Below are 72089 nucleotides of genomic sequence, written 5' to 3'. Positions count from 1 at the left end.
ACTGCACCAGCAGAATAGTGAGCGCAGCTCTGGAGTATAATACAGGATAAGTAATGTAATGTATATACACAGTGACTGCACCAGCAGAATAGTGAGCGCAGCTCTGGAGTATAATACAGGATAAGTAATGTAATGTATGTACACAATGACTGTACCAGCAGAATAGTGAGCGCAGCTCTGGAGTATAATACAGGATAAGTAATGTAATGTATGTACACAGTGACTGTACCAGCAGAATAGTGAGCGCAGTTCTGGAGTATAATACAGGATAAGTAATGTAATGTATGTACACAGTGACTGTACCAGCAGAATAGTGAGCGCAGCTCTGGAGTATAATACAGGATAAGTAATGTAATGTATGTACACAGTGACTGTACCAGCGGAATAGTGAGCGCAGCTCTGGAGTGTAATACAGGATAAGTAATGTAATGTATGTACACAGTGACTGTACCAGCGGAATAGTGAGCGCAGCTCTGGAGTATAATACAGGATAAGTAATGTAATGTATGTACACAGTGACTGTACCAGCAGAATAGTGAGCGCAGCTCTGGAGTATAATACAGGATAAGTAATGTAATGTATGTACACAGTGACTGTACCAGCAGAATAGTGAGCGCAGCTCTGGAGTATAATACAGGATAAGTAATGTAATGTATGTGCACAGTGGCTGTACCAGCAGAATAGTGAGCGCAGCTCTGGAGTATAATACAGGATAAGTAATGTAATGTATGTGCACAGTGACTGTACCAGCAGAATAAGGAGCGCAGCTCTGGAGTATAATACAGGATAAGTAATGTAACGTATGTACACAGTGACTGTACCAGCAGAATAGTGAGCGCAGCTCTGGAGTATAATACAGGATAAGTAATGTAACGTATGTACACAGTGACTGCACCAGCAGAATAGTGAGCGCAGCTCTGGAGTATAATACAGGATAAGTAATGTAATGTATGTACACAGTGACTGCACCAGCAGAATAGTGAGCGCAGCTCTGGAGTATAATACAGGATAAGTAATGTAATGTATGTACACAGTGACTGCACCAGCAGAATAGTGAGCGCAGCTCTGGAGTATAATACAGGATAAGTAATGTAATGTATATACACAGTGACTGTACCAGCAGAATAGTGAGCGCAGCTCTGGAGTATAATACAGGATAAGTAATGTAATGTATGTACACAATGACTGTACCAGCAGAATAGTGAGCGCAGCTCTGGAGTATAATACAGGATAAGTAATGTAATGTATGTACACAGTGACTGTACCAGCAGAATAGTGAGCGCAGCTCTGGAGTATAATACAGGATAAGTAATGTAATGTATGTACACAGTGACTGTACCAGCAGAATAGTGAGCGCAGTTCTGGAGTATAATACAGGATAAGTAATGTAATGTATGTACACAGTGACTGTACCAGCAGAATAGTGAGCGCAGCTCTGGAGTATAATACAGGATAAGTAATGTAATGTATGTACACAGTGACTGTACCAGCAGAATAGTGAGCGCAGCTCTGGAGTATAATACAGGATAAGTAATGTAATGTATGTACACAGTGACTGTACCAGCAGAATAGTGAGCGCAGCTCTGGAGTATAATACAGGATAAGTAATGTAATGTATGTACACAGTGACTGTACCAGCAGAATAGTGAGCGCAGCTCTGGAGTATAATACAGGATAAGTAATGTAATGTATGTACACAGTGACTGTACCAGCAGAATAGTGAGCGCAGCTCTGGGGTATACTACAGGATAAGTAATGTAATGTATGTACACAGTGACTGTACCAGCAGAATAGTGAGCGCAGCTCTGGAGTATAATACAGGATAAGTAATGTAACGTATGTACACAGTGACTGTACCAGCAGAATAGTGAGCGCAGCTCTGGAGTATAATACAGGATAAGTAATGTAACGTATGTACACAGTGACTGTACCAGCAGAATAGTGAGCGCAGCTCTGGAGTATAATACAGGATAAGTAATGTAACGTATGTACACAGTGACTGTACCAGCAGAATAGTGAGCGCAGCTCTGGAGTATAATACAGGATAAGTAATGTAATGTATGTACACAGTGACTGTACCAGCAGAATAGTGAGCGCAGCTCTGGAGTATAATACAGGATAAGTAATGTAATGTATGTACACAGTGACTGCACCAGCAGAATAGTGAGCGCAGCTCTGGAGTATAATACAGGATAAGTAATGTAATGTATGTACACAGTGACTGCACCAGCAGAATAGTGAGCGCAGCTCTGGAGTATAATACAGGATAAGTAATGTAATGTATATACACAGTGACTGCACCAGCAGAATAGTGAGCGCAGCTCTGGAGTATAATACAGGATAAGTAATGTAATGTATGTACACAATGACTGTACCAGCAGAATAGTGAGCGCAGCTCTGGAGTATAATACAGGATAAGTAATGTAATGTATGTACACAGTGACTGTACCAGCAGAATAGTGAGCGCAGCTCTGGAGTATAATACAGGATAAGTAATGTAATGTATGTACACAGTGACTGCATCAGCAGAATAGTGAGCGCAGCTCTGGAGTATAATACAGGATAAGTAATGTAATGTATGTACACAGTGACTGCACCAGCAGAATAGTTTGTCCCTTTGTTGTCTTGAGAGTTATGATGACCGGACCCCAAATAATCAAAATTTAGTGTCATAATTAAAAAGTAACCCCTTTATTTGCTAAAAGTTTAAATAATAGTTCCATACTGTTCCTCAGCTCCATATAATTCTTCCATTTTTATCTCTATTTGGTATGATATAACATAGTGGGGGACAGAACACCCCCCATCAGTCCAATAATGCTCCTATATCCGTGTTCCTACATGTGTGTGGAGTTGGTCTAGTTTCCATTTGCCACAGACCATTATAAGGACTAAATATAACTGGATTTTCATGAATAAATAATATTAATTGAAAGGGAAAAATAATTCTTGGAAAAATTAAAATGTGAATTTTTTATGAAAATACTTTAACTTTTTTAGTTTGTGCTGAGTTGTGATTTTAATATCGGGATAAATTAAATATTTCTATTTTACAACCATTATTTTAATAATAAGGGAAGCAAAAAAAAAAACAAACTCCTGGCATAAATGTCCCAGAATAAATGTAACGCTTAACCGATGTTTGGAGAGGAGATATTCTCGTTGGCTCTCCTGGAACATGACCTGATTTATTTCTTCTTATTGTGAGGTATGAATTATTAGGGATTATTTCACCCACCTGTTTTAGGCTAAAATAAGGTTAAGTCATTGGAATCACTTATCCGACATTCACACGAGCGTTGGTGAAAACGGACGAGAAAAACATAAATTTTTCTTGGACATTTCACATCCCAGCGGCACCCATTATCACGGATCATTTGCAGATAGTATCAATATTCATTCCAATCCAAATAAATTGGTTCCAAGTCTAGAGTATCGTGCCCCAATGTTTGTTAGTGCTGCTATACAGATAGTAATGATTGACAGGTGTCGTGATTTAGTGTCGCCGCTAAATAGTTAAACCCCCACCATTATTTCATCAGTGTCCATCATTACCAGAGATACCAAAGAAAGCCAAGACATGACCCATTATTATCATTACTAAGATGTGTTTTTTTGTTAACCACTAAATAACATTATCATCACTGCCACCAGGGGCACCGGGAAGAGCTATGTACAGTCCGGTATATCACCATGACGTGATGATTGGGGGCTGGGGTGGCTGAAAGCTTGGTAGTCTCATCTGGTGGTTGTCACTCAGAGTCCTTAGTCACTGCATGTGATAACTGGTTAAGCAATACCGTTATTACAGGGCACATGGGTGAGTATGACTGTAATTATGGGATTGACCCAAGGGTCCTTCTCATTACTGCGATTCACTGATGGATTCTTATTACTGATTTGGTGAAATCTATCTCCTACCTATCTATCTATCTATCTATCTATCTATCTCCTATCTATCTATCTATCTATCTATCTATCTATCTCCTATCTATCTATCTATCTATCTAACTTTCTCCTATGTATCTATCTATCTCCTATCTATCTATCTCTTATCTATCTATCTATCTATCTCCTATCTATCTATCTATCTATCTATCTATCTATCTATCTATCTATCTATCCATACTACTTGTGTTGTGTCTGTGTCCTGTACAACTTCAGGATCTGACTGCACAGAGGAGTATACAGATCTCACTGCGGCTCGGTATAATGTGACTGATCGCCCTCCATCACTGCGGTTCTTCCCCTCTTTCTCTTCTGTCACTTGTAATTTCCTCTCACATTATTTTCGGCTGTTACTCATCTTTTCCTTTAGTGTAAATGCAAAAAAGTCTCTGAAATCTGGAGAATAAAACGGATGATGACTTATCAGTACAGCCAGTGACGCTGTGTAAAGTTTCATGATGTGTGTCTGTCCATAGAGCAGAGTTTACTGTCAAGTGACAAGTTTCTACAGTAGGAATAATATCCAGGGACAGCGAGCACGCACGTGGTGTATCTGAGTCAAGCGGGTGTGAAACAGCGCGCTGAGCCCTTCAAAGTCAATCTTTACCGTTTAAGATGAACATTCTGTGTAGATTCACTTAAAGGGATCACTATTTATTTATAAAGCTTCCTTATTAGAAGGGTTCACCGAAGAACAAGCCAATGACCGCCCAAGAAGACTTCCCAAGCTGTAACCTGAGAAGGAACCTGGCAGCATGGCGTTAAGTTTCGTTATCCTGAATCCAATAGATACATAGTAGCAATGTGCAAACCTCCAGAGATTCCATTTGCAAATATTTGTGAGGTTCGCCAGGAAAATATATTTCAGTGCAATCCTGATTGTTCCGAATTTCTTTGAGCCCCAACCTCTACAGTTATAGTCTTCTTTCTTCAGGTCATCTATCATGTCTTCCATCCCAAAGGTCATGAGTACAGTCACAAGCCTCTGTGGCCACAAAGGGGTCATGCTTTGATGATATGGCATATGCGATTGGGTTTCAGTGATGACCTGGGAGTTGGAAGACATAACAGGCCACCGAGAAGAAGACCAGAATGATGGAGGTTAGAAAAGTTTAGAGTTGTATTTGGTTTTCTTGACTCCAATTTTTGTACTGAAGAAACCTCAATTTTGGAGAATTCTTCCCCAAAAGTTTCAGGTTCTTTTTGAGGAAACAGAAGCAAAAGTCCTGATGGTATAAAGTAACCTGAAGACCCCAGGAGATGTTGGAACATCATCACATGACCACTACCTGTTAGAGACCAGCGTCATAGCTCTCATCCGATCCGAGGAAGAACTTGGTGAGCGCCATCGCTTATGTAAACATCAATACAACAAATGTAATCACCCATAACTGCGCCAACAGGGAAAAAAACGAGAAGATAATGACAAGCTGATATTTATGAAGGTCGCAATAATTGGATTTTCATTTCAGGCTTTTGATTAGCAAATCAGATCCCATCGCGTTCCGCATCTGACTCATTTACATGGTGGAGAGATGGAACATAATACAGATAAGTGACAATATGTCGGACAAGTGGAGATCCATCTGGGAAATGTATTCAAGCACTGGATTCGGATGCTTCATCTAACGCATCGGATATTGTGTTAAATGAAAAAACATTATGACATTTTCCCCAAGATGCGTCCTGGGGATTAGGCGAGGGATCGTTCTTTCTAATTGGTCTTTATTAAAAGAACTTGGAAGCCTTTCAGCTCGAAATTCCATCTATGTTAATAGAACCAATTGCTGTAACACTTTTACCAGGTCTCCGGTGGGGGAATGGTTCCCTTTATTAGATTAGATGTGGATGGAAGGTATTCCCTTACTGAAATGTCCTATAGTTTGCCCTCATTCATTGCTTATTCTTAAATATGACACCCGTGGGTAGCGTTATCTGCCGAGTCTTGAAGTCATCATTGCCCGTAGATAATGAGTGTCAATGAGGAACAATAGTCATGGCATGAAATGGTCCAAAGACTCAGCTGATGTGCTTTTACGAGCTGTCACTCCATTCACTGGTGATTTGGGGGGCTGACACCCCATATAAAAATTAGAACATGTTTTAGATAAAGGGGTCCTCCAGTCACTATCCTCAGGCGCGCTGGACTTGGATCCGACTGTTCCTATTGAAATGAATGGAGTTGTGTCAAACATTTCCATTGGGGGTCTGACAGTGGGGCCCCCACCATTCAGCAGGTTACCTTGTTGTGACACAAGTGTCCTCTTGATAAATCCATCAATTTAGACCCCAGGACTGATAGCGCTAATGTATTTTGCACAAGGACGGATTTTATTGTGTTCCGGCACTTGTAAGTAAAGTAGAAATACGCAATATGGAGTGAGGCGAGGAGTCGCTCAGATACAAGAGCCTCAAGAGCGCAGAATATTCGATAACAAGGCGGACAAAGAGCAGCGGCCACTTATAGTCTTGTATCGATTGTGAATTGAGTTGGACTTATTGAACTTAAATGAGACCATAAAAAAATTCCATCTCAAAAAGCGTCTAATGCAAAGTGAATGAATCCAGAATAAGAAATCCCCATCCCCCGGTGAGGAGACCACAAAAAAGGGTTCTTTAGAAAAATCACAACTGGAGGATATTTTAATGGCTTCAGATCAGATCTGAACAATGTCATCGATTTCTCACATCTCTTCACCTGGATGTGTCTTCCAACCCTCGCAGATTTCCTACCAATTTCTATCTGTAGTGATAAATGTCGGAGACAACCAGAGATTAGCAGATTTCTCATCTAATACAACAACACGGACACGGCTATACAATTTGTTTGGTAACAGTTGTGCCACAATTAGCTCAGAATCTATGCAAACGAAGGCTTTTTCTCAAAATCTTGGTAAAACCTCGGCATTTACCATAATGTCATAAAATGCACAAAAATTGCATCGTGGAGACCAAGATTAAATGATCTTCATGTAGATTATTAACCAACAGAATGAACTCTACAGAGTGGCGCCCAGATCAGTTGTATCTTTTTGGTTTTTCAATATTGTTGATCTTAGAATAGTCTCCTGGTTGGTCTAGAGATGCTGATATGTGGCCTGAACAAGGGACAGGAGTAGGCATGTTCAGTGGACAAGCTGAGGTCAGGGCATAGAACATAGGACAGGTGGCATAGAATCAAAACAGTAACCAGGCAGAGGTCAGGACTGGCAGAGTTTGTGCACAATAAAAATCCAGGGAGAGGTTAGGACAGGTGGCACAGAATCAAAACGGTAACCAGGCAGAGGTCAGGACAGGCAGAACTGGTTATGTGGAAATAAGGAAAAACTTTCCTAACATCTCACTGTACCTTATTCCTCAGATGCCTTCTTATGGGGGAAGGTGCCCTAAATAACCAGGGCTGTGCGGTGCAAACAGACCCAAGGAGTGCTATGCCTTTAAGGACCCAGCATTCACCTGGATTGTGCAACATGAACAGCAAGCCTGCAGCCGTCAGGGAGAGGTGAGATGCGCAGATATGGATTTCTTCTCTTTGCAATTCTATTTTCATTAAGTCTGTGTTAAATGATGGAAATCGGAGATGAGAAATTGAGGATTTTTTTTCATAACTTGTATTTTATTAAAGAAATCAAGGAAACAATTGTGGAGTGACTCAATAATACCCATAAAATGCACAAGTACAAAGCTTCACAGGATGGACAAAAGAATAACACGTTTCCTTTCACTATGTGCAGCGCACCGATTTACAAGAAATTCAGCGAGTTTCAATGTCAAGGTAAAAAGTTTATAATAAACTGCATGAAATGAGGCAAAATACAGTAAAAACTGTAAAATAAATTGATATATTCACTTTCAGCCTGACAAAACCTCATGGTTGCTGCAACATCGAGTCATTTAGCCCTCAGTCTGCTCTTTTGGACGTCACCTGGTACTTGCACCTCCTGCTTTGACCCCTTGGCCCAACTTCTACTTTTATCCTATCCTTGTGACGTTGCGCTCCTGTAGAGATGGATGGAACACATGAGATACATTTTGCAACTATTTGTTTCAGTCCAACATCATGGCACTTTGATGTTGTTGCATCTCTTGTGGTGACCGAAACCCAGTTGCAGTTTTTTGGAGGTTCATGACCAGAAGAGGACCGTGATGGAGTACCCCACTTGGTGAGGGACCCCAGGTAAGGAATGGGGAGTATCAGTGTTTATTATGCTTATTACACTCTTGGATCTGATGATACCCCAGAGAATAAGGCTGAGACCCCAAGTTGCAAAAACACTGTTTTTTTGTTGAAGATTTTGCTGCATTTTTTTGAGCCAAAGTCAAGAATGACTTCCAATGGAATGATAACTATATAGGAAAAGTAATACTTCTACCTCGTGCTCAATCCACTCCTGGCTTTGGTTCAAAAACCCCCCAACAAATCTGCAACAAAAAAAGCTGCGTTTCCACAACGCGGGACCTAATAGTAATTTGTAAGCGGCAAACCCAAAAACATTGGCTTCAGCTATTTTTAGAGACTTTGCAACAAACCAAACTGGTTACAAACTGGTTCACTCATCTTTACTCTTTAGACTCCTGCTAAAGAGATCACAGCTCAAAAATTTACTTCTCTGGTGAAAATTGTAGCACCAAATTGATTTTCACCAAAGAAGTGAATTCTTGCGCCACTGGCTAAACTTAGGTGCGGAATCTGGTTTGTAACAATTTGCTACACTCTTCAACAGAAATGTGAATTTTTGAGTTACTTTGGCACTGGCTAAAACCAAAAGCAGAAAAAAATTGGCTAAAATTACAAAATTCCAGACTCACTTTCTAAACCTTCAATAAGTCAGATCTAAGATCTATAGTTGGAATGACAGAATTCGACTTGACCCTTGGATTTGAAAGCAACAAAACAAACCCAAAAAAACCATGACCTTGAATTTTTGCAAACATTCACCTTCTGTCTGACCAGCAGGCCCCGTGAAATTTCCTATTTCATGACATGGCATACGCGGAGCCAAGGTGGACAGTTGTGTGCAGCATTTGCATTGCCGCTAATGAACGTTTCCTCCCGCTCCAGAGTCATAATCCACATCCAAATCCTCGACTCTTTTGCAAATCATAAACAAACAAGAAAAAAAACCCTGAAAAGAACAGACAGCCTGCCATCCAGTCTCCTGCTAATTTATGTCTTCTATTAAAGATGCCCTGCTGATTTTCAATTTGAAAAATAGCTCTAGTGTTATTGTAGCAATAAACAGCCCCGGCGTCGACGCCGCTCGCGCGCCAAGTAAAAAAAATAAAATAAAAAAGTTAGCGGCTTCTGGTGTTCACAAGGAAATGACTGGGTTATGCCTGAGAGGGGACGTATCACTTACAAAAAGGAGAAGAAGAAAAAAAAAGATTGATGAACGGGAGGAGGGAAATTACAATATCTTTATGGGCTTCTTGGCAGGTCTCGCCCACTTTTTTTCTATAATAAAATAGGAGAATTCATCTTTACTTCATCCTCCAGGTTCTGCTGAGAAAGGTTACACATAAAGCGGGGCAGAAACTGGCTGAATAAGCAGATCGGCCTCCCGTGATGAATGAGGACGCTCGCAGAACACAAATTAGCCTAAAAAATGAGATCATGTCGTTATTAATTACAAATAGGAATAAATTGGGCAATTTGGATATTTAGGGCGAGACGGATTTATGTCTTACAAAAATGGGGAGTTATTGGCTCCTGATCTTCAGTGCACCAATGGAAGTAGAGATAGAGACAGGAAAACTCAAAAATAGCAACAAAAATAGTTGGACTTGGACTCGGTCTACTTTCCTGTCTCCTTCAGCTGCCATTGGTTTGGTGAACTGGGGAGAGAAGTCCAAGGAATGTCCCCAATTTCCACCCTTACTCCTGCCAGAAGGTAGTCTAACTCTCAGATCCCAGTCCTCAGAATTGCCACGATGGGCGGCCGGTACAAGCCAGCAAAGGAGAAGTCAAGAGCAAAGCCAAAGGTTGTAGCCAGGAGAGCGGTCAGAAGGCGACAAGCCAGAGCAATACATGATGACATCATCAGAATACAAGGCGACAAGCCAGAGCAATACATGATGACATCATCAGAATACAAGGCGACAAGCCAGAGCAATACATGATGACATCATCAGAATACAAGGCGACAAGCCAGAGCAATACATGATGACATCATCAGAATACAAGGCGACAAGCCAGAACAATACATGATGACATCATCAGAATACAAGGCGACAAGCCAGAACAATACATGATGACATCATCAGAATACAAGCCAGTAATAACAAGGCGATAAGCCAGAGCAATACATGATGACATCATCAGAATACAAGCCAGTAATAACAAGGTGACAAGCCAGAACAATACATGATGACATCATCAGAATACAAGCCAGAGCAATACATGATGACATCATCAGAATACAAGCCAGAACAATACATGATGACATCATCAGTATACAAGCCAGTAATAACAAGGTTGGCGCCATGTGCCTAATGGATAGTTCATTGGGGTGATGGCACCACCACCTCATTATCTTCTAAGATGTCCATGGTTTGTTCTTACCCTGAAGACTAGACTTGAGCCCATCTTGAGATTTCAGGATCGATTTTAAAATCCAATTTCCGATCATTTTCCAGCTGATCCTGATCGCAATCGTTAAATTTGCTCGATCACCGATCGGGATCCGATCTTCCCCGATCCTGATCGCTCAACCCTATGGAAGACTCTTCAGTAAGGAGCCGCCTGTATCAGACTCACCCCGCTGCGTTCCTTTAGAACACTTCGCCCTCCTCGTGACGCCGCCGTCGCATTATTGATACTTTGTTTCTCTGTTGTTTTTGTTTTACGTCTTTTGTGTTAAATTTTGTTGCGCTTTTATGGTTCGCTCTTCTGTAACTACAAAGACCTGAAGAGGTTTTACTTTTCGAGAAGAACCTACAGATGTTCCCATCAAATGTTATTACTGGAAGAATCTGCATCCTGCGCCAAACACCTGCAGTGTGAACAGGCTTGGACGTTTGTCAGCTTTAGTATAGCTGTGTCTGCTCGTGTCGTATCCATCCGACTTCTTTATGTTGCTTATTGGATATTTAAAGGGAAACTTTCAGTACAAATCAGATCATCCACCTGAATACTAAAGTAGGGGGCGCTATTACTTCTATATATGGCAACCACCCGGCTACTGGTGCCCCATTACAAGAGAATTGACCTCCACAATGCCCTCACCCCCAGGTTATTGGACCGTCCTAAAAAACCATTTATTTTTATTAAAGTCACCTCTAAGTCTCTAAAGACTCCAAGATACAAAAACTAATAGAGGTCACCCCTGACCCAAGACCCCCGACGACTGGGAAACATAATACCGCCCTGTATAGTGTTCCAGAAAGTAGAATCTGATTGTAGTAACTCTGCACCATCTCTATGGAGTCTTTGTGCTTATGAAGTGACGCTCCGTAGAGAGGTCTCATAAATGGCAGCGCGGTCTGATTATTATTAGTTCACTCGTCGCCTCTGATATTTCAGCTGTGGATTCCAATAATATCAATGCAATTAGTTTGATAGAACAATCTCCTGACTTGTCAATGGCGGAAATCTGAGCGGGAGCCTCGTCCAGGAGATTCTTCTCTAGGATCCTGCGGTTCTGCACCTCTCTTGTGTGCTCCATATAGGTGAATGGCCATTCATATCGATGGAAGATGGAAGGCACACAATGGTCATATGGATGTAGCAGAGCTCAGGTTGTTGTCTAACATGCAATTCATTTTGGATGCTGAAAGTCACTTCTGTTTAACCAGATTGGGATGTTTTTCTAGTAAGGACTTGGATTTCTGCAAGTATTGCAACAGAGATGTAGCAGAGTTAAATCGGTATTTGCTTTGTTTGTGCACAGTAGACGGCAATGTGTGGAAGTTCCACTAGCCATGACTTTTGTTCCCACTAGCCCTGACTTTTGTTCCCACTAACCATGACTTTTGTTCCCACTAGCCATGACTTGTGTTCTACTGCATGTGAATACATCACCCCGGATAGAATCTATTACATACAAATCCAATGCAAATGTAGGTCTATCTTATTCAGAGAGTTTGCTACAATGTATCAGCGCAGGTACAGTCCATCAATCTGCAGTCCTGACTGTTTAGCTCTTAGAGGATGATCTAGACTAGATACAATTGTAACAAACCCCCATGAGCCTTTGCATCTTATTATAAGTGGAGGAGTATGAGCCCCGATACCAGCATTGGCCATCGTATTGGGCAGAGAACAACTGGGAATCTACTATATATTGAAGGCAGGCGGTGGCACCAGGTACCTTAAAACCCCGCACCCCTTCCTCTAGGTAAAGATGGCTGGGTGTGAACTTGCTCCATCCATATCTTTGTATCTACATGACTTGGCGTTAGTGTACAAATATTGGGGTACACTTGGCATTGCCAGATGCAAAATCATGGAGTGTTGTACATGACTGTAAACTCCAATGGGAATTCCAGTAAACTTTGCATGTGGACCGGTGGAGTTTGTGCACCAGGGCTGCATCCAGAGCCTCCTGGTTCATGAATGTAAAATATGAAGTGCAGTGAACAGAGATGCAGAATGATGGGGATGGGGGGGGGGATATTAGACCTTCGTGCCAGTCAAGGTCTATGGACTCCTTAATGGCTGCCATTAGTATTTGGCACCTTTGCAAAATCCACATTTGTAAGACTCTGGAAAGGCTGAACAGAATATTAAAAGACTTGACACAAGAAGGGACTCGTGGACTTTTATGGCCATTAGCCTGGTTATGTCTGAGTTATTCTGTTTGATATTACAGAGCAATGCATCTTCATGTGGTACTACTAGGTCACACTGGCATCTGTAAGAACCCTCTAGGACTACAGTCATTTCCATTGGTCTACTTATCTGACAACCAAGTGGCCACCAATTCCAGGTTCATACAAAGTATCAGAGTCATTTTGGAGAACTTTTGGTAATATCCTGACGTGTTTGATGGTAAAGGATGTGATGTAGATTCAAGTAGTAATTTCCATCATGTCAATGTGGTACATCTGGGTCACGCTGACTGTGGACAAGAAACTCAACGTACTAAGGAATAGACGCCCAACATCTTCCAAGTCAAGAGCAAACAGAGAACTTACAACTAGGTTGTCACCAGCTTTCACACAAGATCATGTGTGGCAAAGATCATAAAAGAGGATATAAGTTATATTCTGGACTTAAAACTGGAATTTCATCCAGAGGTTTGGGTCACCGCAAGGGGAAGTCTTCTACCCATAGTAGATAACCAAGTAGAAGCCATCCTGTGAGGCCATCAGAAGCAGGAGCAGAGACACTAGTGTTGTAGATGACCAAAGAGAAACCTTCCAACTGGGTCACCAACATCCAATACTTTTAGCCTAGGACCTCTTAAGCTAAAGCCTTACTAACCAGGTCAATATCTGCAGAAGTCTTCCAAGTAGACCATCACAAGTTCAGTGTAAGCAGAAGCCTACACAACCAGGTGACCACAAGCAGGGGACTTACAGCTTGACTATTGCAAGAACAGTTTTCCAACTGGTTGACCCAAAGCAGTTGTCATCTCATGATAAAGCCTTCCAATTAGGGAATGACAAGTAGAATTTACTATCTTGGCTGCACCAAATTGACTCTTAGAATCGAAGCTTGGAAATCAGAAGCAGGCTGGTGTACAGGGAAGATATTGTGGTGCCCATTTGACCCTTTCTTACACCAAATCTGTGGAACAACCCTTGTATCGCGCCTTGCTCACCCCATTGTGCTAATGCTGGCGTAGCGGGGAGTTAGGCGGCTTGGGATGGGGATAGAGTCATTATAATTCATAGCAGTATTCTGTTATTCCTTAGTTGCTACTTTGGAAAGCTTCCATCTAAGCCACCCTATATCGAAGCCTCCTAACTTTACTAGAAGAACCTTCAGTAGACCAGGTTGTCCTAAGTAGAAGCCACTCCATTGAAAGCCAGTGTGAGGATCTACAACTTGGCCAACCTATATGGAGTCTTCCAACTAGGCAGAAAACTCTTGGTGAGCTCATTCCAGAGAGAAGACTTATCAACTGGGATCATCTTGAGCCAAGTCCTTTGTCCTTGCCCGTTCCTGTCCATATAGCCTGCAGGACAAGTGATGGGACCAGAGTTTTGTAGATAGTCAGAAATGTTTGCTAGGTGTTCTTGTGCTGGGTGTCCGCTGACAGCCTGACGTACCGTCCTCACCTCCCCTTTATTACCTGGCTGTAATCCTTCCAGCCTGACATCACATCTCTCCGTCTTCCCGGCCTCTTCTTAAGAGCAATTACTGAAGTTCTGAAGTCCAATGACCAGAGTTGAGCGCATCACTCATTGTCAGGTCTTACTGGAGCCTCAAAACATAAAAGCGTCGCCTTTGATTTATTCCGTGCACCTCCGGCAATATATCCCCCTCCGCCCGTCCCTACAAAGCCTGTACCTGTTCCAGCACAATACAGATTCAGCGCAGGATAAGGGCCTCGGCGAGCCTTTTATTGTAAATCTCCCATCGCTCCCCTCATCAATATCCACTTATAAGGAGCCCCAGATCGCTGTCGCTCCTCTTTGATTTCTCTCTCTCAAATGTTTCATTATATTCTGGAACATCATCGTGACCTGAGATAACACCGGAATATATTACCTGGCCCGTAGACACTTCAGGATCCGCTCTTAGCGAGGAGATTATTATTCCGTCTTCCTGATAACAGATTTCTAATTAAATCAGACCCGCGACACCCCGAGACGTAGCCAAAAATAATGCAAAATGCAAATGGTGGGGGGGGGGCACAAAATTAAAGGGACAGACACATAGTGTTAGAGCATCCATGTACGACATCTCCAGATCCGGACTCATCCTCTGCTAGCCGTATTCTTTTCAGACGTTCTGCACTATATATGGGAAACATGGCCGCCATATTACTTGTCCCATAGGAGTTGTCCCCAGCACTTCCAGGATCCTGAGCAACACCTCTGCAGTGAAACGACCATCACTGCCACATTACAGAACCGCCATATAAGTAGGTGTTTGTAATAGGACAACCCATTTAGGTCCACAACCTCCCATGGCGCCATCTTGCCGACATCACATCTATGGTGTCTTTACTTTTCATAGACCTCGGCCTTAGACACGGCCACTATCAGGGGTGTAGATATACGGGGTGCAGTGGTAGCAGATTTTGCAATGGAACCTCAGGAATTTCAGCTTCCGCCCCTGGCCACTATGTTACGGTTTTCTTCCTTCTGGAGGTGAGCTTCCCTACTGGATTTCCAAACTTGATCTTCACAAGGAGACAGAAATGTAATAATTATTCATTGCAATTTTTTGCAAAATTTGCAAATAAGGGAAGAAATCGTCTCTCCACAAGATCCTCTCCATGTAATAAAGTCATCCCGCTGCCTCCAGCTTTGTTCTACAGACCCAGAAATGAACTTTCTGCGCCAGAGTCATCAATACGACGCCGGTAAACAGAGTATTAGCATAAGTGTGTTGGACAGGATTGTTGTTAGCAGGAAGAACAGCTGGCGTGAGGAGTCCTAACTGCTCGGCTGACTCCTTATCACACCCTCCGGTCTACTTCTTAACCAATCACTGCCGACTGGCAAGACAAGGAACAGACTTACCATTAGAAAGCAATCATCGAGCAAAACCTCCGGACTCTGCCTCAACGTCTCCAGGAGCGTCAATCCTGGCACAGGGTTTGCTGAGAATTGAGACAATGGATATAGGAGTCCTAATGAAGATCCCCCATCAGTATAATAAGCAATGAAGGACAAGCTTGGGGGTGGACGGGCCACCTGTCTAGACCACGAGGAGGGTCACCACCTCTATGGAAGGGAGGGCACTAATGGTCCATGTGATGAGAAAATGGACAAAGGGGTCAATACATTGTCCTACTGTCTAGGACGGATACAATTGTCTCCATTTCACACCTGAGAGAAGTAATAAATATGTAATAATATGTTACATTGTATAAGTCTGGAGTCCGGAATGTTTGGCTCACAGAGCATTGTCTAGACCGGATACAATTGTCTCCACTTCTCAGCTGACAAGTAATAGATATATAATAATATGTTACAATGTATCAGACTGGAGTCCAGGATGTTTGGCTCACAGAGCATTGTCTAGACTGGATAAAATTGTCTCCACTTCTCAGTTGAGAGCAGGACTAGCTATGTACTAGTTTGCTACATTGTATCAGTCTGGAGTCCAGGATGTTTGGCTCACAGAGCATTGTCTAGGCTGGATACAATTGTCTCCACTTCTCAGCTGAGAAGTAATAGATATGTAATAATATGTTACAATGTATCAGTCTGGAGTCCAGGATGTTCGGCTCACAGAGCATTGTCTAGACTGGATACAATTGTCTCCACTTCTCAACTGAGAGCAGGACGACCTAATTTATGTAATGTTACTACTGCTGATTGTATCCAGGAATGATCTCATTCATTGTAACACCACGGTGCAAAGGTGTAAGTTTACAATGCCACGTGCCACATTTATAGTCCAGTGTTCTGGAAAGGATGTGAAGGAGAAGGTGACTGTGGGTTCCATCTTCTGATATTTGCCAAATGCCTCTACATGTTCAAGAATCCAATACCAACCAAAACTGTAACTTGGAGCCATCACTCTGCATCCTCTAAAGAATAACTCTCGTAAAATGGAAACTTTTCACACTGCACATGACAATCCACAAGACCACAATTACATGGAGACATCAGTAACTCCGGACCCTGTTATTTCTGAGCTTTAGTCTTCATTGGGATTACCCACCCAGGACTCCTCACCCGTCAATTCTTTCATATAAAAGTTTAATTTCAGAAAAAGATGTTTGATAGTAAAAGTAATATCCTTTCAACTGTGCTGAGGTTGTATATAAAAAACTCTGAACATCCTGAAAAACATAATTATACTGCTGTCAGAGGCTCCGAATAGTACAGTACAAATCCCAGCAATCACAATCCTATCACCAGAATAGAGGTGAGCAATACCCCATAACAAACAGCACAAATAATATCAAGCTGCTACATCACAGAACCAGAGCACGACAACAATGCTGACAACTACACACAATGTAACCGCACAGCATGTAATTATAATACAGCACAGAAAGTGCATATGGGGATGATACAAGATTTACCTACTATAATACTGCCACTAGGTAAAATAATGTAACTGCTATATAGAAGCCTCCTAACTTTACCAGAGGAACCTTCAGTAGACCAGGTTGTCCTAAGTAGAAGCCACTCCATTGAAAGCCAGTGTGAGGATCTACAACTTGGCCATCCTATATGGAGTCTTCCAACTAGGCAGAAAACTGCTATAATACTACTCCTATGTACAAGAATATAACTACTATAATACTGCCCCCTATGTACAAGAATATAACTACTATAATACTACTCCTATGTACAAGAATATAACTACTATAATACTACCTCCTATGTACAAGAATATAACTACTATAATACTACTCCTATGTACAAGGATATAACTACTATAATACTACCCCCTATGTACAAGAATATAACTACTATAATACTACTCCTATGTACAAGAATATAACTACTATAATACTACTCCTATGTACAAGAATATAACTACTATAATACTGCCCCCTATGTACAAGAATATAACTACTATAATACTACTCCTATGTACAAGAATATAACTACTATAATACTGCTCCTATGTACAAGAATATAACTACTATAATACTACCTCCTATGTACAAGAACATAACTACTATAATACTACCTCCTATGTACAAGGATATAACTACTATAATACTGCTCCTATGTACAAGAATATAACTACTATAATACTACTCCTATGTACAAGAATATAACTACTATAATACTGCTCCTATGTACAAGAATATAACTACTATAATACTACCTCCTATATACAAGAATATAACTATCATAATACTTCCCCCTATGTACAAGAATATAACTACTATAATACTACCTCCTATGTACAAGAATATAACTACTATAATACTACCTCCTATGTACAAGAATATAACTACTATAATACTGCCCCCTATGTACAAGAATATAACTACTATAATACTGCCCCCTATGTACAAGAATATAACTACTATAATATTACTTCCTATGTACAAGAATATAACTACTATTATACTGCTCCTATGTACAAGAATATAACTACTATAATACTACTCCTATGTACAAGAATATAACTACTATACTACTGCTCCTATGTACAAGAATATAACTACTATAATACTACCTCCTATATACAAGAATATAACTATTATAATACTGCCCCCTATGTACAAGAATATAACTACTATAATACTACCTCCTATGTACAAGAATATAACTACTATAATACTACCTCCTATGTACAAGGATATAACTACTATAATACTACCTCCTATGTACAAGGATATAACTACTATAATACTGCTCCTATGTACAAGAATATAACTACTATAATACTACTCCTATGTACAAGAATATAACTACTATAATACTGCCCCCTATGTACAAGAATATAACTACTATAATACTACCTCCTATGTACAAGAATATAACTACTATAATACTACTCCTATGTACAAGAATATAACTACTATAATACTGCCCCCTATGTACAAGAATATAACTACTATAATACTACTCCTATGTACAAGAATATAACTACTATAATACTACCTCCTATATACAAGAATATAACTACTATAATACTACTCCTATGTACAAGAATATAACTACTATAATACTACTCCTATGTACAAGAATATAACTACTATAATACTGCCCCCTATGTACAAGAATATAACTACTATAATACTACCTCCTATGTACAAGAATATAACTACTATAATACTGCTCCTATGTACAAGAATATAACTACTATAATACTACCTCCTATGTACAAGAACATAACTACTATAATACTACCTCCTATGTACAAGGATATAACTACTATAATACTGCTCCTATGTACAAGAATATAACTACTATAATACTACTCCTATGTACAAGAATATAACTACTATAATACTACCTCCTATATACAAGAATATAACTACTATAATACTACCTCCTATGTACAAGAATATAACTACTATAATACTGCCCCCTATGTACAAGAATATAACTACTATAATACTGCCCCCTATGTACAAGAATATAACTACTATAATACTACCTCCTATGTACAAGAATATAACTACTATAATACTGCTCCTATGTACAAGAATATAACTACTATAATACTACCTCCTATGTACAAGGATATAACTACTATAATACTACCTCCTATGTACAAGGATATAACTACTATAATACTGCTCCTATGTACAAGAATATAACTACTATAATACTACTCCTATGTACAAGAATATAACTACTATAATACTGCCCCCTATGTACAAGAATATAACTACTATAATACTACCTCCTATGTACAAGAATATAACTACTATAATACTGCTCCTATGTACAAGAATATAACTACTATAATACTACCTCCTATGTACAAGAACATAACTACTATAATACTACCTCCTATGTACAAGGATATAACTACTATAATACTGCTCCTATTTACAAGAATATAACTACTATAATACTACTCCTATGTACAAGAATATAACTACTATAATACTACCTCCTATATACAAGAATATAACTACTATAATACTACCTCCTATGTACAAGAACATAACTACTATAATACTACCTCCTATGTACAAGGATATAACTACTATAATACTGCTCCTATGTACAAGAATATAACTACTATAATACTACTCCTATGTACAAGAATATAACTACTATAATACTACCTCCTATATACAAGAATATAACTACTATAATACTACCTCCTATGTACAAGGATATAACTACTATAATACTGCTCCTATGTACAAGAATATAACTACTATAATACTACTCCTATGTACAAGAATATAACTACTATAATACTGCCCCCTATGTACAAGAATATAACTACTATAATACTACCTCCTATGTACAAGGATATAACTACTATAATACTACTCCTATGTACAAGAATATAACTACTATAATACTACCTCCTATGTACAAGAATATAACTACTATAATACTACCTCCTATGTACAAGAATATAACTACTATAATACTGCTCCTATGTACAAGAATATAACTACTATACTACTACCTCCTATGTACAAGAATATAACTACTATAATACTGCTCCTATGTACAAGAATATAACTACTATAATACTACCTCCTATGTACAAGAATATAACCGCTATAATACTGGTGGATATGGTAGTAAAGCATATTTCTTGATTTGTATTGTAGTGTATTACACCGCTACATCTGGACGTGTTTCTGCTCTTTTATTCTTTGGACAGATATTTGAATGGAAGTTTTTCAAAACTCTAGTAAAACTCTGATGATTTCTCTTTGGGTTTTGATGAACATTTGGCCGGAGCATCTACATGTTCAATTAGGAAGTGATAAGCCGCAGGTCAGTGATTCATACGGCTCTGGTTGTTTTGATGCGGGAGGGCGGCGGGTTGCTGTGACTGCGGATTGCAGCGCACGAATATTCACTGCTTCATTCCACATCAACATAAAACCTAACAGATGTAGAGGACCGGAGAGGTTTCCTGCCTGACAGATACAAAGCACGAGCAGCTGAATCTGGTGATGCTCAGTTACAATGTATCCAGGAAAATATTAACTATTACAGTCAGATTCTTATGTTTTATATTCTGAGCATCTAATAAAATGTAACAATATGTTAAATGCTGGTATAACTTGGGTATATACTGTATATAATTATATATGTACAGCCGGTATAACCTGGGTATATACTGTATATAATTATATATGTACAGCCGGTATAACCTGGGTATATACTGTATATAATTCTATATGTACAGCAGGTATAACCTGGGTATATACTGTATATAATATATATGTACAGCAGGTATAACCTGGGTATATACTGTATATAATTATATATGTACAGCAGGTATAACCTGGGTATATACTGTATATAATATATATGTACAGCCGGTATAACCTGGGTATATCCTGTATATAGTTATATATGTACAGCCGGTATAACCTGGGTATATACTGTATATAATTCTATATGTACAGCCGGTATAACCTGGGTATATACTGTATATAATTATATATGTACAGCCGGTATAACCTGGGTATATACTGTATATAATTATATATGTACAGCCGGTATAACCTGGGTATATACTGTATATAATTATATATGTACAGCCGGTATAACCTGGGTATATACTGTATATAATTCTATATGTACAGCCGGTATAACCTGGGTATATACTGTATATAATTCTATATGTACAGCCGGTATAACCTGGGTATATACTGTATATAATTCTATATGTACAGCCGGTATAACCTGGGTATATACTGTATATAATTATATATGTACAGCCGGTATAACCTGGGTATATACTGTATATAATTATATATGTACAGCCGGTATAACCTGGGTATATACTGTATATAATTATATACGTACAGCCGGTATAACCTGGGTATATACTGTATATAATTATATACGTACAGCCGGTATAACCTGGGTATATACTGTATATAATTATATACGTACAGCCGGTATAACCTGGGTATATACTGTATATAATTATATATGTACAGCCGGTATAACCTGGGTATATACTGTATATAATAATATACATACAGCCGGTATAACCTGGGTATATACTGTATATAATTATATATGTACAGCCGGTATAACCTGGGTATATACTGTATATAATTATATATGTACAGCCGGTATAACCTGGGTATATACTGTATAAAATTATATATGTACAGCCGGTATAACCTGGGTATATACTGTATATAATTATATATGTACAGCCGGTATAACCTGGGTATATACTGTATATAATTATATATGTACAGCCGGTATAACCTGGGTATATACTGTATATAATTCTATATGTACAGCTGGTATAACCTGGGTATATCTCCCTATCTTATAAAAATGAATTCTTGTCTGTCTGTCTGTCTGTCCGTCTGTCTGTCTGTACTCTAATGCGAACCAAACGACTGGACCGATCTTCACCAAATTTGGTACAGAGATACTTCAGGTATCCGGGAAGGTTTAAGACGAGACTCCAACTCGCTCGGATGTACCGTTGCTGAGATACAGCATTCCAAATACAGTGCCCCCCCCCCTTAGCCAATACAAACCTGCAAGTCTTTCACTCATATTCCAACTGCAATACACACGGTCACTCCACATGCACAATACAACACTGATATCCAAACTGAGATACACGCATCAGAGGATTAGATACACAGATCAGCACACAGTATCACATGCCAGAGGATTAGATACACGGGTCTGCACACAGTCCCACACAACAGAGGATTAAATACGCATTTCTGCACACAGTTCCACACACTGAAGGATTTGATACGTGCATTTGCACACAGTTTCACATGCCAAAGGATTAGATACAGGCATCTACACACAGTTCCACACTCCAGAGGATTAGATACGTGCGTCTGCACACATTTGTACACACCATAGGATTAGATACACGCATCTGCACACAGTTCCACATTCCAGAGGATTAGATACGCGCATCTGCACACAGTTGTACATGCCATAGGATTAGATACACGCGTCTGCACACAGTACCACATGCAGTAGGATTAGATACGCGCATCTACACATAGCTCCACATGCCAAAGGATTAGATATGCACGTCTGCACACAGTACCACACGGGGGAGGATTAGATACGCGCGTCTACACACAGTACCACATGCCATAGGATTAGATACGCGCATCTGCACACAGTACCACATGCCGGGGGATTGGATACGCGCGTCTACACACAGTTCCACACGCCGTAGGATTAGATACGCGCAACTTCACACAATACCACACAGGGGAGGATTAGATACACGTGTCTTCACATAGTTGTACACACCATAGGATTAGATACACGGGTCTGCACACAGTCCCACACACCAGAGGATTAAATACACATTTCTGCACACAGTTCCACACACTGAAGGATTTGATACACGCGTCTGCACACGGTTCCACATGCCGAAGGATTAGATACAGGCGTCTACACACAGTTCCACACTCCAGAGCATTAGATACGTGCGTCTGCACACATTTGTACACGCCATAGGATTAGATACACGCGTCTGCACAGAGTACCACATGCCGTAGGATTAGATACACGCGTCTACACACAGTTCCACATTCCAGAGGATTAGATACGCGCGTCTGCACACAGTTGTACACGCCATAGGATTAGATACACACGTCTGCAGACAGTACCATATGCAGTAGGATTAGATACGCGCGTCTACACATAGTTCCACACGCCAAAGGATTAGATACGCGCCTCTTCACACAATACCACACTTTGGAGGATTAGATATGTGTCTCTGCACACAGTACCACAAGCCAGAGAATTAGATACGCGTCTCAGCACACAGTATCACACAGGGGAGGATTAGATACGCGTGTTTACACACAGTACCACACGGGGAAGGATTAGATACGCGCGTCTACACACAGTTCACATGCCATAGGATTAGATATGCGCATCTGCACACAGTACCACATGCCGGGGGATTGGATACACGCCTCTACACATAGTTCCACACGCCGTAGGATTAGATACGCGCCTCTTCACACAATACCACACAGGGGAGGATTAGATACACGTGTCTTCACACAGTTGTACACGCCATAGGATTAGATACACGCGTCTGCAAACACAGTACCACATGCCGTAGGATTAGATACGTGCGTCTACACACAGTACCACATGCCTTAGGATTAGATACACGCGTCTACACACAGTACCACATGCCGTAGGATTAGATACGCGCGTCTACACACAGTACCACATGCCGTAGGATTAGATACGCGCGTCTACACACAGTACCACATGCCGTAGGATTAGATACGCGCCTCTTCACACAATTCCACACGCCGTAGGATTAGATACGCGCCTCTTCACACAGTACCACACGGGGGAGGATTAAATACGTGCGTCTGCACACAGTACCACACACCAGAGGATAAGATAAGCGCGTCTGCACACAGTACCAAATTCCATAGGATTAGATACGCACGTCTGCACACAGTACCACATGCCGTAGGATTAGATACCCACGTCTACACACAGTTCCACATGCCGTAGGATTAGATACGCGCCTTTTCACACAATACCACACAGGGGAGGATTAGATACGTGCATCTTCACACAGTACCACATGCCAGGGTCATTAGATATGCGCGTCTGCACACAGTTTCACTTACTGGAGGATTAGATACGCGCCTCTTCACACAATACCACACGGGGAGGATTAGATATGTGCATCTGCACACAGTACCACACCAACAAAGATTGGATACTTGCATCTAAACACAGTACTACACGGGGAAGGATTAGATACAGCTTTACTCCAGGTATCCATAACAACTGATAACAGGTTTTTCACTGACATCCAAAATGAGATACACATAATCACATGACGCTTATGGACATACACACAAACCACATACAAAATACATCAGTGCAAAACTGGACAATTCTTATGGGGCCACTACACAAACATAAAATGTAATATACCCGTGCGAAGCCGGGTCCTCCCTCTAGTACTGTATATAATTATATATGTACAGCCGGTATAACCTGGGTATATACTGTATATAATTCTATATGTACAGCTGGTATAACCTGGGTATATACTGTATGTAATTCTATATGTACAGCCGGTATAACCTGGGTATATACTGTATATAATTATATATGTACAGCCGGTATAACCTGGGTATATACTGTATATAATTATATATGTACAGCTGGTATAACCTGGGTATACACTGTATATAATTATATATGTACAGCCGGTATAACCTGGGTATATACTGTATGTAATTCTATATGTACAGCCGGTATAACCTGGGTATATACTGTATATAATTATATATGTACAGCCGGTATAACCTGGGTATATACTGTATGTAATATATATGTACAGCCGGTATAACCTGGGTATATACTGTATATAATTCTATATGTACAGCCGGTATAACCTGGGTATATACTGTATATAATTATATATGTACAGCTGGTATAACCTGGGTATATACTGTATGTAATATATATGTATAGCTGGTATAACTTGGGTATATACTGTATATAATTCTATATGTACAGCCGGTATAACCTGGGTATATACTGTATATAATTATATATGTACAGCTGGTATAACTTGGGTATATACTGTATATAATTCTATATGTACAGCCGGTATAACCTGGGTATATACTGTATATAATTCTATATGTACAGCCGGTATAACCTGGGTATATACTGTATATAATTATATATGTACAGCTGGTATAACCTGGGTATATACTGTATGTAATATATATGTATAGCTGGTATAACTTGGGTATATACTGTATATAATTCTATATGTACAGCCGGTATAACCTGGGTATATACTGTATATAATTATATATGTACAGCTGGTATAACTTGGGTATATACTGTATATAATTCTATATGTACAGCTGGTATAACTTGGGTATATACTGTATATAATTATATATGTACAGCTGGTATAACCTGGGTATATACTGTATGTAATATATATGTACAGCTGGTATAACTTGGGTATATACTGTATATAATTCTATATGTACAGCCGGTATAACCTGGGTATATACTGTATATAATTATATATGTACAGCTGGTATAACTTGGGTATATACTGTATATAATTCTATATGTACAGTCGGTATAACCTGAGTATATACTGTATATAATAATATATGTACAGCCGGTATAACCTGAGTATATACTGTATATAATTATATATGTACAGCTGGTATAACCTGGGTATATACTGTATATAATTCTATATGTACAGCTGGTATAACCTGGGTATATACTGTATATAATTATATATGTACAGCCGGTATAACCTGGGTATATACTGTATATAATTCTATATGTACAGCCGGTATAACCTGGGTATATACTGTATATAATTCTATATGTACAGCCGGTATAACCTGGGTATATACTGTATATAATTCTATATGTACAGCCGGTATAACCTGGGTATATACTGTATATAATTACATATGTACAGCTGGTATAACTTGGGTATATACTGTATATAATTCTATATGTACAGCCGGTATAACCTGAGTATATACTGTATATAATAATATATGTACAGCCGGTATAACCTGGGTATATACTGTATATAATTATATATGTACAGCCGGTATAACCTGGGTATATATTGTATGTAATATATATGTACAGCTGGTATAACTTGGGTATATACTGTATATAATTCTATATGTACAGCCGGTATAACCTGGGTATATACTGTATATAATTATATATGTACAGCTGGTATAACTTGGGTATATACTGTATATAATTCTATATGTACAGCTGGTATAACTTGGGTATATACTGTATATAATTCTATATGTACAGCTGGTATAACCTGGGTATATACTGTATATAATTCTATATGTACAGCCGGTATAACCTGGGTATATACTGTATATAATTATATATGTACAGCTGGTATAACTTGGGTATATACTGTATATAATTCTATATGTACAGCCAGTATAACCTGGGTATATACTGTATATAATTATATATGTACAGCTGGTATAACTTGGGTATATACTGTATATAATTCTATATGTACAGCCGGTATAACCTGAGTATATACTGTATATAATAATATATGTACAGCCGGTATAACCTGGGTATATACTGTATATAATTATATATGTACAGCTGGTATAACCTGGGTATATACTGTATATAATTATATATGTACAGCTGGTATAACCTGGGTATATACTGTATATAATTCTATATGTACAGCTGGTATAACCTGGGTATATACTGTATATAATTATATATGTACAGCCGGTATAACCTGGGTATATACTGTATATAATTATATATGTACAGCCGGTATAACCTGGGTATATACTGTATATAATTCTATATGTACAGCCGGTATAACCTGGGTATATACTGTATATAATTCTATATGTACAGCCGGTATAACCTGGGTATATACTGTATATAATTCTATATGTACAGCCGGTATAACCTGGGTATATACTGTATATAATTCTATATGTACAGCCGGTATAACCTGGGTATATACTGTATATAATTATATATGTACAGCCGGTATAACTTGGGTATATACTGTATATAATTCTATATGTACAGCCGGTATAACCTGAGTATATACTGTATATAATAATATATGTACAGCTGGTATAACCTGGGTATTTACTGTATATAATTCTATATGTACAGCTGGTATAACCTGGGTATATACTGTATATAATTATATATGTACAGCCGGTATAACTTGGGTATATACTGTATATAATTCTATATGTACAGCTGGTATAACTTGGGTATATACTGTATATAATTATATATGTACAGCTGGGTGTGGTCCATGACCATAGTGGGTGGAGTTATATTTTATGTCAGCACTTTGATGTTTTTTTTATTCCCTGGTCTGTGTTATTTTTTATTCTTAGTTTTCCTTTCTGTGATAACTTGGAGAATAAAAATAAAAATTTTTACAAAAAAACAAGGAGGAATTAGAAGAAAACAAACAAAACTTCTTCTCGTTTTTCCTCCTTTGTTTTCCTCGGGATGAGATTGATACATTGTAATGAAACGCGGTACCTGTGGCAAGACGTGTGCAAATACATCGCCTTGTTTCGTGACACTCCTGCGCAATACTCCCCGGGCGGCCATCTTCTTGCATAACCTTAATTTGAAATGTGTCATATTACTATTGTTAGAGCATGTCTGCAATCACACAAAGCTGCAGCAGGCAGAGAGGAGATGAGTGCCAGCTTTCTGCCGCCTGCCTGCATCCAAAATATATTTTTGGAGACTTTCTTAACTACTTCGCTGCCTGGCGGAGTTCAGTATTATAAGCGCTGCTTCTTATGGCGGAGCTGCTCCGAGAATGGATTTCTATCACCCGACTGTTCCCAATAAAATGTATCTTTTTCTACATCTCGATGAAACATTGTTGCTCCTCGTATATCCCCAGAATGTTACTCTTACCGCCAAATGGTGCACCAGTAGACATTTTGTGTGCAGTGTGCACCTTGTTCAACAACACTTGACACTTTTGCCCCCAGCGGGGTGCAATATGTTTTGGAAAGACAGTCTGTGACTTTAAGGACACCCCCTCCCCCTCCTCTTTTGATTCTTCTTGGATGTCATATTTTGTGATGCATGAATCAGTTCATAAGAGGCAGGATTCATTACAAATGTTCCAAATATTTTTAGCTGAACCCCAAAATTTTGGAGTTTAACACCTACTAATCACTATTATTATGCTCAGGGGTATGAAGAGACCCCACAATATAAGTGGATACCCCTAGGCTCCCATTTAGTCCTCTTCTGGTCTCCTCCGGCCTTCTGGGTGACATCACAGGCCTCAGCAATGACATGGGGTGCACCAGTGTCATGAGTTTAGCGTACCCTATGTGAATGGTGCCCATGATGTCCCCGGCAGCCCCTGACATCTTTCAAGGGGCCAGAAGAAGCAGAACGAGGACCCAAACTGGACACTGCATCAGAACCAAGGAGAGGGAAATAAGACTCTCTGTAGTGTTTATGCACCACCCCTATGTCCTCCCCCAGGACTAATCATGTTCTAATATTTCAGGTCACGGGTCAGAAGGGGTCCTTGTTCCTCCTTTAGGAGACTCTCTTTGCAGGCTACCTAATTCTGGGAGAAGAATGTGCAAATACGTTCTCTGTGGTGTAAAAGGTAAAAGTTGCTCTAGCGCCATTCTATGGAATGAAGGTCCCTATAGATCAATGCCTGATTTTCTGGAAACCTAATGATACCACCTACAAACAGAAGAGAGACCCGTCCACAGACTGCCATTTCAGGATTATTGCTCCTCATCCGTGCACAGCAGGTTACTGGTTAGGTGAGAGGTCATAGATGTGGGTTCATGTCTATATAAAGAAACTGCCTTTGCAGGGTATCAATCGAAAGGAAATCTTCACTTGGAGGCCCTTCCAAATGGTGGCGCTAGAGTAAGATTTTTTTTCCCCACCAAATTATTTGCATATTCCTTGTCTCAATGCAATCGCTCCAATGTGTCTGACAGGTTCATATTTTTATGACTGACCTTGCACAGGGTGCACACAGAGGGTTTGTAGGTGATACTAAGCTCTGGAGTCGCCGGTCATATCAATGAGGGATCTGGGAAAGCTGAAACTTGGCCACTGAAATGGCAAATGAATTTTAATGTGGATAAATGTAAAATCCTGCACCTGGGCTGTGGAAACAAATTCTACAATTCTGTATTAAATAATAAAACACTGGGTAACAGTGCCACCGAAAGGACTGGGGTTACTGGAGGACAGCAAACCTCATTATAGTCACCAGTGCCAGGCAGCTGCTGCCAAGGCAAATAAAATCATCGGCTGCATCAAGAGAGAAATAGAGGATAACATTTTGTCTGTATACAGTCACTGGTCAGGGCACATGTACAATACTGGCTACAAATTCAGACAGTTGTATATAGGAAAGACATGGATGAACTGGCGCAGGTGCAGAGGAGGGGACCAAGGTAGGTATGAAAACTGGTTATCAAACATGAGGTTGATATTTGGGGACCTAACAACAATGTTCAAGTATATAAATGGACAATACAGAGATCTGACCAAGCAGCACAGTGCACCAAGGTAATGCAGAACTGCAGGTTATGAATACAGGCTGAAGTCAGGGCTGACTGCACAGGTATTATAGTCAGGACCAGGCTGAGGTCAGGGCTAACAGCACAGGTATTATAGTCAGGACCAGGCTGAGGTCAGGGTTGACGGCACAGGTATTTTTTAGTCAGGAACAGTCTGAGGTCAGGGCTGATAGCACAGGTATTATAGTCAGGAACAGTCTGAGGTCAGGGCTGACTGCACAGGTATTATAGTCAGGAACAGTCTGAGGTCAGGGCTGACAGCACAGGTATTATAGTCAGGAACAGGCTGAGGTCAGGGTTGACGGCACAGGTATTTTTTAGTCAGGAACAGGCTGAGGTCAGGGCTGACAGCACAGGTATTATAGTCAGGAACAGGCTGACGTCAGGGCTGACAGCACAGGTATTATAGTCAGGAACAGGCTGAGGTCAGGACTGACAGCACAGGTATTATAGTCAGGAACAGTCTGAGGTCAGGGTTGACAGCACAGGTATTATAGTCAGGAACAGGCTGAGGTCAGGGCTGACTGCACAGGTATTATAGTCAGGAACAGTCTGAGGTCAGGGCTGACAGCACAGGTATTATAGTCAGGAACAGGCTGAGGTCAGGGCTGACAGCACAGGTATAATAGTCAGGAACAGGCTGACGTCAGGGCTGACAGCACAGGTATTATAGTCAGGAACAGTCTGAGGTCAGGGCTGACTGCACAGGTATTATAGTCAGGAACAGTCTGAGGTCAGGGTTGACAGCACAGGTATTATAGTCAGGAACAGGCTGAGGTCAGGGCTGACAGCACAGGTATTATAGTCAGGAACAGTCTGAGGTCAGGGCTGACAGCACAGGTATTATAGTCAGGAACAGGCTGAGGTCAGGGCTGACAGCACAGGTATAATAGTCAGGAACAGGCTGACGTCAGGGCTGACAGCACAGGTATTATAGTCAGGAACAGGCTGAGGTCAGGGCTGACAGCACAGGTATTATAGTCAGGAACAGTCTGAGGTCAGGGCTGACAGCACAGGTATTATAGTCAGGAACAGGCTGAGGTCAGGGCTGACAGCACAGGTATAATAGTCAGGAACAGGCTGACGTCAGGGCTGACAGCACAGGTATTATAGTCAGGAACAGGCTGACGTCAGGGCTGACAGCACAGGTATTATAGTCAGGAACAGTCTGAGGTCAGGGCTGACTGCACAGGTATTATAGTCAGGAACAGTCTGAGGTCAGGGTTGACAGCACAGGTATTATAGTCAGGAACAGGCTGAGGTTAGTGTAGGCAAGGACGAGGGAGCAAACAAGCCAAAGTCAAACACAGATTTCAAGCAGGACATGGAAATTACCATAGTAGGGACTCTAGCAAGCTAACCTAAATTATCAGCCTGGGTGTGGCAGGTGAAATAGACTTTTCCCAGTGTGTATTACTACTATCACTAACACTTCACGAAGCAGCAATCGGGTGATCTCTCTGCAGGAAAGCCAAGATCCTTGCTACTTAGACAACACCCTTACACAAACTACTTTGGTCCACAACTCCCAGTCCATGACATGGGGTCTAACTACAGGGGTAGAAAGCGTTCATGGCTGACTCATGTGAGGCTCCAGTTAGGCTCATATCGTAGCCAAAGATTTTACGTTGTAACTGGATAGTCGGTCTATCATCCACGCGCCTTCAGTGATTGCGCAGATGTTGTTGATGTCGCCAATGGTGAAGTCAATACTTATGATGACAATTCTATTAGTGTCTTCAGAGACTTCCCGCATCTCTCTTCAGAGGATCCCCGAGAGATGTCCCAGCACGGCGGCTTTTACAAACAGCTTGATGTGCGTCTCCGGCGTCACCGGTGATCTATCCCTGATATTATTAAGATAAAATATTCACGTGAAATTGCATCTGTATCCGCACAAGTTCACAAATGCAAATGAAACACACAGAAGAGGCCGGCTTGCTGACTATGTACCACCCATGGCTTTCCGAAGCGACACAAGCGCGCCTTCTCCACCCAAACACCTTCATTTCACCAATATTCAGCCTAAATGGAAAAACAGAATGTAGAAAAATCTTTTGTGACGTTTCCCGGCCAGAATATGGGCTGTGCTTTTCAAAGGCAGAATGGGTTGGCTATAAATATCACATGCGTGATTGTGTTCTATTCTAGACTCGGGCTCGGAATTCTTGCAATTTTAGAAAATTGGCTGAAAATTATAATTCTGAGTCTCTATACGAAAGCGGCTGCAGGAAAAAAATCGCTTTGTTATCAAACATGTTATGTTGTGCAGGATGACGCGAGGTCCGTTCGGCGCTCACCTTATAGAGACATTGCGGTCGTTTTTAGCCATTGCATAGAAGCCAATAATTGGTTGGTGCGGTTTTGACTCTTGGGACCCCCACCGATCAAGAGAATTGGCGTTCCTTGTTCCCCTAGTTGGTCGTGCAAGCTTGGCCATTGAATAGAGAATAGATGGAGCGTCAGTACTGCTCATCATGTGCTACGTTCCAGCTCATTCAGATGGGGAATGGGACTCCCAATCTCGTGATCCATTGGCAAGGAGATGTCTGGTCAATGGATGTCCAATGGCTGGGACTCCACTAATCAGAAGCGAACCTAATGCAATTGTACGGGATAGGGTTGCAGGAGAGCGATACTTATTAGGTAGTTGCCCGAAAAACTGAAGGCTAGGCTTTTACCATGGCCATATCTACATTGATATTGCTGCCAATTTAATCATATCTCCATATACAATGATGAAACTACTCCTATTAGGACAACAGGAATCTTTTCATGGGTTCCTTTGGTTGGAATAGTCAATAGTTACAAGGCTCCAGGACAGCCCTTCCTCCAAATACAGCTATTATATGCAGTACATGATCACTAGGGGGCTGGTAGTTGAGTTCATCATTTCACCACCATCCATCTATCCCAGTTGGATTTTTTCTCCAACCCCACCATTCCTGAGCAATCAGGGATTTTAATTCCAACACACACTATGATAATTAGGGTCTCTGCAGACAGCCTAGGACAGCCCACCTGACAGTAAGGAATATACTCAGCTTATTGGATGCAGAACAGTAACCATTACTCAGGAACAGTCAGGGCTAGAGGAAAAATCCCAGCTGTGCCAGAATAAGCGGAGCAGCCCCTATAGAAGGAGAGTTGGTGGAGATGGTGAAAATGTGTGTGCGGTAAGATGGCCAGTATGTAAAAAGACATGATTTCCTGATATTCTGTCACGAGGTGTCTATCTTACGTGTGTCCGCCCTGTGGTGAAGTTGTGAACTGCATCCTGTCCAGGGTTTTACTAGCATTCCACAATAGTGCATTGCATTTCAATCCTTATCCAATTCATGCTAAGTGAGGGTGGACGTATATGTATATAAGACCTATAGGGCACAATAGGGGTAGCAATGCACTTGTACAATCAGACACCTCTGTTAATACTCTGGTCAGATACTGGAGGTATGGTCCAATAACATATGCCTAAACATTGCCCACATCCCAAACTTCACTTCCGCAGATGAAAAAAGGAAACTCTACATCTTACTGGGAGAAGAGGAGACCACCGTGGAGATTGCTGCCCAATACGTGTCCAGTTGCCACCAAACAAGAGGACAATGAGACCCCAAAGACTATTAAACCGCTCCACTGACCACCCAAAGACCCCAAAGACCTTTAACCCCCCCCCACCCAATCATACCCAGACATCCCAAACAAGAACGACGAGACCCCAAGGACGCACGTACCCCCAAACCACACACCCCATGCCCATTCCAACCCCCAACCATTCTTTGCTTTGGCAATACCAAATGTTTTTCTCCGGTTATGCTAATAAAGCCTGTTTGTATCTTGTATCATTGGCGTTGGACAGCCTGTATCCTAAATAGGGGAGGGGGCTCATAGTCACTACTGACAGTACTGACTTCCTCCGGAATATTGAGGCTTGGATAGCCAGACTTGTAGTGGTGGGCTTGCCCTATCTTACGTGGACATCTGATGCCCATACTGTAGCGCCAAGACCTTAAAAGACTTGACAAAAGTGGTCACAAGAAGACTAGTATACAGTCATGGCCAAAAGTTTTGAGAATGATACAAATATTAATTTTTACAAAGTCTACTGCTTCAGTTTTTCTCATGGCAATTTGCATAGACTCCAGCCACTTCTCTCCAGAAAAACCATCAGGGACAGACTGATATTCTGCAAAAGGTACAGGGAGTGGACTGCTGAGGACTGGGGGAAAGTCATTTTCTCTGATGAATCCCCTTTTTGATTGATTGGGACATCTGGAAAACAGCTTATTGGGAGAAGACGAGGTGAGCGCTACCACCAGTCTTGTCTCATGCCAACTGTAAAGCATCCTGAAACCATTCATGTGTGGGGTGGCTTCTCAGCCAAGGGAATCGGCTCTCTCACAGTCTTACCTAAAAACACAGCCATGAATAAAGAATGGGACCAGAATGTCCTCCAAGATCAACTTCTCCCAACTGTCCAAGAGCAGTTTGGCCATCAACAATGTCTTTTCCAGCATGATGGAGCACCTTGCCATAAAGCAAAGGGGAGAACTAAATGGCTCAGGGAACACAACAGAGAGATTTTGGGTCCATGGCCTGGAAACTCCCCAGATCTTAATCCCATTGAGAACTTGTGGTCAATCATCAAGAGACGGGTGGACAAACAAAAACCTACAAATTCTGACAAAATGCAAGCATTGATTGTGCAAGAATGGACGGCTATCAGTCAGGATTTGGTCCAGGAGTTGAGTGAGAGCTGCCAGGGAGAATTGCAGAGGTCCTGAAGAAGAAGAAGGGGCAACACTGCAAATATTGACTTGCTGCATTAACTCCTTCTAACTGTCAATATAAGCTTTTATTACTCAGAATATGATTGCAATTCTATTTCTGTATGTGATAAAAACATCTGACAAACACACAGAAAAACCAGAGGGAGCAGATCATGTGACAAGAGAAGATTTGTGTCATTCTCAAAACTTTTGCCCATGACTGTATACTGGAGAAGGTTATGGGGAATAATATAGGATATTAGATTTGGATCCAGCTTGCATTGAAGCTCCTGACTCCAGAAGAAGACAGACCCAGCATTGTCCTGTATGATACAGATGTAGCCAAGTTTAGTTGCTTTCAATGGTTGTTGTTGTTGTGAGTTATCAGATTCAAGGTGAAGATAGCTCCATCTATATACAGTATGTATCCTTGTCCACCGCCCTGCAACCTTATCTTCCATCCATCTGGATGTGAACAGAAAGGAGAAACAAGTAGAGATATATCGCAGATATTTACGGCATGAAAGAGGGTGATTAAAAGTCTGCGCTATAGTCTGCTGAGGGTGATGCCAACCCCCGGCTGTAACAAGCATTAAAGATGATGTTTCCATTTCCAGATAAGAAATATATTCTTCAAGCCGCCTCTAGGGAAATTTACCAGCTGCCCAATTATTGCTCAACGTGGCGGAGACTTTTCACAATACCATCCGGGTTTGCTTGATTTGAAATGTTATTTTTCTAAAGCAGAAGAAGGAAAAAAAAACCTGAGTAAGTGAGGGGAGGACGCGGCGGACGCGGCGGACCACCGGCGAGCGCTATATCTCACAAATAAACTACTTGTCTCTCTATGCAGATGGTGCGCCCAGTTTGAGAGATATTGGGAACAATGGAGATGGAAGTGAAGGATATATTGGAACTTGTACGTAAGTAGGAAAAAATGGTGCCCTGGGTCCTGTGACTTATTACACCGCTGATGGGGCTGCGGATATTCAGCGAGACGCGGCTGGAAATTCCAAGTCATTTATCTAAACACATTGATATTGAGTCACGGTTCTGTCACTCAGGGTGCTGTAACTCTATATGGTATCATTAAATGGAAATGCTTCGCTTTATAACATCCGCCTCACATTCCTCCAGTTGTAAACCCATCTCCACAACAATGAATTTCCTTTCACCTGCGAGATCCCCTCCTGCGCTGCCACTCACTGCGCTGTCAACACATCGCTGTCACTCACCATTAGACTCCTCGTACCCATCTATCTGTCATACGGTCTCCTGGGCTTCCCGTTACTCATCAGTCTGTCACAATGTCTCCAGCCAATCCTTCCATTGCACAACGTCCTGACACTCAGCCTGATGTATTGTATCACTTCACTTACTGTCCTGTTACATTGTATCTCATCACTCATTGTCCTGTTACATTGTATCTCATCACTCATTGTCCTGTTACATTGTATCTCATCACTTACTGTCCTGTTACATTGTATCTCATCACTCATTGTCCTGTTACATTGTATCTCATCACTCATTGTCCTGTTACATTGTATCTCATCACTTACTGTCCTGTTACATTGTATCTCATCACTCATTGTCCTGTTACATTGTATCTCATCACTTACTGTCCTGTTACATTGTATCTCATCACTCATTGTCCTGTTACATTGTATCTCATCACTTACTGTCCTGTTACATTGTATCTCATCACTCATTGTCCTGTTACATTGTATCTCATCACTCATTGTCCTGTTACATTGTATCTCATCACTTACTGTCCTGTTACATTGTATCTCATCATTCATTGTCCTGTTACATTGTATCTCATCACTCATTGTCCTGTTACATTGTATCTCATCACTCATTGTCCTGTTACATTGTATCTCATCACTTACTGTCCTGTTACATTGTATCTCATCATTCATTGTCCTGTTACATTGTATCTCTTCACTTACTGTCCTGTTACATTGTATCTCATCACTCATTGTCCCGTTACATTGTATCTCATCATTCATTGACCTGTTCCATTGTAGCTCATCACTCATTGTCCCGTTATATTGTATCTCATCATTCATTGTCCTGTTACATTGTATCTCACCACTCATCATCCTGTTACATTATAGCTCATCATTCATTGTCCTATTAAATTGTAGTTCATCACTTATTGTCCATTTACATTGTATCTTATTTTTTTTCTTTGTCCCTTTACATTGTATCTGATAATTCATTGTTCTATTACATTGTATCTCATCACTCATTGTCCTGTTATATTGGTTGTCACATTCGTTGTTATATTGTATCTTGTAAATTATTGTCCCGTTACATTGTATCTCTTCAGTCATTGTCCTGTTATGTTGTTTGTCACACTCATTGCTCTGTTATATTGTATCTTGTAACTTACTGTCCTATTACATTGTATCTCTTCACTCATTGTCCTGTTACATTGTAGCTCATCATTTACTGTCCTGTTACATTGTGTGTCACATTCATTGCTCTGTTATATTGTATCTTGTAACTTACTGTCCTATTACATTGTATCTCTTCACTCACTGTTCTGTTACATTGTATCTCATCACTTATTGTCCTGCTACTTTGTGTCCCATCACTCATTGTCCTGTTCTATCTCCTAACTTATTCTCCTGTTACATGGTATATGATCATTGCCTCATTACATTGTATCTCATTACTCATTGTCCTGTTACATTGTTTCCCATCACCCATTGTCCTGTTATATTGTATCTCATCACTCAGTGTTTTGTTACATTGTCTTCTATGTCTTTGGGTTTTCCCTGAGGTTCTTCCCTCGTTCATATTGTTGCTTGTCACTCATTGCTCTATTACATTGTCTCCTATCATTAATAGTTCCTAGACATTGCCTCCTTACTGTAGTTCATTGTTACACTCTCTTGTCACATAGTTTATCTTACAGATTGTTCTGTTTCATTTTCTTATTGTTCTTTTACACTGTCCTCGCTTTTATTGTTCTGTCTCTTCTTGTTACAATGGGAGGAATTTTCGGGCATAGATGTAGATGTGACGCCGCGCCTTTGGAGGAAGTTCTATATTTCTAGCAAAGATGTGACACTGTCATTTTCTGACTCATCCATCTGGCTGAGAAGGGTGGTGGTCATGGTGGGCCGGGGTCTTATTTACTATCACCCTTGTTAGATGCCAGACCTTCGCCTTCATCGCTCTCAGCTGGCGTCTATATTATGAAGACGCACAATGCCCTCTCCTTAGCTCCTGAGCTCCATTTCAAGGGCAGGATCTTTTACCATGACACGAGTGACAAGACGCCTACATCACCGCTCTTATCGGAGTCTGTTCAGAGCTTGTGTGTGGGAATGATCACTATAGAGACTAATGTAAAGCTTCACTCACCTTGTTACTATGCCCTATAAAAGCAATGTATCCAACCTGGAAACAAAGGCAAGGAAATGTGTCCCTGCGAATATTATGTAATATATACATGGTCTGGGCAGAGAAAGAGATTCAACTTTTATCAACAAAGACTAAACAAGGTCCTTGAAATAACAATGAATTATTATCAGAAGCCTAATAGAAGTGAAGAGCGCGGCATCGGAGAACGCAGAGGGAAGGAACGCTTCTATCTATAGAGAGAGGACATTGGGGAAAGGGGCACTTACCCTATAGGATTGTATGGAAATAGCAACAAACAGGGATCACCCTGATGTCACCCAGTGTTGATAATGACATTAGAAAAGGAGCAAGGCCATCAGTCCTTGGCCATAGATATATGAAGGGGCGCTGAAAGGGTTAATAGGCCACATCAATATCCCTGATGGGCAATACTACCTTGTTATCCGCAGCCATGACATAAAACTGCACCAGAAGCCAACGAGCCGGTAACAAGGAGAAAGATCCGTCTTCCCATCTGTAAACTTTTGTCACTAAAGCCATCGCCGCTCCCCTCCCCCACCGGTTATAAGAGGAATATCTGCGAGATTTACTAAAGGTAGAGGGAACAATCCATCATTTATGGCTTATAAAGTCCCCGCCGCGGAGGAGCAGAAGGATCTTTGCTGTTTGTATCTCACGCCAATTTCAGAAATATAGTTTGTACAATTGGGAAAGTTGGGACATGAGATACGGCCGTTATTAAACTTTTGATAGCTCGCAAAAACAGAGAATGGCGTAAAACATGACCCGATGCGATCGAGAGACCGCAAGAGAGAGAAGAGAGAGTACAGGAGTGTATCACACCGTATACAGGACCGTCCTGAGTAATATATACAGTATATATAGGCAACGGAACGGCCAGGGTCACATAAGGGAGATTGCTACAACTTTATGGTTTCAATTCTCAATTATTTCCAAGATCTCTCAGGTTTAGGTTTCTGTTTGGGGGTCCCCAAGTGCACCCCCCGAAATGGAGGCCTAAACTCAGATGTCTAATAGGATGGTTTAAAGTAAATGAATAGACTCATTCACTCACATTGATGTTGCAAATTTTCCCGTTGTCCCTGCTGAAGCCTTAAGGTTTTATTTTGCTTTCTTCCATAGCACCAACATATTCCACAGCCCTGTACAGATATCGTCATCACTCACAATCTAAGTCCTTTACCTGTAAGTCGTTGGCATGTTGGAGGAAATCGAGGAACGTTCTGGAAGTAACAGAATGAATAACAGCAAGCAGAGATCTAGCAGACTGTCAGGAATGGATACAGAAAGGATAATAGGAAATGTTTCATTATACAAACAAGAACATTCCATGCAGAGATATGCGTCACAATGGTTACAGACTACAAACTAACCCTGTGTAGTCTCATCGCGCAGTTGTGTCATTCTTTCTGCTTTCTCATTGTCACTCGTGTTGGGTTTGTAAGGTTTATTACAAATTAGCAAGAAATTTCGGGTTCCACTGATATTTTGGGGGTTCACCTGGCAGCCAACGGATTACCATATTGCTGGCTGTGTCATGGGGCATCTAAGGTGTGTAAAAATTTCCTGGGCATCTTCTAGCGTTTTGGCCCGCTTTTTGGGTCGTTCATCATCTTACTCGATCCCCAAATACATGATCAAAGTATGATGTCCACTTACAGACCACAGTGATGATCTTAAAGGGATCCCGCTTAAAGGGGTTAAAGAGATCTAAGAGTAAAATTAACAACTTTGATGAAATGATGAATAAGATCAGTCTGAAACCACTTCCACAGAACCGTGTACATATTGCCATTTGCCCCTCACTAGCCATACAGGGGTCAGAGGTAGGGTTGAGTGATCGGGATCGGTAAAGATCGGACCCAAATCGGCGATCGAGCAAATTTCACGATCGCGATCAGCTGGAAAATCATCGGAAATAGGATTTTTAAATCTCAACATCGGCTGAACACTACCGTATAATATATGAATGCAATTAGGGATGAGCGGATCGAATCTCGATTGACGATCGATAAAATTTCACGATCGGGATCGGCTGGAAAATGATCGGAAATCAGATTTTAACATCGATCCTAGTCAGAGGACATGTCGTCCGGATCTGACAACGCAGGTTGGTTTTTGTAGTCACGACACATAGCTCTTCATAGGAGCTGCATACACAAGACGGCAGTAGATTGTTAATCAACATTGTGTAATATTGTTGATACTCTTCGATACATTGTAGCGATAAACATGTTTGCAGGTTTACACACAGACTAAATCAGAGAAGCCTTTTCAGATCTCCTTATAAAGTCTCTCAACATGGGGGAAGGCAGAACAATCTGGAGAAGAATCAGAATTATTTTTCCCATGCCGTGTCCTAGAAACAAATCATTAAATGCAAAACCAGCGCTTGTAGATTTATCACTGAAGCGTAAGAATAACATAAAGGGGCGTAGTGAAGGCGAGCCATAAAAGTAAGTGTTGTTACGGGAAATATTGTGGCATTACAGATCCCATATAACATGACGATGGTCCCGGCTAGGAGATGAGACGAGACCACGCCGGCCACTCTGCCTAGGCTGACGCTTTTATGGTCTGTTCCAATCAAAGACAACACTAAAGGAGTCCTTTTATGTGCTCGGGGCAGAGTTCGGGAGCTGCGTACCTCCCAGGCCGGGGAGCGGACAAAGCCAACTCAACAATATGGAGATTCACAAATTTCAGATTGTAGGCACCAAATAAAAACTGCAATTCCGTTCCCCCAATGCCGCCTCTTGCTTTATACCCGCCATCTTGACTGCAGAAAGCAGCGAGCGCAGGAGACGGTTCTAGAAATGAAGTGTCCCATCCCAAACATCACTTACTAGATCACCCAACTGTCCCGGAATCAGAAGGGCAGATTTGGGGTGCTGCAGAGGAATAGGGAGGTGAGTCTAAAGAGTGAATTTTAGTGTATGGGCCATGTTAATAGGGACATTATACCGTGGCAGCCATATTGTGGGGCCGTTATATGACAGGGACCCTATTAAGAGGGAGATTTTACTGTGGTGGCCACTATACTATAGGACCTACAAGGGGACATTATACTGTGTGCAGACCACAAGGAGCATATTGTGCTGGTGCTTAGAAGTGGGCGGGACTGTAGGCGTGTCTTACAATATGCAAATTCACCACCGTGCACCTGAAACTTTGTCTCTCTTTCAGTCCTTTGAAGGTAGAATTCTGTCTTCACTGTATACCAGGAACAGGGCAGACATTGTGTGCTGTGTGCAGAGTCTCCGGTGTATTCCATAATCTTCTCTCCTTGCTTCCTGCTGGTAAGAACTGAGAGGGAGAAAGCTGACAAGCAGGGAGCACATCCATATCTCTCCTCCTGCGTGTGACTGGACAGTGCCCCTTTAATACAATAATAACCTAATAAAAAATGTAGTGAGTTCCTTTGTTCAAATCGGTTAAGAAATCAGCCAGACTCTCGGGCTTACATTATTTCCATGTGTTTTCTTCCTTTCTACAGCTATCAGCGGGGGGCGCTATGATAACACCTACACTAGGTATCAGGATGGCCGCACTATGATAATACCGCCATGCACCAGCTGCAGTGTCCTCTTCTATAAGTGCACTGTCTCACCTCATGTAGCTCGCCAGATACTTGAGCGGAGAGCACTTTGTGCCGTCTCGCTGCGTTGAGAGCCGCCATCTACACGGCACATTTCATGTCTGGATTCCAGACCTTCACATTGAATCAAATATTGATCTCATATCTTTCTACTTCCCTGACGTTCCAGGCTTGGAGATGTGCGGTAATGGAGGCTCCTCTGTGCTCTGTGGGTGTATTCAGTGATATGCGTTTCATTTTTTATTTCTTTAGATATATTTTGTTGGCTGAGATCACAAACCAGGAGTATACAGATACTGGAGCCTTGTATACAGGCCAGGGGGGGCGGTCAATGGTTAGAGATGGAACCAGCGCACGGATGTTTCCCTCCTTTGCTGGACACGTCCTGATATACAGTATAGGTCACAAGATAACCAGCTTTTCAAGACAGTATTGTTTGGTAACATTGTATCACAACGTTCTACTCTCTGTGCCGCCCACTGGCTGTGTTGGGAATTGCAACTGGTCAAGGTGTCTCTTAGAATAAAATGTATTTAATTGTTTTAATGGATTCCATGTAACCAGTTGTCAGTAATCTTGGTTTAGGTGACCCAGGCGGGTTGAGAGTCACCAGTGTGTAACATAAAGGGATCAGGCAAGAGCAGAGTTTGGGTACAGGCTGAGGTCAGGGCTGGAAGAGTTTGTGAGTAGTCAGAGGCTGAGGTCAAGCAATAGATCAGAACAGGTAGCTCAGGTTCAGAGGTCAGGAATGGGATGAGGTCAGACACAGGTTTGCACCCACAAGGCCCCGTACACCTGCGGCTCGTTCCAAAATGGGTCACAGTTATATGCATATCAGGGATCCTTCTGCAATAAGGAAAATTTGCTGAACTTTCTTGCCCTTGTCCAAGGCGCACCTTGTTCCTGCCACCCGGGTGATAACGGTGCGCAGGGTCAGATTCCACAGACATCTCTATCCCAATGACATAATCAACCATTACAGGAGGATCTAAAAATACAAAAAAATTTTTTTTAAAAAAGCTGATTTATTATTTTTTTATTCAACCAGAACAAAGCCTCAGCGCAGATCTAAAAATGAATATTTCAGAGACTGCAGCGAAGGGGGAAAATCTCACGGCGACGAGGACGGATTTCTGCTTAATAGTATTTCACCATGAAATATTCAGGATTATTCCGGCACGTTCGGATTTCTTTCTCCTTCCGCGGCGTTACCGTTTCTACGTTTCTCGTATTTACATGGGACTTCACGTCATCTTCATCCCTTAGTCTTATTAGTCATTCGCTTTGTGCTGTCGATTCGCCATCTACACGAGAAGCGCTGCCCACATGTGCAGGCTCCGAAAATAGACAGGAGTGGCACGTGCGACAGAAACGGCTGCCATCTCTGCGAGCCGCCAACGAGCCGGTGACAATATCTGTGACTACAAGGGCCGGCAAGAAGAGTGGAAAGAAGTCCTGAAATATTAACTCCTTCAATGCCGCCGAGACCTGGAGTTCAGGTTGATACATTGTATCAGGGCAGATAAATGTAACAAATTATGAAGATAGGAGAAAAATTGCGCTGTTGATGTTTACAGAGCTTAAAGGAGATGTATGACCAGAAAATCACTTAATTTGCACTGTCATTATTTAGAAATAAGCCCTATATCCTGAAATTTTTACTCTGGCCACTAAGCCTAATAATAGTCTGCCACTTCCCAATTCTGTAGAGGTTGTCTTTGCAGAAGTCACCTCATTTGCATCAAAGATAGGATGACAATAGAAGATAACACCTCTATAGATAACACCACTGAGCCATTGTTACATCACAACTGACAATAGATGATGTCACAGCTTATCTCCGCCCCCTCCCGGCACTGAGCATGTTCTCAATGAGTCGGCTCCGGATTATTGCTGCCTGATGCAAGATGGCCGCCCCATAATCAAGGACAGAAAATAGAATTATCCTGTAGATCATCTTGCAGACAATCATCACATGTAGAATGTATTACTAAAGATGGGGGAATCCGAGATTTGCATCGTTGCGAGCCGATCGGCCATCACTGCTTATTCCTGGTAACTGGATAAGAGGAGTCTCTGCGCTCCGGGCCCCTCCCCCATGTACTGTACCATGTGACATTAATAATACTGAACCCGGACCCCGCACCGAACAGATGAAAGACAGAAACATTTGTTGAGATTTTCTGTATTTCTTTGAAGCCGGAACAAATAGAAGTATTTTAATATTTAATGTCTCCGCCACGTCGGTCTGATCGCACCGAATGGAGTTTGCTTAAGTTCTCCCATGTAATGCATACAGATGTCACGTTCAATTATTGAGCGGCGGTGTCACGGACTCCTCATGTTCAGGTCCCTCCCGAGGAGCCTCCGTTTTCTCGCGTTGCTCGGTACAACATCCAGCTGCTCGGAGATTCCCGCCTTGGCTTCTGTTGTGCTACACCTGCAAAGATGTACAACTGTATCATCTAGATTATGTTTCAAAAACAGCTCCACCCTTGACTAAAGGTTGCATCTGGTATTGCAATTCTACTTAATCCATATGAATTGTTTGGGCTGCAATACCGGACACAGCCTATGAGCGAGGGTGGCGTTGTTTCTGAAAAAAAAAATTCATATCCTCTCTACTAACCCTTTTATTAATAGATAGGTCCTTATTCGGATGCATGCAGGTCCTTAAGCAACAAAGTCACGTTAGCCAAGATGGATATGTGTCCCTGATATCTGCCCAATTTTATTATCCATCAGTGTCCCAAAATGAACCAAAACCACCATAGCCTTGCTGGATCTTCCACATGGGCGGACCCCGGTGTCTTGTAGGGCCATTGAGATTGCCTGCTGACGAACATGTGGCAACACAATAACAAACTCTTCCCCTTTCCCCTGCCCTCCTGATTCCCGCGTCCTCCCGATTCCCGCGCTCCTTCCTATTTACATGCTACTATGCAATCGATTCTCCTTTTTGCATTATTTTTCTATATCTTGCAGCTGAATCTCTCGGGAATAAACCAGAAAATTACTTTTTTTTTTTCTCGGAAAATATCTCAAGACGTTGACAACTTGTTGCTGGGATTATGGTGACGACGAGCCTTGATTTCCCTGCTCCTTTGAGTCATTTGCAAGGTGCTATTTTATGTAGACAGGAATAAGAGGAGCAGGGACATGAAAATTAGCCATTCCGCTCCGCCGCTGACACCTTGTCACTTCGCAAGCAGAGGGCAGGAAAGACAATTTCTTTTAATAAAACAGTGAAAAAAAAATCTGATAAAATACTAAAAAATCTAACATTAACAATCCCCCCGGGGTCACGGAGCCTGATATAGAACAAGGCTCGGACAAACGATGGTTAGGAACAAAAGCAACACGTTAAACTTTTTGGGAAAAAGAAAAATCCAAAAATTTCTTTGCAATTTGAATTTTTATTTTTAAGGTCGAGCTTTAGGGCTCCGTCCAGTGGAGTGACTACCTTGGTAGCAGTGGTAGTAGCTGCGACAGGGCCTGGGACATTAAGGGGCCCCGCGACAGACGCTACAGCTGCGGTTTCTTCTTTTTTCTTAATAGGCCATTACCGGCTGGAGTTATTCCAACCGGTAACGGCCGGGATTGGTAAGTGACACCGCAGGCCCCGCGAAGACTATCATTATACTTGGGGGTCTTTGCATAATACTGAGTGCAGGGGCCACTAAGGGACATAATACTGTGTGCAGGGGCCACTATGGGGCATTATATTGTGGGGGGGGGGCACTATGGGACATAATACTGTGTGCAGGGGTCACTATAGGACAGAATACTGTGTGCAGGGGCCACTATGGGACATAATACTGTGTGCAGGGGTCACTATGGGGTATAATACTGTGTGCAGGGACCACTATGGGACATAATACTGTGTGCAGGGGCCACTATGGGGGATAATACTGTGTGCAGGGGCCACTATGGGGGATAATAATGTGTACAGGGGCCACTATGGGGCATAATACTGTGTGCAGGGACCACTATGGGGGATAATACTGTGTGCAGGGACCACTATGGGGGATAATACTGTGTGCAGGGGCCACTATGGGACATTATACTGTGTGCAGGGGCCACTATGGGACATAATACTGTGTGCAGGGACCACTATGGGGGATAATACTGTGTGCAGGGACCACTATGGGGGATAATACTGTGTGCAGGGGCCACTATGGGACATAATACTGTGTGCAGGGGCCACTATGGGGGATAATACTGTGTGCAGGGGCCACTATGGGACATTATACTGTGTGCAGGGACCACTATGGGGGATAATACTGTGTGCAGGGGCCACTATGGGGGATAATACTGTGTGCAGGGGCCACTATGGGACATAATACTGTGTGCAGGGGTCACTATGGGACATAATACTGTGTGCAGGGGCCACTATGGGACATAATACTGTGTGCAGGGGCCACTATGGGACATAATACTGTGTGCAGGGGCCACTATGGGACATAATACTGTGTGCAGGAGCCACTATGGGACATAATACTGTGTGCAGGGGCCACTATGGGGTATAATGCTGTGTGCAGGGGTCACTATGGGACATAATACTGTGTGCAGGGGCCACTATGGGACATAATACTGTGTGCAGGGGTCACTATGGGACATAATACTGTGTGCAGGGACCACTATGGGACATAATACTGTGTGCAGGGGCCACTATGGGACATAATACTGTGTGCAGGGGCCACTATGGGACATAATACTGTGTGCAGGGGTCACTATGGGACATAATACTGTGTGCAGGGGCCACTATGGGACATAATACTGTGTGCAGGGGTCACTATGGGGCATAATACTGTGTGCAGGGGCCACTATGGGACATAATACTGTGTGCAGGGGTCACTATGGGACATAATACTGTGTGCAGGGACCACTATGGGGGATAATACTGTGTGCAGGGGCCACTATGGGACATAATACTGTGTGCAGGGGTCACTATGGGACATAATACTGTGTGCAGGGGCCACTATGGGACATAATACTGTGTGCAGGGGCCACTATGGGACATAATACTGTGTGCAGGGGCCACTATGGGACATAATACTGTGTGCAGGGGCCACTAGGGGCATAATAGAGCACGCAGAAATGTGGAGGAGGGGGTTGGTGGAGGTCTTCATCGTCGGTCGGGGGGGCCATGTCAAAAGTTCACTACGGGGCACCGCCATTCCTAGTTACGCCACTGGCTCCATCCTTTCATGTATAATCCATTAACGGGAATTCAGAAGGGCCCGGGGATTACACAATGGCAAATATGTTAACGTTAATGGCAGTGATTGAAAACAATTTTCTCCCTGGTTGTGACATTTCGTTGGGGGAGCGCGGGATTGAAGGCCTCGTTGTGCTTCGTTTCTGGCTGCTCGTGGCATTTGGAATAGAATAATGTTAATAGACACAATAGCGAAACCTTGCCCAAAACTTCCCGGAATTACACTCCGACGTTGCAGCTAAGAGGGACGATATTACGACGAGCGGCTATAAAATGTGAACGGGTTCAGCTCATTTGGTGCCAAATGTGAAGTTTTTGGCTCTCCCAGTTCTCGTTACAATCGCGTTTCATTTCTTTCCCCCAGGACAGCTAGAACTTTCTTCTGACGCATCGGAGGAAAACAAAATAACCTTTTATAGCGGCGAAAGGTAAAAATAGACATAAAAAATGTATATATGGGGAGAAGAATGGAGAGGACGCGACGGCGAGGTGAACCCTACTGTCTGGTAAGAAATTAGAAAGAACGGAACGCACCATGGAGGATAGAGGAAGGGAACGAAGTCACATCATCCTCAGGAACACGGGGCAGGTTCTTGGAGAAGTTCCTCAAGGTGAGTAGCTTTATGTTCTTTACTTACAAGTGGAGTTGGTTCAGAGAGTTGTGTCATTCCTGGTTTTATCTTCTACTTGCCATAGGTTAGTGGCTTCGGATGTGACAAGTTACAAGTACCTTCAGGAGATGAGGAGTCATTGTTAGCGGAAGGAAGGGATCAGCAAACCTACTTGGAATGAGTTGGGTTCATTCTGAAGATTCCAAAAATTTCAGGGTTGCCACCCATGGATTATTATCATACTATGGGGTTTCTTCAGAATCGGTGGCCCTGGAGAGGAACAAAAAAGTAATCCAAGGCTCGTGTCCACCATTCCTGGAGGAAAGGGCTTCTGCATATTTCCTAGAAGTTGCGACACTGTTGGACGGTCCCCAATGGTCCCCAGAGGAGGCCAGAAGATGCTGGAAGACACTGGGACAGAGGAACAAATTCAGCAACGGAATTGAGGAAAGGCCCAGGGATCTGGTTCTTCTTACACCTCGTGGTCTGAAGACATCCCATAGTATAATAATAGGACTTCAGATTCAGTCTGAACCAAAACGCGTGGGTAAATCTCACTAAGACTCGTGATATCAATCTGACAAGGTTCGTCCATCACTAGAGGTCGTGATGATCCAAGGGATAGACAAAGGCTCACATCACAAACTGGATGCCATTTGATCCTGGTGGCCTTATCAAAGTTTGCTTTAGTTCCTCCATTTTCTTGTCTTCTTCTTTTGCCCCAGTGTTCTGCATACATGGACTCCAAGTCCTACGACACCGAGGTCTTCTCTCTTTTACAAACAATTCCACCAATACCATCCAAATGAATTCTCCATCCCACGTAGGATCTGCTACAACCTTGGTGAAGGCTCATGTAGGGCAAGGACCTGTAATCCCCCCAGGACGTCACCCGACTTGTCACATTGTATCTGCGCTTCCTTATTCTTTCGGTTTAGCCTATTGCTTTCCTTTTCTATAACCAGGTGGTTGTTCCTTTGGAAGAGTTCTGTAAATTTCACGCACTTTTTTTCCTCTTGGAGGTCAAGGTGTCTGCAGTCTGCCTCGGAGGCTAAAATAGTTGTCAGTTTATACGGCTCCCTATTTATATCTTGACATTAAGAGAATTGCTAGCACATTTCTTGAGGGATAAACACCGTTCTTTTTTTTTTTTTTTCCTTTTTGTTTAAGGACGATGCCTTGTTTTAAGGTCAAGGACGTCTTAGGTTGACTTGACAACGCTCGGCACTTGAGAAGGCAGAAGTTTATGGGATTTCTAGACTTTGAAATCCTTTTCCATCGAGATTGTCTCTTTGGCTCATGTAAATCAATGTCAGCGAGCTGGAGGTCGCCTTGGATTTAATGCGAAGTTACATATAAGGTGGTGTCTTCTAACAGAGCGGGTTCTTCTGCCTTCTTCTGTCTCCGGGGCTATTTTGGTGGCCATCTTTATCAGATTATAAATACAGGTTAATAGAGAAGAGCAAATCTGGAGAACTGCAAATGGAGCCCCATGTAGAGTAGGGCAATGGGTGGGCTATGGGGAATAGGGTGATGCTGCCAGTTGTAGGTGCATGACAGGAACATCCATATTTATTGTCTTTTCCCTTCCTTATGTCACTTCTCCGCTTCTGTCTCCCTCAAGCAGATTCCTCTGCCTATCCGTCCCCTCTCCAAGTTTCAAGCCATCCCAGGCCAGTACATTTGCACTTGATGGGTCCGAAACGCGTTGTGCCATTTCCTTTGGGTGTTGTTCAATAAAGAAGGTTCCTTATAATTGGGTGAGCGCTGTCCTTGACCTATCCAGTCGGTTGGTCCTTCTCCTGTTGCTACATGATACGTTCCGGTGACATCCATCAGCTTCTGCCCTCCATCTGGTTTACCGTCCCCGGATCAGATATTGATTGCGCTTTGGGTTGCTGTGACACTCTCACAACCTCATCAGGTGAGAAGACAATTGTCTGTCTAGAATATATCACTCTCAGCCTGATTTACTACAGGAGGATCAGTCTACTTGAGTCTACTTTATATGTTACTGTGCAGAATGATCTGAGTCAGATCAGCAGAGTTATCTCATTAACATTAGAGTCTAAAGTCAGCAGAGTCATCTCATTATTATGGTGTGTGGTCATCAATAACATCACATTATCATTAGAGACTAAAATCAGCAAAGTTATCTTATTCTAGGACAGAGTCAGCACAGTCATCTCATTATTATTAGAATATGGGGTCATCAGAGTCATCTCATTATTATTATAGTATGGGGTCATCAGAGTCATCTCATTATCATTAGAGGGTATAGTCAGCAGAATCATATCACTATTATGATGTGTGGTCATCAACATCATCACATTATCATTAGAGACTGAAGTCGACAATCTTATCTCATTCTAGGACAGAGTCAGCATAGTCATCTCATTATTATTAGAATATGGGTTCAAAAAAGTCTGTCATTAAAGGGCAAGATTAGCATAGTTAGCGCTTTACTACAGACTAGGGTTAGCAAATTTATCCTATTATCATTAAAGGTAGTCAGCAGAGTCATCTCATTAATATTATAGTATGGGGTCATCAGAGTCATCTCATTATTATTAGAGTATGGGGTCATCAGAGTCATCTCATTATTATTACAGGGCACAATCAGCAGAGTCATCTCTATTATTAGAGTATGGGGTCATCAGAGTCATCTCATTATTATTAGAGGGCACAATCAGCAGAGTCATCTTATTATTATTAGAGGGCACAATCAGCAGAGTCATCTCATTATTATTAGAGTATGGGGTCTTCAGAGTCATCTCATTATCAATAGAGGGCACAGTCAGCAGAGTCATCTCATTATTGTGGTGTGTGTGGTCAACACCATCACATTATCATTAGAGACTGAAGTCAGCAAAGTTATCTTATTCTAGGACAGAGTCAGCATAGTCATCTCATTATTATTAGAATATTGGGTCAGAAAAGTCATTGCCAATAAAGGTCAAGATTAGCATAGTTAGCGCTTTACTAAAGCCTGGGGTTAGCAAACTTATCCTATTATCATTAAAGGTAGTCAGCAGAGTCATCTCATTATTATTGGAGAGCAGGGTAAGATGAGTCATTATCAGTACAGGGTGGAGTAGTCAGAATCATCTCATTTTCATGCAGCAGATCTTATTAATAGGTGGTGGAGTTGAAAGAGTCATCGCATCATGTTAAGAGGGTGGTGTAAGCCAAATCATGTCTTTATTGTTAAAGGGATTGTCAGCAGAGTCATCTCATTATTATTAAAGGGATGATCAGCAGAGTCAGCTCATTATTATTAGAGGGCACAGTCAGCAGAGTCATCTCATTATTATTAAAGGGATGGTCAGCAGAGTCATCTCATTATTATTAGAGGACACAGTCAGCAGAGTCATCTCATTATTATTAGAGGGCAGAGGATATAATGAGAAGCCTCTCTGAATGAGAAGTCATGATGATAACCTCTCGCACAGGCTCGACCTATCTCCTATCACTTTCCGGACCCCGTGGGGGGGGGGGGCTGCGTTCTATCACATCCTAGATACTTGTATATCTTTCATACAGATCAGCCTCCATACAGCACACACCTTCCTAGGCTGTCTATACACACAATAGAGAGTATAATCCTGTATATACAATATGGCCGCCCACAGAACCCTTCCAGAGAATGAATAATTAGCTACAAATAATACAAAAATTATTCCATTTCCTCAGACTGACACGCAGTTAATGAGACTAAAATTACATTCATGATCGGTTACAAACAAATCTCGATCCAACACTCGATAATGAGACAACTATAATCCTCAACATTGTTTACCGCGACGAGAAAGTCACGTACGCTGCAGATTACACAACGGCGCGGGAACGTATACACCATAGCGCGCCCATGTCGTGTATTTATAGTCACATTGTGATTCTTGTACCGTGGAATCAAAGTGACATCAATGATGCCGAAATTATACACAAATCATAAGAAAACGAGAAGAAAGGCAAATAAGCCAACAAAACCGGAAAATAATCATGGAAATGCGAAGAATGGAACGTGACGCAACGAGCAATTAAATGTAAAGTAATTAAACATAATGTAAGAGAAAAGGACCCCGGGGGTCACGTCACATCTGAAAGACGCAGAAATCGCCTTTTGTTTCCTTGCGTACAATAGTTTGTGATTTTTTCGATTGTCTTTATTGTTTTTCTCCAGGATTTCTGCGGTGAGCGCAGGATCGGCGCAGGCTCTGATTCCGCAGTGTCGATGATATTCTGCAACATATTGTACAATTCACTAGAATGGTAGTAAATGACAAGTCAACAGGGGGCGCCGAGCAAGCGACCCCTAACAACCCGTAACAACTATGCAAGTGCAATGTGACACAGAACAATGGAAAGTTCTGTATCTGAGAACGAAGAATGTGCAGGAACCTGAAGGGGTAACACGGGCAGAGATGCACAGAGAGTGGACCTGAACAAGGTGAACCCTTGGTGCGGATGTGAATCTAGCATAAGCCCAAATCTTCTGTGGATGTTGCCTGTTCCAATCCATCTTTCTCTTCATGTCCTCCCAGACTAGATGATGCTGAAATCAGGGCTCTGCAGGGGCCGGATCATCACTTCCAAGACTCCTCCTCCAAAGGGAAAAGGTCACACCGAAGATTGATGGGATTTATATTTCTCTTTTCTTACTGTGCAGCATTTCTCCACCCTGCCTAAAACTTTTGCACTCTCTCTATTATAGGCTTCACATCAGCACAATGTCAAGCACTGACTTATATGGAGCAAATCCATCTCTGTAATCGAAAATGTGCTCGTCAGGGAAAGCGAGACAGGACAAGTTTGCAAAGCCTCCTCCGTCTGTGCTCATGATGGCATCAATGAAAGTCATTGTTGTGCTTGGCGCGACTTGTCACTTTTCCTCCCGGAGGCGCGATGGTTCTGGACGTGGCCTGAAGTGCCTGTCGTAGCTTAGGTGATGTACAAAGATCTCAAAGTGAGACTCGGCCATCATGAACCAACTTCTACATCTCTCACGTCCGGGGTAAAAAGGAAGTCTAAACGGTAACAATAAAAAGTTTCCAAATTTGTAGCCATCTCCTCCTTCTTCTTGGTCTTATATTGTCTTGTATTACAATTAAACTGAAGACGTCTTATTTGTGCTTTGCTATTATGGGACTTCTTCTGCCACGTCCCCGCACGCAGCGTTGGATGGTGTTTTGCACATAGTAGCATCTGCTCAGGATTTACTTTCCCAGGTTGTGCGCTCATCTGCTTGCGTATCTGCCGAGCTGTCATTCAATGTTGTTGTTGCTTTTATTTCTATATCGCTCATTGCAGGTAGAACTAATTATATTCTATTGATCACTTTCTATATTAAGCTCCCCGCTCCGTCTTGTGCCTCTCCACATACCATCGCCCCGGGTCCTCGGACTTCAGATTCAGCAGAGCCGGATTGGTTTGTCACGCACTGAACCTGAAAGCCACTTAAGCTAAACGTTCAACTTTCCCAGCACTTAGTGGTCATTAGCCGTAGCGGCCGGCCATAGACTTCAATGTACTTCATACAGAATGGATAAGACCAAGGGCAGAAATTTATACTTCTCGATATTGAATAAGTCAATTCAGATGGAGTGCAATGAAGTGGATTAAAATGGGCGCTCACAATAACAATGCGGAACGTTCGATCTCAGATGTATGGAGGCTGCAAACTAATGGCATGGCATGTGAAGTCTAAGGATCGAGACGACGACAGGGGATGCAGTGCATCGGCCAATACAGATTACAGGTGCTTTGCTCTATAAACCGAGATATTTGATATATATATAGTATACAATTATTATACTTTATACGTTACTTTGATGTCATATTTGTACATGTTTTAATAGCCAGTGAAAGTTTAGAACTTTATTGTTACAATGTCACAAAAAATAAGAGACAAATACAGCAATGGGCAGCAACGCGGAACAGGCTGTAACTACGCAATTATGTCTACATGACTCAGGGAACCGGAGGATGGAATTCCAGCAATCCTGGCAGTGGAAGGGTTAATGCAAACATCCTTATAGTCTAAGGCAGTGACGTCTTCAAGTCCAGCTTGATGGTGAAGGTAGAAAGTAAAAAATGGATGAGCCCCAGAAGATTCATACTGTCATACTGTGTTTGGGCAAAGCAAATCCCCGGCTTCAGTTTGAACTTGTTTGGATAGAACTGGATGGGAACTTATTATATTCTGGGGACTCTGATCATTTACAACCAGTGGCCATTTTCGTCCAAAACTAAATTCCAAATTTTTTAGTTTTTGTTTAAAAAAAAAGTACAATTTGGAATAGTGGGTCACCAGTCCTGTACTAGGTATGTCCAGTGCACTGTCACCAGTCCTGTATTATATATGTCCAGTGCACTGTCCCCAGTCCTGTATTATATATGTCCAGTGCACAGTCACCAGTCCTGTATTATATATGTCCAGTGCACGGTCACAAGTCCTGTACTAGGTATGTCCAGTGCACTGTCACCAGTCCTGTATTATATATGTCCAGTGCACGGTCCCCAGTCCTGTATTATATATGTCCAGTGCACAGTCACCAGTCCTGTATTATATATGTCCAGTGCACGGTCACAAGTCCTGTACTAGGTATGTCCAGTGCACTGTCACCAGTCCTGTATTATATATGTCCAGTGCACGGTCCCCAGTCCTGTATTATATATGTCCAGTGCACAGTCACCAGTCCTGTATTATATATGTCCAGTGCACAGTTCCCAGTCCTGTATTATATATGTCCAGTGCACAGTCACCAGTCCTGTATTATATATGTCCAGTGCACAGTCACCAGTCCTGTATTATATATGTCCAGTGCACAGTCACCAGTCCTGTATTATATATGTCCAGTGCACGGTCACAAGTCCTGTACTAGGTATGTCCAGTGCACTGTCACCAGTCCTGTATTATATATGTCCAGTGCACGGTCACAAGTCCTGTACTAGGTATGTCCAGTGCACTGTCACCAGTCCTGTATTATATATGTCCAGTGCACGGTCCCCAGTCCTGTATTATATATGTCCAGTGCACAGTCACCAGTCCTGTATTATATATGTCCAGTGCACGGTCACAAGTCCTGTACTAGGTATGTCCAGTGCACAGTCCCCAGTCCTGTATTATATATGTCCAGTGCACAGTCACCAGTCCTGTATTATATATGTCCAGTGCACAGTCACAAGTCCTGTACTAGGTCTGTCCAGTGCACGGTCCCCAGTCCTGTACTAGGTATGTCCAGTGCACAGTCACCAGTCCTGTATTATGTATGTCCAGTGCACGGTCCCCAGTCCTGTATTATATATGTCCAGTGCACTGTCCCCAGTCCTGTATTATATATGTCCAGTGCACAGTCACCAGTCCTGTATTATATATGTCCAGTGCACGGTCACAAGTCCTGTACTAGGTATGTCCAGTGCACAGTCACCAGTCCTGTATTATATATGTCCAGTGCACGGTCCCCAGTCCTGTATTATATATGTCCAGTGCACTGTCCCCAGTCCTGTATTATATATGTCCAGTGCACAGTCACCAGTCCTGTATTATATATGTCCAGTGCACGGTCACAAGTCCTGTACTAGGTATGTCCAGTGCACTGTCACCAGTCCTGTATTATATATGTCCAGTGCACGGTCCCCAGTCCTGTATTATATATGTCCAGTGCACAGTCACCAGTCCTGTATTATATATGTCCAGTGCACGGTCACAAGTCCTGTACTAGGTATGTCCAGTGCACTGTCACCAGTCCTGTATTATATATGTCCAGTGCACAGTCCCCAGTCCTGTATTATATATGTCCAGTGCACAGTCACCAGTCCTGTATTATATATGTCCAGTGCACAGTCACAAGTCCTGTACTAGGTCTGTCCAGTGCACGGTCCCCAGTCCTGTACTAGGTATGTCCAGTGCACAGTCACCAGTCCTGTACTAGGTATGTCCAGTGCACAGTCACCAGTCCTGTATTATATATGTCCAGTGCACAGTCACCAGTCCTGTATTATGTATGTCCAGTGCACGGTCACAAGTCCTGTATTATGTATGTCCAGTGCACGGTCACAAGTCCTGTATTATATATGTCCAGTGCACAGTCACCAGTCCTGTATTATGTATGTCCAGTGCACAGTCACCAGTCCTGTATTATGTATGTCCAGTGCACGGTCACAAGTCCTGTACTAGGTATGTCCAGTGCACGGTCCCCAGTCCTGTACTAGGTATGTCCAGTGCACAGTCCCCAGTCCTGTATTATGTATGTCCAGTGCACAGTCACCAGTCCTGTATTATGTATGTCCAGTGCACAGTCCCCAGTCCTGTATTATGTATGTCCAGTGCACGGTCACCAGTCCTGTACTAGGTATGTCCAGTGCACGGTCACCAGTCCTGTGCTCGGTATGTCCGGTGCACAGTCACCAGTCCTGTATTATATATGTCCAGTGCACGGTCACAAGTCCTGTACTAGGTATGTCCAGTGCACTGTCACCAGTCCTGTATTATATATGTCCAGTGCACGGTCCCCAGTCCTGTATTATATATGTCCAGTGCACAGTCACCAGTCCTGTATTATATATGTCCAGTGCACGGTCACAAGTCCTGTACTAGGTATGTCCAGTGCACTGTCACCAGTCCTGTATTATATATGTCCAGTGCACGGTCCCCAGTCCTGTATTATATATGTCCAGTGCACAGTCACCAGTCCTGTATTATATATGTCCAGTGCACAGTCCCCAGTCCTGTATTATATATGTCCAGTGCACAGTCACCAGTCCTGTATTATATATGTCCAGTGCACAGTCACCAGTCCTGTATTATATATGTCCAGTGCACAGTCACAAGTCCTGTACTAGGTCTGTCCAGTGCACGGTCCCCAGTCCTGTACTAGGTATGTCCAGTGCACAGTCACCAGTCCTGTATTATGTATGTCCAGTGCACGGTCCCCAGTCCTGTATTATATATGTCCAGTGCACTGTCCCCAGTCCTGTATTATATATGTCCAGTGCACAGTCACCAGTCCTGTATTATATATGTCCAGTGCACGGTCACAAGTCCTGTACTAGGTATGTCCAGTGCACAGTCACCAGTCCTGTATTATATATGTCCAGTGCACGGTCCCCAGTCCTGTATTATATATGTCCAGTGCACTGTCCCCAGTCCTGTATTATATATGTCCAGTGCACAGTCACCAGTCCTGTATTATATATGTCCAGTGCACGGTCACAAGTCCTGTACTAGGTATGTCCAGTGCACTGTCACCAGTCCTGTATTATATATGTCCAGTGCACAGTCCCCAGTCCTGTATTATATATGTCCAGTGCACAGTCACCAGTCCTGTATTATATATGTCCAGTGCACAGTCACAAGTCCTGTACTAGGTCTGTCCAGTGCACGGTCCCCAGTCCTGTACTAGGTATGTCCAGTGCACAGTCACCAGTCCTGTACTAGGTATGTCCAGTGCACAGTCACCAGTCCTGTATTATATATGTCCAGTGCACAGTCACCAGTCCTGTATTATGTATGTCCAGTGCACGGTCACAAGTCCTGTATTATGTATGTCCAGTGCACGGTCACAAGTCCTGTATTATATATGTCCAGTGCACAGTCACCAGTCCTGTATTATGTATGTCCAGTGCACGGTCACAAGTCCTGTACTAGGTATGTCCAGTGCACAGTCCCCAGTCCTGTATTATATATGTCCAGTGCACAGTCACCAGTCCTGTATTATGTATGTCCAGTGCACAGTCACCAGTCCTGTATTATGTATGTCCAGTGCACGGTCACAAGTCCTGTACTAGGTATGTCCAGTGCACGGTCCCCAGTCCTGTACTAGGTATGTCCAGTGCACAGTCCCCAGTCCTGTATTATGTATGTCCAGTGCACAGTCACCAGTCCTGTATTATGTATGTCCAGTGCACAGTCCCCAGTCCTGTATTATGTATGTCCAGTGCACGGTCACCAGTCCTGTACTAGGTATGTCCAGTGCACGGTCACCAGTCCTGTGCTCGGTATGTCCGGTGCACAGTCACCAGTCCTGTATTATATATGTCCAGTGCACGGTCACAAGTCCTGTACTAGGTATGTCCAGTGCACTGTCACCAGTCCTGTATTATATATGTCCAGTGCACGGTCCCCAGTCCTGTATTATATATGTCCAGTGCACAGTCACCAGTCCTGTATTATATATGTCCAGTGCACGGTCACAAGTCCTGTACTAGGTATGTCCAGTGCACTGTCACCAGTCCTGTATTATATATGTCCAGTGCACGGTCCCCAGTCCTGTATTATATATGTCCAGTGCACAGTCACCAGTCCTGTATTATATATGTCCAGTGCACAGTCCCCAGTCCTGTATTATATATGTCCAGTGCACAGTCACCAGTCCTGTATTATATATGTCCAGTGCACAGTCACCAGTCCTGTATTATATATGTCCAGTGCACAGTCACCAGTCCTGTATTATATATGTCCAGTGCACGGTCACAAGTCCTGTACTAGGTATGTCCAGTGCACTGTCACCAGTCCTGTATTATATATGTCCAGTGCACGGTCCCCAGTCCTGTATTATATATGTCCAGTGCACGGTCACAAGTCCTGTACTAGGTATGTCCAGTGCACTGTCACCAGTCCTGTATTATATATGTCCAGTGCACGGTCCCCAGTCCTGTATTATATATGTCCAGTGCACAGTCACCAGTCCTGTATTATATATGTCCAGTGCACGGTCACAAGTCCTGTACTAGGTATGTCCAGTGCACTGTCACCAGTCCTGTATTATATATGTCCAGTGCACAGTCCCCAGTCCTGTATTATATATGTCCAGTGCACAGTCACCAGTCCTGTATTATATATGTCCAGTGCACAGTCACAAGTCCTGTACTAGGTCTGTCCAGTGCACGGTCCCCAGTCCTGTACTAGGTATGTCCAGTGCACAGTCACCAGTCCTGTATTATGTATGTCCAGTGCACGGTCCCCAGTCCTGTATTATATATGTCCAGTGCACTGTCCCCAGTCCTGTATTATATATGTCCAGTGCACAGTCACCAGTCCTGTATTATATATGTCCAGTGCACGGTCACAAGTCCTGTACTAGGTATGTCCAGTGCACAGTCACCAGTCCTGTATTATATATGTCCAGTGCACGGTCCCCAGTCCTGTATTATATATGTCCAGTGCACTGTCCCCAGTCCTGTATTATATATGTCCAGTGCACAGTCACCAGTCCTGTATTATATATGTCCAGTGCACGGTCCCCAGTCCTGTATTATATATGTCCAGTGCACAGTCACCAGTCCTGTATTATATATGTCCAGTGCACGGTCACAAGTCCTGTACTAGGTATGTCCAGTGCACTGTCACCAGTCCTGTATTATATATGTCCAGTGCACAGTCCCCAGTCCTGTATTATATATGTCCAGTGCACAGTCACCAGTCCTGTATTATATATGTCCAGTGCACGGTCACAAGTCCTGTACTAGGTATGTCCAGTGCACTGTCACCAGTCCTGTATTATATATGTCCAGTGCACGGTCCCCAGTCCTGTATTATATATGTCCAGTGCACAGTCACCAGTCCTGTATTATATATGTCCAGTGCACGGTCACAAGTCCTGTACTAGGTATGTCCAGTGCACTGTCACCAGTCCTGTATTATATATGTCCAGTGCACGGTCCCCAGTCCTGTATTATATATGTCCAGTGCACAGTCACCAGTCCTGTATTATATATGTCCAGTGCACAGTCCCCAGTCCTGTATTATATATGTCCAGTGCACAGTCACCAGTCCTGTATTATATATGTCCAGTGCACAGTCACCAGTCCTGTATTATATATGTCCAGTGCACAGTCACCAGTCCTGTATTATATATGTCCAGTGCACAGTCACCAGTCCTGTATTATATATGTCCAGTGCACGGTCACAAGTCCTGTACTAGGTATGTCCAGTGCACTGTCACCAGTCCTGTATTATATATGTCCAGTGCACGGTCCCCAGTCCTGTATTATATATGTCCAGTGCACGGTCACAAGTCCTGTACTAGGTATGTCCAGTGCACTGTCACCAGTCCTGTATTATATATGTCCAGTGCACGGTCCCCAGTCCTGTATTATATATGTCCAGTGCACAGTCACCAGTCCTGTATTATATATGTCCAGTGCACGGTCACAAGTCCTGTACTAGGTATGTCCAGTGCACTGTCACCAGTCCTGTATTATATATGTCCAGTGCACAGTCCCCAGTCCTGTATTATATATGTCCAGTGCACAGTCACCAGTCCTGTATTATATATGTCCAGTGCACAGTCACAAGTCCTGTACTAGGTCTGTCCAGTGCACGGTCCCCAGTCCTGTACTAGGTATGTCCAGTGCACAGTCACCAGTCCTGTATTATGTATGTCCAGTGCACGGTCCCCAGTCCTGTATTATATATGTCCAGTGCACTGTCCCCAGTCCTGTATTATATATGTCCAGTGCACAGTCACCAGTCCTGTATTATATATGTCCAGTGCACGGTCACAAGTCCTGTACTAGGTATGTCCAGTGCACAGTCACCAGTCCTGTATTATATATGTCCAGTGCACGGTCCCCAGTCCTGTATTATATATGTCCAGTGCACTGTCCCCAGTCCTGTATTATATATGTCCAGTGCACAGTCACCAGTCCTGTATTATATATGTCCAGTGCACGGTCCCCAGTCCTGTATTATATATGTCCAGTGCACAGTCACCAGTCCTGTATTATATATGTCCAGTGCACGGTCACAAGTCCTGTACTAGGTATGTCCAGTGCACTGTCACCAGTCCTGTATTATATATGTCCAGTGCACAGTCCCCAGTCCTGTATTATATATGTCCAGTGCACAGTCACCAGTCCTGTATTATATATGTCCAGTGCACAGTCACAAGTCCTGTACTAGGTCTGTCCAGTGCACGGTCCCCAGTCCTGTACTAGGTATGTCCAGTGCACAGTCCCCAGTCCTGTATTATATATGTCCAGTGCACAGTCACCAGTCCTGTATTATGTATGTCCAGTGCACGGTCACAAGTCCTGTACTAGGTCTGTCCAGTGCACAGTCACCAGTCCTGTACTAGGTATGTCCAGTGCACAGTCACCAGTCCTGTATTATATATGTCCAGTGCACAGTCACCAGTCCTGTATTATGTATGTCCAGTGCACGGTCACAAGTCCTGTACTAGGTCTGTCCAGTGCACGGTCCCCAGTCCTGTACTAGGTATGTCCAGTGCACAGTCACCAGTCCTGTATTATGTATGTCCAGTGCACGGTCACAAGTCCTGTACTAGGTATGTCCAGTGCACAGTCCCCAGTCCTGTATTATATATGTCCAGTGCACAGTCACCAGTCCTGTATTATGTATGTCCAGTGCACAGTCACCAGTCCTGTATTATGTATGTCCAGTGCACGGTCACAAGTCCTGTACTAGGTATGTCCAGTGCACGGTCCCCAGTCCTGTACTAGGTATGTCCAGTGCACAGTCCCCAGTCCTGTATTATGTATGTCCAGTGCACAGTCACCAGTCCTGTATTATGTATGTCCAGTGCACAGTCCCCAGTCCTGTATTATGTATGTCCAGTGCACGGTCACCAGTCCTGTACTAGGTATGTCCAGTGCACGGTCACCAGTCCTGTGCTCGGTATGTCCGGTGCACGGTCACCAGTCCTGTGCTAGGTATGTCCGGTGCACTGTGTTACGGTTCTGTCTATATATATATATGAAAATAATATTTTAACAATGACAGGACCGCCGGACTGCAGACACTGCAGTAAGGTCCACAAGCCCCAGGGGGAGGGGCGGCCGTGTCCCTGAAAAGCTAACCACCAGGTAACTGCACTGGCAGTGGTGTTTTTGCGGTTCTGGTGTGAACTAACTGCAAACACACTCTCACCAGTTAACCTCACTGAGAACGTGGCACCTGTGCAAAGCCGCTGGATGAAGCTGAATGAAGCCTTGCACAAGACTCTGCTAAATCACAGCAGAGGAACAGGCGCTAGTACAAGCTTCAGCCTGCTACACAGGAAAGGCTGCCAGGGGTTAAACGTCCCCCCTGGTCAGTAACACAAAGGGCCCCTAAACAGCAAGGGAGCAACAATATAAATGGACAGTACTAATAGGCTTAGGGGATTCTACTGGCAGGGCCAAGGAATCCTAGCTCAGATCCCTGACAACCTGCCATTCACAGGAACCTGGCCCTGACCTCCTGCCTCAATTTTAGTTAAAGTGTGATCACTGGGTGGGCGTCGGCTCACACTATATAAAGGCTAGTCCCCGCCCAACAGGGCGGTGGCCATGACCTCATCGATCATGCTCAGTATGGGCAAAATGGGACTTAGCCTCTGAGCGGCTCCAAATGGTCCGAGCATGCTCAGTGGGCCAAAAGCTGGACTTAGACTCCAGACACCTCACTGCAGGATGCTGAGGGCGAGGGTTGGATTGGCCCGCAGGTGGCGCTATATGCTGGACAGGAAGCCTACAGGACCCGATCCTAACACACGGTCACCAGTCCTGTACTATGTATGTCCAATGCACGGTCACCAGTCCCGTATTATATATGTCCAGTGCACAGTCTCCAGTCCTGTACTCGGTATGTCCTGTGCACGGTCATCAGTCCTGTGCTAGGTATGTCCGGTGCATGGTCACAGTTCTGTACTAGGTATGGCAGGTGCACGGTCACCAGTCTTGTGCTAGTTATGTCCAGTGCAACGACACCAGTCCTGTACTAGGAATATCCAGTGCACCGACGCCAGTCCTGTGCTCGGTATGTCTGGTGCACGGTCACCAGTCCTGTGCTCGGTATGTCTGGTGCACGGTCCCCAGTCCTGTACTAGGTATGTCTGGTGCACGGTCCCCAGTCCTGTACTAGGTATGTCTGGTGCACGGTCACCAGTCCTGTGCTCGATATGTCCAGTGCACAGTTCCCAGTCCTATACTCAGTACGTTCAGCCTCGGCATAAGCCCTCGGCAGCAGACAGGGTGCATTATGTAAATTGTATATAGTGTTACATGGTGTACTCTGATGTGACGGTCTTAGATGTCACTTGAGTCGCTGAGCCGGATCTACTCGGCTACACTGACATAGCAGAGCATCTCCACACAATGACACATCGGTGAGATCCCGCCACTCGCTCTCTGTTAGTCTATGAATAATTCAGGACCTTACAGCAGATTTGTGACTATTGTCGATGTTTCTAAGCAATTAGTGGATTCCTTACACAGTCAGTGTTATGTTCAGGCAGACACAGACCTACAGGTAGCGTCTCGCAACGTACTGGAGCATTCAATAATGTAGCATTACCCGGCATGTGGCGCCCATGTGGTTTATTGAGGATTTTTTTCTAAATTTGCAAATCTACAAGATAAAGCAATAAATAAGTCTAAAGTAAGGAGGAAAAGAAAAAGTGAAAGTAAGTGACAAAGTCTATAAGGTATCAATACTAATGATGAGAGGACACGTCCGATGGCTCCGGAATCGTGGAGTCTTCTATAGGATGAGTTGTCCGGAGTGCAATGAATGCACCGACATTGTGTTAGGGATTTCATATCAGATGAAGTCATTGGTGTCGTCCTATATTTACTGATTCAAGGATGGGGTGAAGGCAGCCGACCATCCCAGGGGCCACTGTACAGGGGTGCAGGCAGTAATACAAGGCGCATCTCATCCGGGTCACTTTGTGTACAGAAGGCAGAAATGGTGATGACTGTGCAATGATCTGTGCAAGGTGCAGAAGGTGAAGGACCTGCAGCGATCACATGACCATACGAGTGCAGGTCCTGTACAAAGGGGGAGAGTGAGCGGCTGTATGGATTCAGGGGGTCAGTATTTATTCATGGACAGGAGAGTATAAATATATTACTGAGTGCTATGTCCAGACCTGGCTCATGATATGTCAGTAGAGGACTGCAGGAATAGTGAGGTTCCCCTTTAAGTTTGTTTCTTAAGTCAAAGCTTCCTTGTCAGCGCGTTCGCACCTCCACGTACCGAGACTCATAAACAAGAATCGACTGAGAACGGTTTGAAGAGCTGCAAATGGAGCGAAAATAGAAATAGAACCGTGTACGGATGAAGAGTCCGGCGCTACGTAATCCCAATAATCTAGAGGAGTCAGCGGCCACATGGTATATACTGTATATACTCCCAGGCAGCTAGAAAATATTACCAGCAAATAATATACCAGTATATTATGTATACCAGTACATATCAGTATATACCAGTAGATATCAGTGTATACAAGGAGATCCTAGACCTTGAGTCCTTTCTACAGGTGGAATGAAAAGATGGAGATGTGTCTCAGAGTCTTCAGTCTGAGAAAGCTGAAGAAACTCCACTATATACTATACTATAATATAGGAGATATTTTCCTGACTTTGCTGAGGTCTCTCATATACTTGGCAGCCATTGTTACTGTATTGGACTTGTCCTGTGGACGGGACCTCATTTGCTTTGCATAGTAAGGCCTGTGTATATATATATATATATATATATATATATATATATACTCTGCTGGACATGAACAGACAATATGAGACATTACATAGAAATAACATATCAAACAATAGGAGTGAGGGCCCTGCTCACAAGAGCTTACACTCTATGAGAAGATTGGGGGATATAGGGTTGGTTTGCTACAATGGTGCGGTCCTCCTTGCATTTTGGAGTGGGGGCTTAATATGTCCCCCATTTGGGATCTAACATGGATAACTTCTACTCTGGCAGTATTTCCCATTGGTCTCATTATAAGACACTGGAGAACATCCCTTCCCTCCTCTGATCCTCCTCACTGTATCTGATCGCCTACTCAGAAGATTCTGTCTGTTTCAAGCTTCTCCTTCTTGTCTTCCCTGGAGAATCTGCCGAGGTCTCACCCCAGGGCTGCCGAGTTGCCCTCACAAAGAAATGACTCTGGCCTCAATTAAAAAGATGTCAGCCGGGCGACATTCCCCGCACTGCCGGTGTCATCTCTCGATTTCATCCCAGACACTTTGATATCTTCTCCTGTCACCACACCCTGCACCTCAAGAACCCTTCTATTTAATTTCCTGTTAGAAGGAGCTGACGGCCGCCTCCTCCGAGCACTTAATAATCTCAGACAAGATCCGGGTGGCAGATACTCAGACCGCAGTGTAATTGTGGGGCGGACGCTTATCCATCAGCTGTGCGAGGATTTATACCGAAATACCTGGTGATAGAAACCCCTGAACCCCCGACACTCCGGACAAAGCGACAAGGACCATTACAGGGGACCTCACCCAGATGTTCTACTTTCCATCACCTGCCTCGCCTGTCGCCATTTCTATACTGCATCACCAGTGTGTCAGACTACACTGTAATCCTCACATTGTATTCATTGTATCCCCCATCCTCACTGTAGGTCTAGCAGCTCCTTCATGGGCCACAAAGTTCTGGATGAAGAATTCTAGAAGATCCTGCTAAATTGGGAAGAAGGAAGTTCAGAAAGAAATCACCTCAAGATGGCACAGAATTAATATTTATCATAACAAAGTGATACAATGTAACAATTACCAAAGTAATGTATCACTGCAGGTAAATGTAACAAAAATCAGGAGTGGAGAGAAAATGAGAAGACAGAAGAGAGATGAGAGAGAGAAGAAGGAGAGGAGAGAGAGAAGGAGGAGAGGAGAGAGAGAAGAAGGAGAGGAGAGCGAGAAGAAGGAGAGCGAGAAGGAGAGGAGAGAGAGAAGAAAGAGATGAGAGAGAGAAGAAAGAGATGAGAGAGAGAAGAAGGAGAGGGGAGAGATAAGAGAGAGACAAGAGAGATAAGAGAGAGAAGAAAGAGAGAAGATAGAGAAGAAGGAGAGAAGGAGAGGAGAGAGAGAGAAGAGAGATAAGAGCGTTGAGAGAGATAATAGAGAAAAGAGAGAGAAGGAGAGGAGAGAGAGAAGAAGGAGAGCGAGAAGGAGAGGAGAGAGAGAAGAAAGAGATGAGAGAGAGAAGAAAGAGATGAGAGAGAGAAGAAGGAGAGGGGAGAGATAAGAGAGAGACAAGAGAGATAAGAGAGAGAAGAAAGAGAGAAGATAGAGAAGAAGGAGAGCGAGAAGGAGAGGAGAGAGAGAAGAAGGAGAGAAGGAGAGAGAGAGAAGAGAGATAAGAGCGATAAGAGAGAGATAATAGAGAAAAGAGAGAGAAGGAGAGGAGAGAGAGAAGAAAGAGTTAAGAGAGAGATAATAGAGATAAGAGACAGGAGAGAAGAGAGATAAGAGAGAGGAGAGAAGAGAGGTAAGAGAGATAAGAGAGAGAAGAAGGAGAGAAGAGAGAGAAGAAGGAGAGAAGAGAGATATGAGAGAGAAAAGAGAGAAAAGGAGGAGAGGAGAGAGATAAGAAAGATATGAGAGAGGAGAGAGTTAGAGAGGAGATAAGAGCGAGATGGGAGACATAAGAGAGCGAGGAGAGATAAGGAGGATAAGACACTTGTGCACAATCACTTGGAGAGACTCATGGTAACTTGCATCCCCAGCCACAGGTCCTCTCCAATCTTAGGCAGCCCCCTAGTGATCAGAGCAGTGTTCGCACTTGCTCACTATCACTGTATTCACATGCAGCACCCCGGGGTAATTGTGAACCTTCCTACCGCTGGGGGCACCGACAGTCAAACCCCCCGAGATCAGACACTTATTCTATATCCTGTAAGTAGGCTATAAGTATATACATGGGAGAATCTAATATTAGCAGACCCCCAGGTGGGACTATTCAGTGATTTTCACTGGTTTTCGGACTGTTCGCAGTCAGAGATCTTGAGATTTAGTAGTTGCTCCTGGTCTGTGATGTCCCCAAAGTTCCTTCTGCTCCATAGTAAGACCCCAGTATTATAGATGACACATGGGGGGGTGTCATTGCAGATTCTGCGGTTTGTGCGACTTCCATCCCCACTCATCCCGGTGGACGCGTCGCTCTCTTTGCATCTTGTGGATAAGGAGTTTTGCCATTAAAATCAAACAGTTTGTGCTGCAATTAACCCGGGTGTCAGACGACTTGTGGTTGTCGATCTATTGACCGCTTTACTCCAGTGCGGCTTCTCTATGTGGAGAGGATGGGGGATGGGAAGGTCACTCTGATACTGGCCCTGTTATCTGCAGTTAAAGTACTCCACACCTAGAACCGAGTCACTTCTATCACTCCATCTAAAATCTTTGCAAATCCCACTTTTGTGATTTTTTTTTTGTACAATCCTATATGAGCGAAACACATCAGCAGCAGCAAAGATCTCCTTCCTGTCCTGCTGATTTGTTACAATGTATCATCGCAGACAGATGTAGCAATATGGAATGTGTAAATGTATCAGTTTGGAATCCAAGATGTTTGTCTCGCAGAGGATTGTCTAGGCTGGATACAACTGCAACAATTCCACAGCATAGAAAATGTGTCCGGTCACTGGGAAGTCCAAACATTGGGGCAATCACTGGAGGTCCAACCATTGGGACAATCACTGGAGGTACAGCCATTGGGACATCACTGGAGGTACAACCATTGGGACAATCACTGGAGGTCCAGCCATTGGGACAATCACTGGAGGTCCAACCATTGGGACAATCACTGGTAGGTCCAACCATTGGGACAATCACTGGAGGTCCAACCATTGGGACAATCACTGGAGGTCCAACCATTGGGACAATCACTGGAGGTCCAACCATTGGGACAATCACTGGAGGTCCAGCCATTGGGACAATCACTGGAATTCCAACCATTGGGACAATCACTGGTGGTCCAACTGTTGGGACAATCACTGGAGGTTCTACCATTGGGACAATCACTGGAGGTCCGACCATTAGGACAATCACTGGAGGTCCAACCATTAGGACAATCACTGGAGGTCCAACCATTAGGACAATCACTGGAGGTCCAACCATTAGGACCCCCTCACAGAAGACTCAATACAACAGGGGCGGTATATATCCGCTTACATTTTATTCAACCCTATGCAACAGTCAAAGTCTCATAGATATGAATGGGGCTCCATTAGACATGCACAACAGCCTGTCCATTAAAACTGGAGTACTGGAGACCCCCAACCTCATGTTGGTAGGGTTCCCTGTGGTCAGGCCCCCAATAACCAGACCCCTATCCCCTATCCTGCAGCAGTGCACTGGACTTATACCCCTGGTATAAGAAGCCTGACTACTTCATCAAGCAGGAGCGTAGCTATTGGGTGGTGCCGAGGGGTCTTAGGATCAAGGAGACAAATTCTGGTGCAGATTTTACACTGGGCCCAGGATCTTCTAGTTACACTTCTGCACTATGGTCTCCTTTACTGTCCATCCACTCAGCTTTCCTAAGCTCCAGAAGGTCAAGCCTACTGGCAGTGAGCTATACAAGCAAACCTATGACCTATAGTTAGAATGGCTGGCGTAATATCACCCAGCTTTCCCAGGAACAGAAACAACAATAAGACACTAAAGAGATTTGTTACATTGTGACTTAGTGACGTCTGACAACGTGTCGCTTGTAGTCAGACTGTCCAAATCAGTCAGCAGGTATCAGGATTTTACCACTAGAAAATAAAGTTGAGCCAGTTGAGTAAATCCTCCTGGTAATTGCCCGGAAGGTTATCTCTGCAGATAGAAATTGACATAATATGAGATCATTTCACATGCACAGTCAGTGCGCAGGAGCTTTTCGGTGACATCTCAAGGATTCTGGAGGACGGCTCCTTATCCTGCCTGATACAAAGTATGAAAAGCTTCTCGGGAGCGAAAATCAAATAGCAAAGATCACCTTGCACAAATCAATACGGCTACACGGGAGCAGAGAACAAATCGCCTAATAGTCTATAGTAATAAGGCTCCTTCGGATATAAGTCATTGGCGCTCCAGCCGGGGAGACATTTGTATGAGGATGACACCGCGCTGAAGGGCTCCAACAATTGTTCTGCACTAATACACAGCTCAACAACCTCCAAGAAAGGGGAACAAGCCGGGGGTGGGGGTGGGGGGCCATCAGTGTCTATGCCGCCGGCCGATGCAGAGCATGACAATCATACAATATTATATACATAGATAACAAAAGGCCAAAAGGTCCCGGAGTGGCGGCAGGGACCCAGCTCGCCAGAATCCCAATGCAGGGATAAATGATGGGTTATTAGAAGAGGCGAATGATGTGTATTGAGCTTTATTACTGTTAGGGGTGATCGATGGGTTTGAGCATGTGCTTGCCGCCACCTAGTGGTGAATGCAGGAAGGGAGAATTTCATTTTGTGACTATACAGGGGGGGTTGGAGGTCTGTATCCGAAAGATATAATAAGAAATGAAGCAGCGCAGGAGAGTGGAATGAAAGATGGACAGTTACATTTCATGTGTCATCTAGTTCTCCCAATACCAGGTGACATCTGCAAAATTCAAGAGATGTCAATACAAGCCCCTTATTATTGTATCATGTATATAGATGTATCATGTATATATATATATATATATATATAGATCCTTCCTTAGTGGTCATTCTGGGTGGACATGTCCAGATAAATGTAACACCAGCTTTATGAAACAACATGATTATGTGATACTTTGTCACAAGATGTCTATCCCATGGTGTCTATGTGCGGCCACCCAGTGGTTGTCTTGTGTATTGCAGCTTGTCAAGGATTTTGTTACAACGTCCCAAGTTTGTATCAAATTGGTTTTACGAGAATATGGAGTTGGAATGGGATTAAGGGGATGCTGACAAATCTGTATAGTTTATAGATTATCCATCACAAAATTCCTCTAGGTCACCAAGAAATGTGACAATTTGGCTTCTAAGACAGATTTACGAACGTGGGGTTTACCCGGAAGACTAATCTGAGAGTAAATCGGTAAATTCATCAAAATCTGCATCAAAAACTGCAAGTGTGATTTTAGTGTAATACCAGGTTTCTAATAAGGATGTATCACGTAGCATACGGCTGACATCAGTCCCACAGTGATGGAGCAGCAGTGCATACGTGTGACCACCATCAGATCTATGGGAGACCCCAGCGATCAGACACATCCTCTAGATAGGTGATACATTGTATGAGTGGGGATAGCCCTTTAAGGGGTGATACATTGTATGAGTGGGGGTAGCCCTTTAAGGGGTGATACATTGTATGAGTGGAGGTAGCCCTTTAAGGGGTGATACATTGTAGGAGTGGGGATAGGCCTTTAAGGGGTGATACATTGTATGAGTGGGGGTAGCCATTTAAGGGGTGATACATTGTATGAGTGGAGATAGCCCTTTAAGGGGTGATACATTGTAGGAGTGGGGATAGGCCTTTAAGGGGTGATACATTGTATGAGTGGGGATAGCCCTTTAAGGGGTGATACATTGTATGAGTGAGGATAGCCCTTTAAGGGGTGATACATTGTATGAGTGGAGATAGCCCTTTAAGGGGTGATACATTGTAGGAGTGGGGATAGGTCTTTAAGGGGTGATACATTGTATGAGTGGAGATAGCCCTTTAAGGGTTGATACATTGTATGAGTGGAGATAGCCCTTTAAGGGGTGATACATTGTATGAGTGGAGATAGCCCTTTAAGGGGTGATACATTGTAGGAGTGGGGATAGGCCTTTAAGGGGTGACACATTGTATGAGTGGAGATAGCCCTTTAAGGGGTGATACATTGTATGAGTGGAGATAGCCCTTTAAGGGGTGACACATTGTATGAGTGGAGATAGCCCTTTAAGGGGTGATACATTGTATGAGTGGGGGTAGCCATTTAAGGGGTGATACATTGTATGAGTGGAGATAGCCCTTTAAGGGGTGATACATTGTATGAGTGGAGATAGCCCTTTAAGGGGTGATACATTGTATGAGTGGAGATAGCCCTTTAAGGGGTGATACATTGTATGAGTGGAGATAGCCCTTTAAGGGGTGACACATTGTATGAGTGGAGATAGCCCTTTAAGGGGTGATATATTTTGAGACTCTGATATTCTGTGTCCCTGGAGCCTCCCGTTATTCGCTGACAGACGAGACGCTCGCAGAGCTGTCACCAGGGCTGACGCCGTCGCACATTCGGGGGGCGACTGCTGAACAGGTTGAGTTTATTGTCTTGACAATCATTTAGCAACATTGTAAATATAAACAAACAACGATAATTACCGACACCTCGTCCTGTGCGTGGCAAGACGCCGGATCTACGAGACAATCCGATGGCGCCCATGACAGGGTGTAATAATGCCCCCTCCTGACCCCAGTATGGGGCATTTAGGGGGTCACAGCTGGTGCTATATACTGGGGTACAAAACATAGACTGAAGAAATCCTAAGGGGGATTACAATATATGGGGTGAGTTTAAAGGGAATGTGACTTTTTTCTATTGCACATAATTACATAGATATATATATACTGGTCTATACATTCTCGTCTAAGCAAGTCCTTGGTGACTTTTGGCAGCGCCCCCTCTGGTTAGTGTAAGAATTACCGCTGAGCTTGCGGTTCCACTCGGTTACACAGATGTTATTGCTGACACTTTGTGTCTTGCGGTTTTCTCGCCTTCATCTTCTCATCCTTCAGATTTGTGCCGTCTCTGACCACACTATATAAGAGGCGTCCGTCATCCTGCCGATCCTTACACCCCTGAAGCCGTCAGATACATGATCTGTGCCCGAGGATCTGATCAATGCTTCATCTATCATCTTGTCATAGGAGGTAAAGCTTAAAACCCAACAATCTCACATCGCCCTCACGAGCGCACATACGAGGAATCAACCATCATGGGATTGTAACTCTCTCGGAACCGCTCCTGTCAGAAAATGACTGACACCTCGGAGTCACAGCCCAGGTGTTTGATCCCGAAGAGAATGTGTCACCAGAAAATGTAGTTTTTAAACCAAATTTAACATATTTATAATATATTGATACATTGTTTCAACATTCCATGTCAATATTTATATTTTAAAAAAATAATTCTATACTGCAATTTTAATTCTGACCATTAAACCTAAAAATAGGCTGGTATTTGCCAATTCTGCAGGGGTTTTCTTTACATCACAAAAGAAGATAACACCTCTATAGATAACACCATTGACCTATCACTGCATTATATTTCTATATATACTGACAATAAATGATTAGAGATGAGCGAACAGTGTTCTATCGAACACATGTTCGATCGGATATCAGGGTGTTCGCCATGTTCGAATCGAATCGAACACCGCGTGGTAAAGTGCGCCAAAATTCGATTCCCCTCCCACCTTCCCTGGCGCCTTTTTTGCACCAATAACAGCGCAGGGGAGGTGGGACAGGAACTACGACACTGGGGGCATTGAAAAAAATTGGAAAAAGTCATTGGCTGCCGAAATCAGGTGACCTCCATTTTAGACGAATAGTGGATTTCAAATCCGGGTCATATGAGAATGTGAACTTTGTGACTATGAGACAGGGATAGCTGTACAGGCAGGGATAGCTAGGGATAACCTTTATTTAGGGGGGAATGTTATTAAAAATAACTTTTTGGGGCTCTATCGGGTGTGTAATTGTGATTTTTGTGAGATAAACTTTTTCCCATAGGGATGCATTGGCCAGCGCTGATTGGCCGAATTCCGTACTCTGGCCAATCAGTGCTGGCCAATGCATTCTATTAGCTTGATGAAGCAGAGTGTGCACAAGGGTTCAAGCGCACCCTCGGCTCTGATGTAGCAGAGCCGAGGCTGCACAAGGGTTCAAGCGCACCCTCGGCTCTGATGTAGGAGAGCCGAGGGTGCACTTGAACCCTTGTGCACCCTCAGC

This window comes from Leptodactylus fuscus, chromosome 10 (genome assembly GCF_031893055.1).
Source record: "Leptodactylus fuscus isolate aLepFus1 chromosome 10, aLepFus1.hap2, whole genome shotgun sequence".
NCBI lineage: Eukaryota > Metazoa > Chordata > Amphibia > Anura > Leptodactylidae > Leptodactylus > Leptodactylus fuscus.
The sequence above is the reverse complement of the archived record's forward strand: the minus strand, read 5'-3'. Positions refer to the sequence as shown.